A 70,737-nucleotide genomic window follows, 5' to 3' on the forward strand; every position below is an offset into this window, starting at 1 on the left:
ATGAATATGTTGTAAAAATGCAATAATGTAACACATTTCTATGGCCAGTTTTCACCACACCACCAGAGCTAGAAATGATCAGACAAGAGAGGAGAAGATGTACGAACTAAACAGACCTGTGATATTCAACATTAACCACATTAACAAATGAGGCCAATCTGCATGAAAAAATAAATGATAGTAGTGTCACAACACCAACAACAACAACACACATTTCACAAGATGCTTGCAACATCAACACTGCTGCACAGCCTTCACAATACCACCATTATCTTCATCGCATTCAGAAGAAATGAGAAGAATTCAAACAAAGATTGTATAGCTCTTTGTTGAGTCTTCTTTCAGTTACTACAACCATTTATCTGCACAGAACACAACAATGCAAGGTGTTTGTACTGTGTAACTGAATGAATGAAAGTACGCTTGATGGATGTTTAAATCTTGCTCACTGAAGGTGTGTTCATTGACCAGTGCATATAAATATATAGAGCCAGAAAGAATCAGCTAATGCAATAAATAATCATTTTATATCTGAACCACTTAAAGTTCTGCATGATTCAAACTGATGTCGAACAACATGGCTCCAACATTCCTGTAATGGTTTTGATTCAAAATGTTGGCGCTATCAGTCAACCAGCGCATATGTTCTTCATGTAGTTTAATGATGACATGGATCGAGATGGAGATTAATATTTTCTAAAGGTTTACAAAAAACACTTTGACTTAGATTTATGTCTATTTTTTGTCCTTGTTTACCCCCCCATCTGTAATAATTATCAATAGCACCTTGAAGGTTCATTGTGCAACATTTTTTTTAGCAGAAATTGTACTCCCTGACTATATTAGTGCTTTAAAATGGTTTGGTTTTCATGGCCTTAGAGTATGTTTTTATTTAAACTTTAAGCAAGGGCTTTATTTTGCGGAGCTCACCATCACACAGGTCAGATGCACTGTACACTCAATCTTTAATTACAAAAACAAACACAAGTGACTTTATTGTGGCTGTTCATTCACCAGCTGTGCCTTTGGGTCTACAAGCTGTTAATTGCCATGAAAAACTAACAGAAAATGTGAAATAGAGTTGTTTTTCATGGCAATCAGTCTATGCCATCCTCAGAAAAAGAAGACATTGTGAGAAATAAAATGAATGAATTATTATTATTAATTAATGAGTATATCAGCAGTGGTTCTCAATGCGGGACTCTTTGAAACCGCCAGAGTTTTTTCAGTGGCTATCTGCACATCTGATTTATAGAGGAAAAGAGTTGTATCACAAACAGACATTAAACATAAAATAAACTATTCTGTGTGACAGCAGCCAACCCTGCACTCTGAGCTTCAGACAGGACCTGGCCTTCAGATTCCTCCATCAAATACCATCCATTATCTACATGGCTTATCCTTCAAGGTGGAGCTGAAGTTAATCCCAGCTGATATCAGACAAGAGGTGGAACATCATGAACACCCGGGGTCACTTGCCTATCACAGGACCACACACCGAGACAACAACACATGGTCAGTTCACAGGTGAATTTAAACCAAGAACCTTTTTGCTGTAAAGTGACTGTGCTAAACACTGCACTATTGATTAGCCTTCCTTTTAAATACCCATAAGCCTGAGTTCATTTTACAATTTATCATGCTTTACTATTGCATCTTAATGCCACTCTAACTTTGGAGACGAACAATCTGACTAATTGTTTTGTTTATTTCTATTATCTCAGGACACACCTACCAAAACCAAACCACGTACTATGTCCAACTGCAGAGAGAGGAGGCTGCTGAGTACATCCTTGAAGACAAGAGGGGATTAAATCTCTGATGTGAACATTTCCACTCGACGTAAACCTGTAATTCACTTTGCAAAGTAGAAACCAGCCCCACCGTGAGAATTAATGATCCATCTTGTAGATTCTGCTTCCTGTCCTTCACTGGTAAGGTAAGAGGTCAATGTCGGACATGGAGGAGCAAAGTGTCCTTGTTTTGGACATTTCACAGAGAGCAAATGGGGTTTTAGCCTCTGGTGGTTCCTTGGAAATAAGCATTCCCTGCTCACCACACTGAGGTAAACTTTAAGTTTAATTGCTTTGGTTCAACCTTGTCAATACAAGCATCCCCTCACAGTGAGGACTGCTGGCATGATACTGCCTGTCCTCGGCTCAACTGGATTAGCCAGTGTGCACAAAGAAGGGAGAGCAGAGGTGATTCCATATTCATTATGCACAACAAAACACACACATTTGATAAACAGAGAGGGAGAGACAGAAAATCAATTGGACATTTTTGAAGCCTCCACCTTAATATTAGATTGCACAGAAGTAAGGGTGTTCTGTGATCCAGTAAGGGCCCGTTCTGAAAAATGAAAAAATGAAAAGGGCATCCTTTTCATTTTTATATTTTACAGTTTGAATAAAAAATGTGTTACAATGTCCACTAAATGCATTGGAGTGTTAATATCTGTGAGTAAACAGCAGCAGTAATCCTTTACACAGTCATAAGATTAAGATTAAGATTAAGATAGTCCTTTATTTAACGTAGAAATTTGGTAAGTCAGTCCATTAAATATCTGCATTTTTAAAATATGCAAGTTTGTTAGTTGATATTTGCCATCATTACATTACATTACATGAGGGGTGCTCTTTTTTCTATTTTTTTAATAACGGTACAATAATTTGTGATGACAGTGGTGCTAACCATTTTTACATGTTCTTTAATGTGTTTGTCTTCAGGGTCACTCACCTGATTCATGCGATAATCCCAGACTCTTGTTTCCCAAAACGGTCAGAAGTGCGATGAAGAAGTGAAAGAGAGACACTCTTTGTCCAGACGACTGTCGCCCGTAATTCAAACGGGTCATTTTGTCAGGAGGCCGGTTTGCACTTTGGAAACATCTATTGTCTGTCTGTCTGTCTGTCAGCGCGTCAACTGGCAACTCAAATCATTCCCAGCTGGACGAGATGCAGCTCTTGGCTTTTCTGTTTGCGACCATGCACTCAAACTGTGACACTAAACAGTCCCAGCAAACATCCTCAGCTCAGGCCCGAACAGCGTGCGCCTCCACGGCGCGTCTTTGTTGCATATCGCGGTGTTTTTAAGGACTTGTGTGTATGACGGTATTTACTGTTGCTCACGGGCGGATGTCCCGTCTGTCCACCATCTGTCTCCTCCCGACAGCCAGTGACAGCTTCAAACTTTTCTCTGCAAACTTTCGCACAGCGAACCACCCCCACAGATGGGTGGACTCAAGACAATGGACTGTCTTCCAGGAGGGCCGGATGCTTAAAGGGGAACGCTCCTCCAAGAAATTGGATACAGGGATGCGGTCCAGTTGGCGGTAGTGCCCACAACTGAGGTCGATCGGGTTCTCACTGGGTCAGATGAGGACCACATTGAGTTCTGTATCATTCAACACAAACTCAGAGACGTGTCTGAGTTTTCAGATCTGGGACCTCGTTTCCTCCCACTGAAACTGATTCATTCTACTCCCATTGAAACACTGAAGGGTTATTATGTTGTTGTTGTTGTTGTTGTTGTTGTTGTTGTTGTTGTTGTTGTTTATCTAAATATTTTTGCGTAAACCTGTCATTCACTTCTTAATCCAAAAAAAAACAACCTTAAACACAAAAATTAAATACACTTTAAAACACAAAGTTGGATCAGGTATTATTTGTTATTTATTTTTGTATTATTATTTTTCATAATTTTGCTGTCTATTAATAAGTTGATGGTGCTTTTTTTTAACATTATGCAACTGTATTATTGTCTATTTAAGCTTAGCGCACCCCCTAGCGGAAGATTGCAGACATCATAGAGCATTACTCATGGAGGGAAGTTCTGATCCATAAGTTGTGGGTGACGTGGTCATCAAATGAACTGCCGTCTACACGCATCTGTGTGGAGCACTGATAGAATTACAGATCACTTCACTCTCAGTCGCTTTGATTATTACGTGTCAGCAGAGTTCATTCCTTTTTTTTTTACTGACAATAATTGCTCTTACCTCTTGTGGTTTACACTGAAAGCTTCTGGTGAAACGATGTCACAAATGAATCCCTTTTACGCACGGCTGCGCAACAGTCCTGATGAGTTGACATTGTGTCAAAACTAGATTTGAATTAACGGAGATCAAACAGTAATCCCTCTCCAACTATTGTGTGTTTGGTGCTGGTGCTCATTTCTATGACAGGCGCTGCCTGTTTGCCTGTTGCAGCTCATGGACCAATCGTGGCGCAGCAGAGGACGCGCACACCTGTATAAAAGCAGACTGCGGGTCAGCTGTCATTCAGAGCGGTGTGATGGAGATGAAATGCCTGCAGAATGGTGATTTATATGATTGGGCACGTTTGAATGGGGTATTTATGTTGTGATTACTCTGGTCCCTAACTTTTGAAGATGGATGAAATATTAAACAACAGCAGCGGGGCGCTCAACCTAAGTTCTGGGGATGACCATTTTAGTTTCGAAGACATCGATGTGAGCGCGGATGGCACCCCCATCCTGAGGATACTCATCTCCGTGGTGTACTCCGTGGTTTGCGCGATGGGGTTGGTTGGTAATCTGCTCGTGTTTTTCCTCATGAGATTACGGCAAGGTCGAAAGAGGTCCACTATCAACGTGTTCATCATTAACCTGGCAGTGACGGACTTCCAGTTCGTGCTCACGTTGCCCTTTTGGGCCGTGGACACCGCGCTGGACTTCAGCTGGCCGTTTGGAGACGCAATGTGCAAAATCATCCTCTCCATCACCGTGATGAACATGTACGCCAGCGTGTTTTTTCTCACGGCCATGAGTGTGACCCGCTACTGGTCAGTCGCTTCTGCCCTGAAGAAAAAAACCTACAGGAGGTCACGGTGCGTAAAGTGGGTGTGCGCGGTGCTGTGGGTGGCTGCGACCTTGGCCACGGCTCCCACAGCTATCTTCTCCACAGTGACCGTGGTGGCCGGAGAAAAACTTTGCCTTCTCAGGTTCCCAGAGGGGCACGACTGGCTCGCTCTCTACCACATCCAGAAAATACTGGTAGCCTTCATCATCCCTCTGCTCATAGTCTGTGTCAACTACTTGATGCTACTGCGCTTCGTGAAACAGCGCAGCATGGGCAGCGGCAACCGCAAACGGAGATCCAGAGTCACCAAATCTGTCGCTATAGTAGTTTTATCTTTCTTCTGCTGCTGGATGCCAAATCATGCCATCACTTTCTGGGGTGTCCTGGTCAAATTCAACGCAGTCAACTGGGATAAGACATATTACATGGTGCACACGTACGTGTTCCCATTGACTGTGTGCCTGGCGCACGCAAACAGCTGTTTGAACCCGGTGCTTTACTGTCTGATGAGGCCGGAGATAAGGAAGATGCTCAGCGGTTTGTTTTGGAGAAGCTCCACTCCATCCGTGAGCAGGGGCTGCGCTACGCGCTCCTTTACACAGGGAGAGACACAGGGAGTTGTGCCTCCCCAGATCATGGACAACGGAGAGTACTCGCTGTCTATCATTGACCGGAAAGGTTTATCCTCCTCCAAAATTATCCATCACACAAACCCGGTCTAATTAAACAATGCGATCTGTTTGATTCTTTTTTTTTTTGGCTCTCGTTGTTCTGTGATCGTGATTATTTGTGCGTAAACCTGAATAATTTTAAAGGACATTCAACAAAGACGCACCATGTTTATCAGTGCAAGATAATTCATGACTCTGTGACCTGTTGACTCTATTGCATTTTTGTTTTCTTTAAAAAAACAATGGTTACGTTTCGCCTTAACTTTACTGTGAAGAGCAAAACGAAGAGAGGGACAAAGAGATGGGGGACATGGGACACTGGGATGTCCCCGTCTGGGATTTTGTACAAAGGATTAAACTGTAAAAAAAACAAAAAAAAAAACGACCTCAAAATACCTCCCTAATGAATTTTCAGATTAAAATGACACATAATCAGTGTTTTCTATCCATGTTTGTAAATAAATGGCACTTTCCCTCTGAGGTGGTGAGCCCATGATTTTATTTATTTTTTCATTACTGTGATAATGTCATTTTGACTTTGGTGTCAATTAAAAAATATTATGTAATGCATGGTCTGTATAATGCTTTTCTGGTTTTGATGACCACTCAAAGCTTTACACTATAGTTTTGCCCATTATACAGAATATCCACCCATTCACAAAATGTTGTTCTCAGGAGAGTATATATCAAATCCAAAAAACGCAGACACTCACCTTGCTGGAAAGAGAGAAAATAACAACAACCATTTATCTCTCTAGAGGTGCATCATTATATTTGACATTTGAGTAGTGAAATGAAAGGGCAGGAGGATGCCGTGTGGGCAAATGAGTCAGATAAATGTATCCAATGCAGCATATGGGCCTGTAGACTGAAAACTCATTTCCATCATGTGCAGTCTGAACTGCTGCTAATGCTGAATTCACATTCAATAGGTTGTATCAGATGACACAGGGGAATAGTCAATTGACAGAGGTTCTGCTGTCACTTTGATCCGCACCACAACATGCGTATACTCTGCACCCTCTCATGAGTGGCAAAGCAGAAAGGAGGAGGGAAGAGTCTTGTGAAGCTGGAGCTGCTTCTCTCGCTCTCTCTTTTCTCTCCCTGCCCCCCCCTTTCTTCACTGTCCTTGTGTTCAGGGATGTCCTTGTTGTGTTTGGTCCGCAGGAATGCTGCTCAGTCATGTTAATGAAGTATGGTGGATCAGCATACACCACAATCAGTCAATATCTCTTTAGACCAGTGACATGAGGATGAGGAAGACAGAAAAGAAAACCAGGATAGCTCAGATACATTGTTTGGTTGGCAGAGACAATTCAATATTTACTCTACAGTTTAGCAACTTCTTTGAGATTGTATATGAGTATACTTGTGTGCATCTGCTGTGCTTGAAGTCACCCTCATTTGAGTGAATAAATGTTGTATAGTCATGCAAAATATGGAATAAACTTGTAAAAAAAATGTGTAAAGTTAATAAAGATATGAGATGTTTTATAAAGTAGCCAGTTCCCGTACATCAAGGAGAACTGATTGAGTGGGGAGAGACTTGTGAAGTAGTGCTTGCATTCTTACTGATATGCAAACACTTTTTTTGATGATTTGTTTCCTGATTGGTGGGGGGGGGGGGGGGGGGGGGGGGGGGGGGGGAGCGGAGTCCTCCTCCATTTGTTGATTTAATGAAATCTGCAGTTTCACCATTAGATGTCAGCTAATCTCAATAATTCTTACACACTGGACCATTACTTGCTTGGGTGGTTATTTTTTCACACAAGACATACTGTATTTGATAAATTATCATTAGTAGTTGAGATGATAAGTTAGGATTTTGAAATATCTAAGAAAAAATACATTTATTTACAATATATATATAAATACATACTTCACATAAACCTAATTAGATTAGATAGCTTTATTGTCATTGTAAGCAAGAATGTGTAATGAAATTTAATTTTAGAGTGCAACCGCATATGATGCAGGAGCACACACACACACACACCCTCACCACTCATAAAAACATAATCATTACTATGGCAACAGATGAATTTGAATCATGTGATATACACATAATCTGTACTAACATTTGAGAAGGTGTACGTGCTGCATGTCACACATATACACAGATACAGCATCATCTTTCAAACATCTTTGTGTTTGGGCACATGCAGGTGTTTATCTCCAATTTTGTTTTTGAAGTGGTCACTGTGCAGACAATGAGAAAAACTACACACACGGCAATACATATACTCCATTTTAGTTTTAGTATTTATCCACATGTCTTCATCTTTAGTCACATTTTTAATGACATGATTCAGTTGCATAGGTCTAAGTACAACTTTTACAATTAAAATCAAAATAACAGAGCATAGAACATCCTACAGCACGTTCGCATGGCCTCACTTATATTAAGTGCTGTGTTGTGTTTTTATTATATAGTGGTGCTTCGTTTGTTTTTTTCCTTTTCTTTATCTGTAATTGTGTTACAGGTGTTTTCTTTTTTCCTCACTAAATCGAATTACGTGTGCACCTGCATTAGTCTAATGTCTCCTTTTGCCATAGGGGATTAATATGTTTTCACTGCAGCATTGTCAGTGACAGATTGCAGAGCAAAACACAGCACTTTGGTTCATTGTTGATTTACTCAAACCTCAGATAAAAAACGTGAAAATCTACACCAATATTTCTCATTTGCCTTTAGCTTGTTGTACAGATCAGTGAAAACCTCACAGGAACTAAGATTGCAGATTTTAGACAGATTTGTACAGCTGGGACCTGAACTGCCACCATCTGTCTGCAGGTAGATTAGGTTTTTGCAAAGAGGGAAATAAGAAACCATGGTTTAAATTGGAAATACCTTTGGTTTGATTGTCGTCTTTTCTATTGATCAAAAGTTACCAACAAAGTCAATGCTTCTTTCCAGTGATCAGTAAACATTAACAGGCGATAAGATGGACGACTCTACTCTGAATTATGCTGAAAGAAATCCCTTTCCTATTCCAAGAGATTTTACAAGTGGATTTATGTGATCTATTAAGAGTTAATAAATCATTTATCTGTGGTTGATGACTCACTTTTAAGCAGTTAGCCAGAAATCACTCTTCATAATGGCATTTTGAATGTTTAGGCTCCTCTTAACAAATTCAATAGCCTTGAAAAAAAATGTACCATGTAAAGGAGATAATAATATTATTTTAACATGCACACAAATACTGTTCCTTACCTCCAGCTCTGCCTGTGCTAAAGCTAAAAAAATCCTAAAAAAAGTCATGTCACTCAATGTTAAGAGAAATTCTCAAGAGACATCCATGGGCACATCTGTTGAAATGATTTATTTGTCAGCGTCTTACGTCTCTTCACACCTCATCAAAACAAAACAAACACACATTCATTTGTCACACTGGCACGGAAATGTTGACTCATTTTTATGGCATCTAAGTAACAGTAACAGTTAATTCAATTCAGTTAAATTTATTAGAATAGTGCCAAATTACAGCATACATTAACTCAAGGCACTTTACATAATAAGGTCAAGATTATATTACAATTTTAAATTAAAATGATTCCAGAAAAGCAGTATTTTATGCACATCCCCTTGCTCTGATGCAGTGCATGTTAAAAGGCCTCAAACTGTCTCGTGTTCAGGTTCAGTATCACAAAGCTGACTTTTTCAATCTTGCCATGTAGCTGACATTACAAAGTATAATGCCATAAACCTATGGGAAAATACTGAAAACTATTATAATACGGAAAGGGTATAAAAAGCTACTTGTCTATTTACAAAATTCAAGTTAACTTTGTACAAAGTAAAAGTGCATCAAATGTTTGAAGACCATCCTGCATTAAAATATTAAAAGAAAAGGAGTGACCTCGAGAGAAGATACATATAAGTCATACAAAAGTTCTTCTCTGCAGCAAAAGACCAAGTCGTTCAAAGTTAAACATCACAAATCTTCCTTTGACAATGGTGACTTTACTTCAGTTTTGTGTCTTTATAAATTAAGATGAATTCAATATACAATATAGTCACTTTACACTTGTGGGTGACTCACCCTTGAGGTTTTTTTTTATTATCTTTACAAATTTACTTTAGGAGTTAAATAAATACACAGGAGGACAAGACAAAAGAGTGACTGGCTTAAATGAGCCTCAAGGGCAAAGTGGCCAGAACCTCTTGGAAAATTCATATATCAATTGTCCAAAAGTTCTGTCACTTGATTTTTCTTTTCAAAAAGCACCAGAACTCCAGCCTGAAGGCAAGAAACTGAGAGCTCCAATGTCGCTGAAGGGACGACGCAGCAGACAGTGGGATATGTGAACAGAAAAGGCCCTGATGTCGTGACAGTGCAGGATTGCTAAGTGAATGTGACAGTGCTGACTCTTGTGGGTCAGGGGTCATATGGCGCGGGACAGATCCAGTGCACTGAAAAAAGCCTTGCTGCAGCCGTCATGCGGAGCTGTCTACACAGTGCCACTGTGGTGTTGGGAAGCAGGGGATTGTGGGTTGGTCCCTGAGTGTTGGGGTCCCCTGTGGAAAAGGCATTTGCTCGGAGCCCTCAGCCTGCGTTACCGCTCTTCGGTCACTTTCCCGTTGGCCTCCGGCTCGTCTTCATCTCTCCGCTTCTGCCTCTGGAAGAAGCCGAGCTGAACGGGAGTGAGAGCAAACCAGTGAAGTGATGCCACAGTTTCAGAGCACAATGGGATGGAGCCTAAATGAGTTTAGCCACTGTTGCTGAACACCGATCGGGGAGAATGTCTTCTTGTTAATTGAAACTTAAATTTAGAAACGTTTAATTCTAAAGTGAAATTGAGAGGATGAATGACCGTGCTGATCTGCGACCGTGCTAATGGCAGCAAATTTAATTAAAATGGAAATGACTGGTTGATTAATTTACTAATTGCTCAGTCATTGAAATAACTGATAAATAAATGTCAAGAGCATTTTGACTCCAGCCTTGTGTGCATTTTGGGGATGACCACTGCCCCAGTGCCCAGGTTTGTGTGTTTTTAACTGGTGTGTAAAAAGGACGAGTTAAACGCAGAAGTGAAAGTCACTATCACTGATTGGACTGGGTGCTTCGAGTCAAGGGTGAAACCTTTCACAACAAACAAACAAATTGATGTCATGAGGAAATGTCAGAGATTATAACCTAACGGCAGTGAAACTGTAGCCTTAATATGTGTTATACTATGCAGACACTTTTCTTACTTCCTACAAATCATGAGTGTGGTTAAAGGCTGTTTATTCAGCTTTAATTGAATGACTGATTGCATTGACCTATGTGATTCATTTATGATTTGATTTAATTATGCTTTTAAAATGTTGTTCATCACTAGATTTTCTGCATCTCCATCCCAACACATTAATCCAGAGAAAACTCTTCAGGATGTTTCACAGCTTGACACAGATTTATTAAAAATGTGTTTCTCTTTCTTTTTAGCAGTTGTGTGATCAGATAACAGTTCCAGTTATGTGACATAATTATTTAAAAAAAAAAAAAATAAAAAAAATAGACCGTTACATATAAAACACAGTCAAAAACTAGTCTTATCTTTCTATAAGCTTTAAAGCTTTATCTAAAACACACTATCCAACTAATCAGAAACTAGGACTGGCTGCAATTATCAATTAGCATCAAGTTGTGATGCAGCAATGGAACTGCTTATTCTCAGCAAGTCAAATCAATCCAACATGTATTTATTGCCATTTTACAAAATGACTTACCTTCCATAGAGCAAGACTAAGCAGAGCCAAGAGTAGGAGTCCTCCCAGCGTACTACCAATGATAATCCAGATAGAGATTCTGTAATCTCCCTCCTTCCTTATCTCCAGTATAATCTGTCAGACAAGAGGAGATGAAATTATATTTGATTTTGTCTTTCAGGTACAAACTGAGCTCAGTGTCACCATTTATCCTGAAAAATGTAAATAAAATAAATTTAGTTATCACAATAATAATTATAATAATTTAATTTACCTTAGTCTAAATGTATAACGTCCTCTAAATACTACAGACAATGAGGTGATACTGTCATTACGTAGAATTACATAGAATCACAGAATTTGTGGTTAACTATAGATTACATTCAGGTCAGGGAAAGTCAGAGGCAGAGCATATCATATCTTATTTGAGTCTTTTACATGCTGGTGTAAAAAAATTAACCTGTATAAATTGACTCTTACAACAAAAGCAAAGTAGCTGAGTATTTTATTTGTATTAGCCAGTAGATGGCAGCAAAGATTAATGTACAAGTCGAGGCTTGAACGTGTTGTGCCGCTGGTCCTTTCGGTCCCTGAGCACCACCCAGCACATGTGCTCTAATAGCAACCTCTAGACTGACTCTACTGCTGAACACATGCATGTTTTTTCAGACGGGCCTTTTGTTTAGTGTTTGATATATTATTCCATTACATAAGTTAAACTATTTTATTGCTTCCATTCATATACATTTTAAAATCCTGCATCCCCTTGAGCACCAAACCCTGCATTCACACATGGATGGGATAAGTATCAGAGAGAGGATGCATCTGATTAAACTGTGATGCGTTTATGAGCTCAGCTTCGAGTTCAGGTCAAACCTGGGACGTAGACAGTTCAAGTACAACATCAGTCACTGATGACTCACATGTCTGACAGGCCTCTCTTCATGTAGAAACATGGGGCTGGAGGAGGGGAGCTCCACAGATGCACTGGTTACCAGTTCCAGGATTTTAAACTTCAGCTGGCGATGAAATCAAAACAAGCTTTCAGTCTTCACAAACACATTACACAGCTGAAAGACTATAAAGCTTTCATCATCAGTCCAGAATCAAAGCCGAGTAACAGGAAGGTGAATCAAGTGAATGCATGTCTGCATATGTTGCTATAAAAGCTGGGAACATCACAAAAATCACAATACGAATGTGCATGTTTTGATTTTCATACTCACTGCATGTAACGTATCTATACGCAGAGCTCCCGCGATTCTGACTGCTATCTCTCTATGGGATGCCACACTGACTGAGCACTGGATTGGCAGTGTCAAAGTGTTTGATCGGTTCTGTGTGTGGAAACCAGATAAAACCTCAAGTAAACACCAAACCAGAGACAACGCTGGAAATAAAACTCTTATTTGAGAATGAATTTAGTTGGTTTATACTCTACCAATCGGGAGAAGCGTGAAAGGTCCTCAGGCGATGCCCTGCTCTGTGCCACGTGTTGTGGTGGTAAACAGTGCGTACCATCTCTCTGGTGTGATGTAAAAGTAAAAAGAAACCTGTTAGTATGCTGCAGGTTAAGGTCTGCAGGGATAGTGAAATTTATCAAATTCTTTTGATAAATTATGAATATTACAGTGGAATTAAGAGAATAGCATAAAGGGATAGTTCAGTATTGGTTTTGTTTTTTAAGTGTGCTTATAAAAGGAACTGAGCCTCATTAAACAATTTCCCATTGGGGATGAATAAAGTATTTCTATTCTATTCTATTCTATTGAGACTGAGTGGGAGCAGCCAAGGATAAGTCCCAGGTTGAGATGCTCGCTCTCACTGACAATAATAGCTGACAGTGAAGACACAAGGAAATCATTTATCCACCAAACAAGACGCTCACCTCACATAACCTAAGACTTCTTAAGTCTATTAAGAATATGTTTGCTCTTTTTTCTCTTCTTTGTCATCTTTGCCTGGAAACTGAAATTTGTGTCACTTTATCAACCGCTCTCTCCCTGAATATCACAGCACACAGGAGTTGTTAATCCACAACTGCCTCCATCAGTAAGTTCCAATGTGTTATTTTGTGATCTGGCTGACGAGCTAGTTCCTGGTGCCGGCAGCCTCACTTGAAGGTCTCATGAGAAGATCAAATATTATTCCTGAATGTGAAGTAGAGAGCTAAACTCTTAACCAATTATATCTTAGCAACCATAACAAGGCATTTCACAGCTGTCAAGATTTAGACACATGCATTTCCACATGTTGAAGTTATGTGAATGGTTCTGCAGTAAAACTGAAGTCATAAAAATAGTCTGGAGTTCTTTGTTACCATTTCCAAAACAAAAATCATGACAGTAACAAAACAAGGTGTGTTGTCCACTCCAAAATGAATTATTATAATAATAAATAATAAATACTGTATGATCACTGAAGTTCATACATACTGCTATTAGTATTACTTCACTGTGGGCTTACAGGTAACACATCTGTTGTGTGTTTTTTCTTCACTAAGTGGAAGCTAATATTAGCAGCCCCACATTTTAATAACTCCAGCCAACACTACACAAACATAGACTACTGTTTGAAAACATTAACCATAGGCTTCATCAGTGGCACCCATACTAGGGCTGGGTCAATGGGGGGTGTAGTATGTAGTAGTGTCTACATCTACATATGTTGCCTGCTCAGGTAGTGCAAAAGTGAAACAACCAAACAATGTCAAAATAAAATATAACCTTTTCCATTATTGTTTTACAAAACTAGGACTGGTTCAACACAACTAAAATGTATATTCTTTATAACCATATCTTCTTAAACTTTAGTTTGAGGCTCACACATGTGAATGTGAGCATTACTGGTTGAGGGTCTCTGTGTGTCAGCCTTGTGACTAAGCCTACTCCTATTGCTCACTGTTGGCTGGGATTGTCCTGCTTATATCTACAAGGATGCAATGTTAAAAAAAAGAAAAAAAAAAGGCTGAATTGGGCGTTGACTGCCTTACGTGATGCAAGGGTTTGATATTTCTGCATGAGCACAAACTCATCAACAAGTAAAGTGACAGTAACTTGGAGGAGCGGGGCTTATAGCTGATTTTCAAAAAACTTGAAAGTTTATTTTTGACTATGGGCTGTTTGATCAGAATCTGAGGCTATTGTTACTGAACAATAAAGAGCTGGAGCAGCAACATTAGCTACTTTTAAGAGGGACAATGGGCCATTAATCTTAATCTTATTCCCTTTTTGCACTTCAAATTACAGAATCAATCACTGAGGCTCCACACTCGCCTGGTCGATATAGAAGTCAGATATCTGCAGGAGCTGGTTCCCATTTTTCGTCATCTCTGGGATCTCAATGTTGAGTTGCAGATTTTTTACAGGAAAGTAGCCAAGGTTTTGGATCTGAGAGGCAACAAAGAGCAAATGGTGTAAAATATTCCCCATTAGTGTTTAAATATATTGAAAGTGGAAAAATCATGGTGATGTTGCTCCTGGCTCTCACTTGGAAAGTGAAGTTGACAGGAGGACCGATGACTCCAGGCTCCTCCAGAGAAAGCTCAGACTTGATGTCATACCGAGTGGGATTTGAGTCCCTTGTATTTTAAAGAATAAAAATAAAAACATTACATGTACATAAAACAAAATTTCAAACATTTTCCAAATTAATTTTCTTTCAAGCTGCAAGCCGTTAAAAACATTCACATTTTTTACTTCCACATTCACAGATAATTGACAAACCTGGTGAAGAGAAGGTCTGCCTCATACTTCAGTGAGTAATATATATCATTGAAATTATCAACTGTGCTCATTTCCTCGCCATCACTGTTGAAAGGAGACAAGACATTCAAACAATGTGAGCAACGGCGATTCTGTGGGACAAAATATTTATCACTGCAGGTCATTTGTGGTTTCAGCTTTTTAGCTTGCCTCGAGCTCACCACTTGGCATTTGCAATGAAAGTAATGCCTGGTTGTGATTTTCTGGATGTCAGTTAAGGACACATCTCTCTCCATATGAAGACAAAATGTGTTCAAACATTTCAAAACATGAGGAAAAGGTTTAAAATTTATGTTCACACCTGTTGGCCTCCAGGATGACTCGGACATGCTCCAGGAAGACAGTACGACTGAACTCAAACTCCAGGCGAAACATTACCTATACAAAGTAGGAAAAAAATTACTAATTTATTGCATGGCCCAAAAAATACTCAAATAATTCATATTTTTTATCAGTGCTCAGTGTTTCAACATCATCGTTATATTTTTAAAGCAGAATACTAAAAGTACAAGCCAAAGCTTCTTTTTATTTTTTTTTACTCCATATACTGCTGCATACGGTATACTGTATATTCTCTTAAGCAGTAAAGGGCCTGCAGTTTAGATTAAGTAGTAAAGCCTGCAATTACCTGCTATAAGCTCCAGGTTTTGACCCCAGAGAGCCAACTGCACAGTTGGTGTTACTTAAAGAGAGCCAAGGAAGTTCCCCTAAGTTAGGGACCATATCATAAATAAAGAATGTAAGCATGCATGCCCGCATGAACACACACACACACACACACACACATTCACTTCCACTGAGAATTGGATTCAGAACAGAATACAACTCAAAAGATAGAAAGGGAAACAAAGAAGACAGACAAAACCAATAGTGACAAACAACAGAGGCATTCTAAATACAAACAGAGGCAGACGCTTAAGTCTGGAGAGAAAAAACAGAAGAGAACAGGAGATTGGCAGCAGAGACCAGAACGTTGTTTACACTCCACTATGCTGTAATGAAATCCTTACAGATTCCATCTCACCAGAGACGGATGTATCACATAGTTTACTGTAGCTTACCTTCTCCATATAGACTGACTAATCCTCCACAGATACAGTGCAGTACATATTTCATACCCAAATATAACAACCTGTTTTCACGAGTTTGTTTCTTCCTTGTTACAAATGTTCTTTTTTGAACCTGCTTTTAGAAATGGGTGAATGTGATGTTCATGTGGAAGAAAGTTAAATAAAAATAAGCAGACACATGAGGATGGATGGCTACACATGTGTGTTTAAGTGGTATGAGCTTGAAGGGTGTTATTGTCTGTGGCAGGAGGATTTTCATGTGGTAGAATAGCTGAACATGACCGACAGCTCCTTTTCCTCCTCTGGGTTCACGTAGTCTGCCCACATCATTCCCTGTTAGTTACTAAACAATTAAATGCAATAGTGTTCCATATCACTGCTTACATCGTCAAGAAAAACCTCAATTTACTGCTGCAGTGGTTACGTTTGCAGGGCATCAAACGCAACTGGAAAATTCAAAACTAGAGTGCTAACTGGATATTTAAAAAAAACAAAAAACGTTCAACTTTCCTTCAGCTAAACAGTGGTTTGGACTGGTTGGCCACTGGCACCGATGAATGATCAGTCTTGTTCAACTCTCTGCCACATTTTTAAAAGGCTCTCAACCAGAGCAGATCAGCCTTGTGGCTCTGGATGCTGTTCAGGCTGAATGAATGGGTATGAATCACCCAGTGAGTTTTAAAGAGTGACCAGAATGATGCAGAGAAATGGTGATATTTTTGTTGCCAAGGAGATGGCTATTGTTTGTGATAATGATGAGGTCTTGAACTCCTTCAACCATCTTCATTACCTCATATTGCATCAAAAGACAGACGGATACTGGTCAGACATCAGCACAAAAGACTGATGACGTATAATCCACTCGGTCTTAACTGCACCTCTTGATGTACGATCAGTGTCATCCCTATCGAAGTTTCGTCAAACATCACCCTCTTAAAAATACAATTTGAGGTCATTGCTGTGAAGTACACTGGAAAGGGCAGAGTCTCATAAATATTGTTGACATTACAAGCCTGTGGAAAAGCTTGGAGACAGCAGAAATGACTGTGAGAATCAGCAACAGATGAGAGAAAACAAAAAAAACCATGCCATTGCCTCTCACTCCGTCTCACCTGGTGCACAGGGTTAAAGTGGTAAAAAAGTGTTTTTAATTACTAAGAACAACATTTCTTCTGTCCTATATAGCCTGTGTACTCTATCTGTGTCTTTTTAATAATATAATAACCACATACCAAAGCACTTTTAGACAACTGTGTGAGTGATGATAACTGGACTCAGATACAGTATGTTATGGCATATGTCCCAGAAATTCCCCAAACTCTATACTATAAGTTTTAAGTTACAAAAATATGTGTGTCCTCTTTCTTTTTTCTTCCCAACACAAAAACGTGCTGGCCACAAGAACATATAAAATATCAGATCACAGTCGCTCTTATCAGTGATATGACATATGTGGCTTTGGACTTTTGGGCACATGCGATCATTTAAGGTCAAATATCCCATGAATCAAGTTTGACCAAGTTTCAGTCGATGACAAAGACTATGAGATATAGTTAAAATATTTGGGGAGAAAAGCCTCTAAGTAAAGCATGGACTCTCTGACATAATATAAAAACCACAGTTTACACTTTTCAGTGTTTACTGTGCATTACAATCTGCACTTTTATTATTACTCTCCAACGATTTGTTAAACTTAAAAACTGCTGTATATTCAATCTGCCATGTTTAAAATCTCTCATTTTCTTTTTGCCCACTGCAAAAGCACTTGGTTTCTGCCTCTTTTCTGGTTACAGTCTGAAGCGTCATCAAATGCGTAGCTTGTCTTAATCCCTTAAATTGGGATGCTGGGTCAAGGAGGCACGGAACTCAAGCTGTCAAGCTGAGGAAAATAAGATAATCTACTCAGGGCTCTCAAAAGCCTGACGTGGATCACATTAAATACTTAAAAAAAACAACTTACATTTCATCATTTTTGTCATTTTATAATTTTTCATCTTTCCAAGGACGTCCTACACAATTTGGTAGTAATGACAAGAGAAATGGAAAAAGTGCTAGTTTCATTTGGAAAGTGAAAAATGCCCCATAAAGCGATGCCAATGCTAACCAGACCTTCTGAGAAAGAAAAATAAATAAATAAACTTTTGGGAATAGCTGCCAGGAAATAAGGTGGAAAATGGACCCAGAAAATACAGCATTGCCACAAAATGTATAAATAATATTTGTAGATAAAATCTCTCTCACTGACGCAGGCATCATTCATGGCTTTACAGCATGTGACTGGTCTGATTATGATTATAAATAATATTAAATAGATAAAAGTATTTTTATTTGAATTTACACATTTTTGACTGTAGCAGAAGTCTGGAGTTAATGTGCAGCTGTATTTAGATACACAGGTATCATTACCTGATACCTGTGAATACCTATGAATGGGCAGGCAGGAGAATCCAGCTGCTAAATCTTTCTTCCCCATTATGTTATTTCAGTTGTTTCCTTCTCACATTTGCAACTGGGCATAAGATAATACAAGAGGATATATTTATGTAGTGGCACTCCTAATTTTGATGTCAGACGACAGAAAGAAGGGATCTCACAAACCTAAGAACTAAAATGGACTCTTCTCATTGGCTTTGTGGTTCTAACAACAACCACTGTGGTCTATTGTGGTGTTTTGGGCTTCTGTGATCTAATATAGTCCACATTTGTGTTTTTTCACCCCCTGTCAGTTTGTTCTGACGTGGCTGCACATAATATAGCCATCTGAAGTGAAAGCATCTCATCTGATTTGTATCTTATGTTTCAATGAAACTCTGATATAAATTAGTTTTTGTGGTTGGAAAGACTAACTTTTACATCAGTTTCCCACTTAGTCAGACTAAATCCTGAAATCCTGGAAAATCTGTGAAAAACCTTAAAAGCTTTCAAACAATAATTGAAGAAAAATTTCCTTTGTTAAATATCTAATAACAGATGAATAATTGTGGTGGTTATCTCACCTGAGATTTGGCCCTCATGAATGGAGCACTGACATTACAGATCTTCTGATTCCGCAGTTTGTCCTCAATAAAACACTCAATCTTGATGTCGGAGTTGTCCTGGATCAGAAATAAGAACAGTTTAGTTTTTATTATGGAACAATACATTAAAATAATCATCTTATATGCTGGTTGAATCCAATGTGATAGTAAAACAAGACTCTTCAAAGTTTTACATAGTATTAAGACAGCACATGAATAGTTTATGGTGACTCAATGGTACCTTGACTATCAGGCTGGAGAAGCGTAGGTTGGGTGAGTAGGTGATATTAAGTCGAGCATTATAGGCGTTTTCTCCTTTGTTCTCCAGTCGGACATCAACCACCATCCTCCTCCTGTTTCCCTCTATCACCCGCAGACTCCCCTCTGTCTCTTGTTCATTTAAATGGTGGCAGAAAGCCCCGCGCGTCTGTACAGGCTGAGCACAGAACTGACTGGGAGGCAGGGAGGAAGGAGGGGAAAGCAGAGTGAAATATAACATTGAAGAGCATCACAGAGACAATGTTTAAGAGCTCTGTGTACACCCCAATGGTACATTTTTATATCCTAATAATTCAGTTTCATGATGCTAATCTGAATAAACAGCACAGTGTGTTAAAAATATTATGACATAATTCCTCCTCCTTTTCAATAAAACGGTTTTATGTGGTGTCAATCGTCTTATAGAATACAGAGAAAATAGTAAGTAATTTCTGACTTCTTCATGACATCACTAATCACATGACGGTGAATAATGTCCGAATCAATGTACAGTAACCTTGAAATTGACTTTTGTCGAGACACTGTGGAAAATATGTTTTACAACCATACTAAATCCAGTATATCTGTGTTTGGCTGTGGTGATGAATGTGTGTGCACCTACTTTCTCGTCATCAGGTCGGTCATACTCTGCAAAGCAAGGTCCGGTTTGCAGCGGTCATCCTCATCACAACCGTTCCAGAAGGGCAGCTAATCAAAGAGAGAAGCTTCTGTATGTCAAATGAACTAATCCCGTACATCTATTTCTGAATAATATGAGGATATACTGTCAGATTCTCTCTCACCTCAGTCCTCACCACAGTTGGCCAGCTGTCATCTAGAACTGGTCCTTGGTCGGGATCTCGCAGTCCCACTTGAACAGCAAACACTATGGGCCTTGCATAATCTGTGGTCTCCTAAAACAAGACATTACACTCAAACATTAGCATATGGATTTAGTCTATCATGGTACTTGGAACTATGGCAGTGAATTATTCTATTTTGTTTTGATTCACACAAGCTCAGAAATAATGATCATATTCTCATTTTGAATGGCCTTGACCAATGCCCGACACAAATGTATTAATAATCATATTGTAAGACTGATTCTTACAGATTTTCTTTTATTACAATCTAGAAAACATGTCAAATAGCTTTTTAAACTTCACATAAAGGCTCCACACTATTAAAGATACAATAACCATTCACCTATTCAGCATGAGAGCAAAATATATATTGTCAAGCCAGCTCTCATTCAAGTTACCAGTGTTTTTTTGGAAGCACTGCTTGCACTCTTGTATATGATTCCCTCACCATGACATGGAAGTAGATGTGCTCGCAGGTCTCCTCTCCGGGAAGAAGGGTCAGGTTTTGAGGCTGCATTTTGTTCAGGTTGTCCAGTATGGCACGAGGATTGAAACGTCTCTCCGCAATCGAGACATTATATTTGATTCCTAGTGGGTTATAGGAACAGTTAATACATTACAATTGAAACCAAAAACTATCCTTTTTATTTGTGTCAAAAGGTTTAAGATAAATGGGCCTCTGCCTTAGGTTAGTGTCACTAAACATCAGCATATGCCTGACTCAAAGCATGACTCAAAGCCACACTATTTTAAATTATTGCATTTTGTTTTAATGGAATAAGAAATAAAATCCATTGAGGTTAAACCTGTGAATGTGTTTCCTGTCAGTTCAAGCAGAGAATTGGGCAGCTGAAAGTACATGTTACATTTATCAACTAATATACAAAGGTTTTGTTCTTATTATGAGGGAGAAGAGTTTTCCTATGTGGAAACTGATGACTTGATGGTGCTACACAGTAACACCTGTCATCACATTTCCTCCAAACTTACAAAGGACTTCTGAAAAGTAATTTTTTAGTCCTTCTTCAAAGACACAACACGCACATATTGTAAACAGATATTTTATATCCATGAGATTTATGTGAATGACACAAAAAGAAAGAAAAATTAAATTTTATGCAACAGCAAATTCACAAACACCACAACATCTGTTGCACGTTACTAACCACACAAGGGCAAGCAAATTAAATAAATGTGTTCCACTGTACACAACCAGGGAAGAAAAGATGACTCTCTCTCTTTGTCCTCAACAGTGTTTTGGCACATCTGGTAGATTTGCTAAAGATGTCAGGGGGTCGAGAGGTTAACTCAGAACACACTCCCCCCACACCTTTGCTTTCTCTCCCCCCAGAAACTGGACACTGACATGATATCTCTTTCACCAATTCATGAGCAGAGAAAGCTCCCATTCATTTGCAGGATGGCCACCTGTGGGTCTGCCCTGTAGGTCTAAACTCTCTGTGAGCAAACAATGGAGGAACCAACAACAAGGAAGATAAAGCTGTAAATGTACATACACAAGAAACATTTGACTTCAGCAGTGTGGTTCAGACATACTAGCTGGAGGAAGCAGCATTAACTTCGGCAGAGAAACAGCATTGAGATCAGATCTTCTAGTAAGGACGCATTTTGCTTTGGCGCCACTCTGAATGGAAGTCTCTATAATAGTTTTCACAGGGAAACACATGCTGAACAGTCCGTTCTATCCACAGCATGAAGGATTTATATTCAGAAGGTTGTTTTATATTCAGAATCATCATTCAACCTGTCATGTACAAATGTCCAAACAACAAAAGCCAAAATACTTTATATCATAAATATGAAAATCCAAAATATAAATTTCTCTGAAGAATCTCAAGAATATCAATTGATAAAAGGTCTGTTAAAGGTTTGACAGTGTCGAGAGGCTTTTTCTCCAATCAGCTATGCTTTACATTTAAGAAACACATATTTATTCCTTTAAGACTCTGCATATGCTGAAAAATAAATAAAAGGCTGTGATGAGTAGGGGCTTTTCACCAAGCAAAGACAAGGAAGAACTAAAGGAAACATATGCTTCCACAGTGTGTGTATTATTTTGCTGGCTTACCAATTTCCTGTGTGGGAAGGATGGCTGTCCTGGCAGTGATGTTGAAACATACAATGGCTGACATACAGGTCACGTCTTTGCCACCTCTCTGACAGTCCTTCACAAAGATGTTGACCTTACTGGGCTCAAACCTGACAGTGGCGTATATGCGGACAACACTCTGTGACCTGTGAGGGCATGGAAGTATCACAGAAGCTACACCATTACCTGTGAGACTCTCAGGACACTCGTGAATCTTAACATTATTTTTTTTAATACTAACCAGAGGAGAACTGCTGCACCAAGGGAACCTACTGCCAGGTCCACCAATCTGTCATCGTTCATGTCCATTGTACCATGGATACTACGCCCAAAATACTGCAGGCCAGGAGACAAATCTGCTGCTGCAATCCTCTGTTGAACAGGCAAAAGAATAAAAAGGACCATCACAAAACCACAAATTATAATGTAATGACTAAAGTCATTGTTAGAGCAGCCAGTTAAAACATGTAGGTTTTTCAAATTCAAAGCCAAACAAGTAAACTATTAGTAGTGTTTTAGTATTTTCATGCTTTTTAATGTATTGTTATTCTCTCAGTGGCATTAAAGGCTTGTTTATCCTTCCACTGACAACAAAGGACAACACTGTTTGTTTCGAATACAAACCATAGAAAAATGTCCTTCTCCAGGGTTTCCATTGTTTGGTTTTGCAAGTTTGTTGGCTGCAAATCGTATATTTCTTTTGAAATTACCAACCCTTCTCTGAAGTAGACATTAGATTAAATGTTTCACTGCAGCTACTGTGCTTCACTGTGTTTCTGTGTCATTTTCAGTCACATGATAACCACACCCACCTGCATTCTCACGAGCCTGTACTGTACGTGACAGCTCCCTTCCTCCCAGTCCACTGTAAATCCTAGACTGTGCTCTTAGGCCTTTTGGTGCACCACTTGTTTGCTTTATTCACTGTCGTGTCTATACTCGTGACTACCCGTTTCTTTAGTGACCCTCAGCCTTCTTGAGTCAGAATGACTGACCTCTGCATTATTTCTCAACCAAGTAAGACCTCATGTATCTGGATACAAATGAGCTGTTGGCAGCTTGGGAGATGGTAAATATAAAACCTCCTGTACTCTTTTGAGAAAGGCAAAAATGTCTACACTTCATTTTCACTGCACTGTTTGCACACCTCATACCTGTTTGTATTTGCGAATTATTCTGTTGTGCTGGCAAAAGAAAACATAAATGGCTCCTTTGTGGTCGTCCTCCAGTGGAGCTCCCACGATCAGGTCGTTGAAGCCATCACCATTGAGATCGGGGACAGGCGCAAGCGACGAACCAAACCGGGCATTCTGGCCACCGTTATGGATTTCCAGTGCCCCTTCAGGGATGAAACGATTCTGAGGGATGAAGGGAAACACAAAAACACCTGGGTCATCTTATTTATGAAAACATGCTTATAGATGGATTAGATACATGTGACATCATTCTTATCTTGCTGTCAACAAAATTAACTTCAAAATCCAACTTCAAACATGAAAGAAGTTTACCCTTTATAGTTTATACATTTGACACAAGCATTTATAAATAAATAATGTCTTTTTAATGATCATAAATAGACCTTAACCTTTTTGGCAACAAAAACATTTTGAGCCACAGCAAAAGATAAAGAAAGCCTCTGATCTTTTTCCAAAGTTTGATTCTGCTGCCAGATATCATTATGTCCATATGTTCCGAGAGCATTCACCACTACCTGAGCCAAGTTCAGTGCATCAACACTGCCCCATGCACACAACTCATCACATTCTGTATTTTTTTTGTAAAGTAACTGCAGTAAAACAGGATACAGTTTGAATCAGTTTTCGTGTCTGTATTTTCCTCATAATCTTTTAATTCCACCCTCTGAGCTCAACAATTTTAGACATCTGGCAACAAAGACTAAGGAATTTTACCTTGAGGTCACAGAAGGACTAAGGAATGCCATATAGCTTTGGCATATCTGTTGTTCTATTCTTAGACAGTGTTAAGTAAGGTGGAACCTTTGAAAGCAACTACCAACTGGAAATGAAAAACAAAGCATTCTCACAAAAAGGAGGCCAAGTATATGAGGCCACCAGCAGTCTGGCATATCATTGGTCCACTAGGAATCCGAGTTCATAATATAATTTAGGATCAGGCAAAACATGAGATCACTTGTTTTTTCAGTTGAATACATGGGAAGGGAGCTGATTTAGGGAGGTAGCTTTTACTTCTCAGCTACTTTATGTGTACATGTGTGGCAAAGTGGGAGATTGATAGAGAAATGGGGAATAATACATTCAGCACTGTTAAAATTGGAAACATATGGTTTGTGAGGAGGTCATGAAGGGTCATAACAGCTCCCCACTGTGTTTGACAAAAAGTACATTTTATTCTTGACCAGCTGCTAGACTTATCGCAGCTTTAAAGCTGTCATTTTAAACACTTAAATTTAAGTGAGAGTCCTTACAACAGAGGCAGATGAAAAGAGCTGACTGCAGCAGAAAACTATAACTGAGGTCACAGCAGTGCAAAAACAATTACATGGGATGGAAAACAAAATAATGAGCTAAAACCATTGACCATGGATAAAAAATGTACATAGTCTTCCGGTTTCCTCCTAAAGCCAACCAGAAAACAAGAATATATTGAATTGCTGGTTGTAAAAAGACCTCCTTTTCAAATGAAGTTTATGAGCAGTTGGGCCTATTTCTCTCTTGATTTATAATGTCAGTAAACATTTTCCGGAAAAGTTAATGATCTCTATCACTAGTATCAGGTCTTCTTCAATAGACCATGATGTCAGTTTTCTAAATTGTGTTCCCATTTAAAGGGAAATAAAGTGATTGACAGCTAGTGTTATCCAGTAGGAGCCTAATTGCAGGTGGTGCCTCTGAACCTACATTTGTAAAACATTAACATTCTGGAGGCTTCAGAAAAGGGAGTTCAAATTCTGAAGGATGATGTTATGCCTGTTGCTGCTTAGTTAAATGACAATGAAAGGGCAATATGACTTGGGTGATAATTATTTATGACTTTGTCATTATAAACAACACCTTCCACTCCAATTTATGTAAAATGTTATTGTTATAACAATTGATTAAAGTCACTTTAAAATGCAGAGGTGTCATAGACATCCATCTATGACTGCAGAGATTTCTAAAGGTGCTAAATTGCTGGCTTGAAGCAGACATTAAAATATGCTGAGATGCTGAATTACCATTTTTTAAGACATGTGGCAATGCTGGGTAAAAATGATTTGTGCAGCTTTAAAGTCTGAACTTTTCCAGAACGATATCACTGTGCAGGATCTAGAGCAACATGTAACTCAATCACATCATGACAATTAATTGATGTGGTTTCAGACACTGATTTCTTGGAATGTGTTATCAGCTGCTTCAGGTTTTGCCTGAAACATGTGATGTGTTTTAAATGATGCCAGATATGTAAATATGTACATCCTCTATGTCTGTTCAGTAGATTAAATACAATTGGGCACATTGGTTATTCCAATGAACTAGACAGACCTGGAATACTAGGACATTTCCTTCTATTAAAGAAACATCTTGTCTTCAAATGCTTTTTTTTTGTTTTTTCAAAGAGTGGAATAGTTTCCTGTTGAGTTCACTCCACACATCTAATAAAGTCAGTACCATGGCCTGACAAAGTTTCCTCATTTGATCTGTACAAGGTCATGTGTCAAATGTCTGCCTGCAGTGTCTGTGTATTAAATGTGGAGCTGGAATGCAGCAGAGACTGGCACAGTGTGTGTTACCAGACACTTCTGGTGAGGTGTGTTAGAAATTATTGGGAAAGTCTGGAGTTTGAACAGGTGTTGACCCAGTTCTGTGTAGTGGGGTAGGTTGGTCCTTAGTTGATTAGACCTATACGTGGCCAGCATCTGTGTATCCTGTTTATACATACCAGCTCTGTCACTCTGTAGATGTAGACCTTTCCTTTCTCCATGCCTGAACTGAAGAACATCGGTGCTGCCACTAAAAGGTTGTCAGTTATACCATCTCCATCAATATCCAAAGGTGCAATTTCACTGCCATAATAGGAGCCAATCTGAAACATATAAATGAGATATACTGTATAGTCATGCCACACAAATATCTTTATATTTCTCTTCTGTGATTATAAAAGACAATGTGCTTCACTCGTTATACCATGTTAATTAATGAATAAACATGCCATCCTGTTTAGTTTTGATAATTTGCTGATGATCCACTATGACTTTTAAGATTTAAAACCAGAAGCAAATGGCTCACTGTCTTGAATCACAGCAAGAGGCCAAAGTCCTGGTGGTTTTGCAGATGCTACGATGGTAAATAATTTTACAGAGAAAACTGGATTAGTTGGAGAAGAGGATGGAAAATCATCTACTGGTTTTTCAGATTAGAAACATTAGAAACATCTGTCTATACAAAGCTCCTCTCTCAGCGGTAAGATCAAAAAAAAAGTTTTCTTCAGAAACATCTGCTGTTCTGGATGAGCTGTTGCTGACAAGGTACGATGTCAACTGCAGTAATATTACTTCAGAAGAGTTAAAGAGAACAAAACTTACATGTCCTCACAGGTTACTGAAGGTTAAGGTTGATGTGAAAAATGTGGGAATAGATTTTTTGAGGTAAACATACAGCACATGATGATCACTGTATCACACCAGGTTGCTGCAGTACTGAAACTTTCACCAATATGCCAGGTCATCATTTACTTTTGCTTTAGAAATGTGTTTGCCATCCTCTCCTCCTTTATGTTTATGTCTTCCTAAATATGATCCGGTTTTTGCCTAATGCTTAGAATCACCTGCCCTGCTGTGCCTGCTAAACTCAGCCTCTACTGCCACACACAAGACTTTGGACACCCACCCTCCTCTTTGTCAGCACATTCTCTAAAATGTACTTGTCCTCATGGAGACTGAACTGTTTGGAAATTCTCACATGAACTCGAGACTCCTGAATCCATTCACTGCGTTGATTCACTCATTCCTTTTTTTTTATATTAAATCTTCAAAAAAACCTGTTTTCTCTCAGCTCCTGTGTCCTGTCTGTCTGTTAAGTCCAACCCTTAACACAAAACAGCTGTCTTACTGCTGTCAAATCTATTGAGTTGCTTTTATTTATTATTTTAATGTAAAAGAGTTAAGTAAATTTAAAACCAATACACAGATCTATCTTTAAAGTGGGATGACACTGTGGCAGACAGCAATGCATGTTGTCATTGGAACAGTAAAATAATGCCTAGCATTAGTTAAGACTTTTATAACTAAGATCAGTTCCAGTGCAAGCAGTTTCACAACTGTTTTATTAGGTTCTTCTAAAAGCATGCTGTTGCTCAACCTTTTCTCAGGTCTGGTAAGTGCTGCATACATCTGTACCTGATGGCCTTTGAGGGAGAGCAGGATGGTCAGGTTGCCAGAGTTCTTTAGAGTGAAGACGATGACTTTGCCAGTGTGGTTAAATCGTGGAGCTCCTGCTACGAGTAGACGACCATTTTTGGCCGACACCACAGAGGTCACAGTATAACCTGGTAACATAAAACGTGTTAGTTCTGCCTCTACTTCCAGACAAAAGAACCCTGATGTAGAGTCAGCAATTTATCATTCCCACTTTTGCCAAAGAATTAATGATGATCTTGTTTACTTGTGATGTAAGTATAAAATGTATTAATTGATAGTCAAGTTGTAATAAAAATCCCAGACACTCGGCTTTAGTGCAGTTATTTGAGTGAGCTTAGAGTGATATATCTGATCTTTTATGTTTGAATTCCGTAGGAGTGATCTCAAGGGGAAACTGTAAAATGTGGTAATTTGAGAAGTTAAAACTCAATGAGCTGCAGTCAGTTAGTTAGAAGTGATTGTCCGGGTTTCTCATATTTCGTCTTCTATTTCATCTTTTTTGCCTTTTCCTATACTAAACATTCCACTAACTCTCCATCTACTTTTCCACCTTCATGTCTCGTTTTCATACTTCATACCTCTTTTTCCCAGCTTAACTTTCACCTCATATTACTATTAAGTCTAGAATAGCTTCCATTGGCAGCCTGGTGGATAAGCTCTCACACAAACTGCTGATGGTAAAAGCAGAGGTTTGCGCAACTGGAGTGAGATGACATGGATATGATGTGAATCACTGGAGCAATGGGTACACTGAAAAGAGATACAGATGGTTTGCAGCCTGTGCAGTTGGTGCTAAACCACAGGTCTTCTTTCAGGGAAACCATACATCCCTCCACCAAAAAGGAGGATGAACCCCAAAAGTAACAGGTGGATTAGAGGGTATTCTAGCTTAAGTTTTTAGTTGTTACTTACCCAAGTAGGCACCATGGTTTTTAAGTTCTTCCGGGAATTCCTCTGTGTAGGAGGACTTAGGGGGGACCACCTTCCCCTGTCGAGTTTCTTTCAGCACTGCTCCATTCCAATCATAAGCCCCAACAGCACCCACCAGAATCCCATCCTGTAGGTGAGAAGCAGTGTTGGTACATTTTAATATGAATGAACCCTAAGTGGAAGCAATATCTCTCCTGTTTAAAATCATCTTTGAATTTACTGGGCTCTTTTGGCCACAGAAGAATGTTGTTTTTGGAAGCTTGGTTGAATACCAGATGCTTCTATATTTTTTTCTGTAATTTTTGTTTGTGTGGTCATGCTCTGCTGACAAAATCTAGATAGAGGTTTCACTGCAACACCACATATATTCACTGTGATGTGAATGATGCTACAGTACAGACATATTTACAGTAGGTTTTTAGAGGTCAGGCGTCCATGCTATCTCTTGGACCATCTGTAATGGAGATTATAAGGCATCAAGATTTACAGTATAAGAGTGAACAGCTTCCAGGCTGTTTTTACTCAGTAAAAATGAACAAATTACATCTCCCTAGTCCAAACCACTATTTCATGACAAATCAAGCAAGGTTTATTTAACTCTTAACTATAGCAGCAAGGTTATTCTCATGAAAATACATGATAATATAGAATAGAAAAAATACAATAAAACACAAGATAGACAGATAAGAATCAGTTAAGTGCTATTAACTGGGAAAGTGTCACTCCCTGTGCTGCTGAATATTCAAAGCCTTTCTAAATAAATATGTTTTAAGTTTACTTTCAAAGACTCCCAGTACAGTAAATCAAATCAGGGGGTAACCTGTTCCAGACTGTTTGTATCTTGACCTGGGGACATCCAATAGCCGCTGAACAAGTGAGAGTAACGCCCTTTTCAACGTTAAAATCCCTGCCAAATTTGACAGAGCAAGGTCATCAAACTGTTCATCAAATGTCACACTATCAAAAATCAAATAATGTGCTTCCTTATTAAAGCCCCTAAAGGTAGCATGTATAATGAAAAAACAATAGGGCTAAGAATAGAAACCTGTGGCACTCCACAGGAGTGAGGAGTGTGAGATAAGAGGTTGCCAATCATAACATAACAGAGAAACGTCTGTTGGCCAAATAAGACTTAAGTGGAGTGCTGTGAATACCTACATATGTTTCAGTCAAGAAATAAGGACTTCATAGTCATCTGTATCAAATGCTGCTGTGAAGTCCAATAGAACACACATAGCAGGGTTCCTGGCATCTACACAATGCCAAATGTTCTGTATTATCATGCACTTTTCTAGACTTGATGACCACTCAACTGCTTTACCCAAAAGTTTTGCCATTCAGCCACTCACATCCATTCATTCACATATTCATACAGCACATCTTTTGTACCCATTCACATGCTACCGGCACAGCCATCACTGGGTTAAGTATATTGCCCAGGGACACATCAGTATGTAAACTAGCAGAGCCGTTGACCTTTGGGTTGAAAGACAACTTGCTATCTCTGTCAACTAATTTAATATCCAACATTTCTCTTGTCAAAGGAAAATTAAAATGAGTGGTCCCTGTTCCATGTTGCTAAAATTGTACAGTGGATACATTCAGCTGAGCAAATATAGACATATAGACAATATAGACTATAGGTTGACTATTTTGAATGATAACATACAAAGGTAATCTATATTTTAGCAGTTGAAGCTGCCACAAAATATTTCCTCGCCCAAGCAACCGCTGCTGCCATAATTCTTTTTGCAGGCATGACCAACGCCTGAATAACCGGCCAATGAACAATCAAAATAATAACACATTCACTACCAGATTACCTATCTGTTATCATTCAAAATAGTCAACCTATAGCCACAATAAACTTCCCAGTGGAACTCAAAGGGATCCAACCCTCAGTTTTGTGTCAATGACAGAGAGAAACCTGAAGTCTGATGATTGTTGTACTGTAATTAAATACAATACAACAAGATATTATCTTCTGTACTGAACGTTTGGTTTAAAAATACCAAATACTAATGACATACCAACAGCTGCTTTTATCAATGATCACAAAACTGCAGTACATTTGAACATTCACTCAAAATAAACAATATACAAAAGCAATAATTCCCACTTTATAATCTCTTATCAATTCACTTGTTTTACTTGATCAGTGAGTTATTTATAAATCAGAAATTAAAAAGCACACAAACTCGTAAGTGAATTTAGTTTCAGACACATAAAGAAACAGGAAGGATTTTCTATCTTCAGTGGTCTGCCATACTGACACTATAATTACAGGGTTTCACTGCTTAATGAGCAAGTTTTTTGTCTTGCCATGCACGATATGCCAACAACACATTTTCCAGTGTTTGAGCAAAACATCTAGTGATTTCCTTCCTCAAAGATGGAATTGTGTGCTCACCAAGCTTGCACTACGTCACAGCAGTGTTATGCCGATGTGGTTATATGTTTTTGTCAAAATGGTCTCCATGGCAAATGAATGAAACCCCAAAACGGTTCAATTTTATAAACGAGTGACCTATTTCTGCTGGAGCTACTGCATATATGGGCATGTGCCTTTCTTTGGTTAGTATGCGAACACTTTTTTTCCCAAAATTTTATTGGCGGAGGCCAGACTTGTGGTAATTCATGAACACTCAAAATTGTATAGACGATATACTGTAGACACAAATCAAGTCCAAGAACAACTAATGCTTATTCTGCTTTAAGTTAAATACAAGAATCGGTTTTGCAAATTCTTTGCCTTGCAAATCCTGACTCATTCAACAAAGCAAACAGCATACAGTGGATGCAGATGCATGAAGCATCTGGATAGTATATGACATAAGCAGCCATCAGATTTGGCACACATCGCATTCAACCATCTGGGTTTTAGGACTGTTTTCCACTTTTACCCCTTACATTCTTTCCAATAATCTTATCCTACTTTCAACACGCAGGTTGGTGTTGTCGAGCATCTCTGGAATCTGACCTTGTGGACTGAATTTCCAACCAAATTTGCCACCCAACTTAATATTATACTTCATATTTATTTTTCATCATAAATGAGAGACATTTCTCCCTCAGAGAATTGGAAGAATTCAAAAGCAGCAGCATCAAATGACAGTAAAGAGCCAGAATGAGAGGACACGTACAAAATAACCGTGTCTTATCTTCCTTCTATAGCTGTGTTGCCCTAAACCAGCACACCTGCAACTACAGTATATGCTCCGAGGTACAATCCCAAATAGCAAGCAAGCAAAGAGAAAAACAATGTTTCTGAAGTAAGGCTGTCTCAACTTTGTCTCAGCTACACTCTAAATACGTTTCCCTGGAGAAAAAGTAGTGTCTTATTTCCCATCACTGCATGGCTGAAGTGGAAAGTGGCCTCTCTCCCCTGTAAGAGGCTCCTAAATCAGTATTACCTAAACCTCTGGGGCCACACAGCAGAACCCTCAGGGGGGACGGGAGAGTGATGAATGGCAAGTTGTGGGGAGCAGTTATGATGCACCAGAAATTGAGACAATGTGTGCTGTTGTATGGGGTGATGTGGTAGCAATAGTCAGACTCACCTCTACGTTGTGTGCGGAAAATCCAGCCTGAGACATCTGGAGGCCAAACGCTGTCCCATTCTTACTGGTCCCTGTGTAAACAAATCACTCTTACAGATCTGAACTACTATAGCAGCAGCAGCGGTTGAGAAACTTCATCTTCCAACCACACTTATATTCTAAGAAAATGGCATTGAAATCTGTCTGTGAAGGTTTTTTATATTTTAATTATTATCACAAACAATTTAGCCTCTGCAGTATCAAACATGTACTAAAACCTCCATTCCAATATCCAGTGATATTCGTAAAATATTTATTTTTAAACATCCAGCAGTCCAAACTTTAAATGTATTCTGTATCAAATATATATAAATAAAAAAACAAGTACTCATATCTGAGACGCTGGTATTTTTCTGTCAAGCAACTCATTGAATAGTCAACTTGATCAGGATGTTGCTAAAGTTAACTTTCCATGAAAAAAGGGCATTTCTAAACAGTTAAGTTGCAATTAATTTCTTGCAAAACCTTCTAAACTGAAGATCCGTTCTCCAAGAGCGTCCACAATATCCTTCAGCGCTGCCTCGTCAGTCACATTAAAGAAATGCTTATCATCTGGGTCGCTGGCGATATACTTGATTTCATTGAGGAAGGCCTCGGGATTAATTCCTCTACGGTTGTAGTAGCCGAGGACCTATGATGACACAAATAAACTGACATTTCAATCATGGAGCATTTGAGTGTCAACCAAGTCATTTAATGTGGCACATTTTAGTAGCTATGGTTAACATTTTAGAGTTTTGACTTTCCACACCAGTGCCACTTGGTTTTTGACCAAACAACTTATGAGTTTTTGCTCAGATGTCTAAAGCCAGTTTAGCCACTGGATGGAAATGATTGATTCACTGTGCCAGCACAAACCAAAAACCCATGAGATATCATTTACACCTTTAACTGAGCTAATACTTGGTTCTCTCTGAGAGCTCTTGAGTGTTCTTGGCTCTGTTGTTAACTTAGCTCTTAAGACTCAGGTCACCGCAATAATGTTTATGGTGTTCTAATGCTGCACAGGAAATTTATTAGACATCAGAAAACCAAGTGAATACACACCATCTAATCCAGAACAGTAATAGGTCTAGCAGACTCACAGCAACAGCATATCGGGTGATGCCATCTTTCTCACTGTCCTCAATGGCTTGCTGGAGGTCCGGGCTGTCATGTGACTCTCCGTCGGTTATCACGATCATCACCTTCTTGGCACCACGCCGACCTCCTTGTTTGAAAGCTTGTGAGCTGTAAGGACATGTTTGTGTTGTGTGTAAGACATCTTATGATGGAGTGGGATTAAAGTAGCTGCTCATTTTGTACAAATGGAAACAATCTACCGAGCTACATTGATGCCGAGAGCTGTGTTGGTCTCTTCACCACCCCGCTGGTTGATACTGCGTGCTCTTTTCACCACTTCTTCTACTGATTTGTAGTCACTTAGTTTGAATTCATGAACCACCTTCTCACCATACTGAACGACTCCGACCTGTCAAAAACACATTCACAGAGATACATGACAGCTAAAATGAGCACATTCATCTTGCAAACTAGAGAGAATTCTAAAAGTGCTATCAGGAGCTCTAACCAACAACCACCAATTTTTACTCAACACGCTTTTTTTTTTTTGCTTTTTTAAGTGTATTGAGAGAACAGAGTGACTCAGTGTGCAGTGGTTAGCGCTGGTGCCTTCAAACCATGCTTCAACTGAAGCCTTTTTGTGTAGAGTTTGCATATTCTGTGTGTATGAGTGTGTGTGGGGGGTTTCACAGGATATTCTGACTTCCTCTCACAGTCCAAAGACACATGTTTATCCAGTGATATGCCACATGCAGTACAGAGCTGCAAGCCATAAGTCAATCTGTGGTCATTTTATAAGACAGTAGCCTCAGTATTTTGGAGATCTGCTCTTCCAAATGAACTACTGGACATCCCAAGTAAATTATTTATTTCCTGTTCTCAGCAACTGTCAATAACTGAATAAATGTCATTCAATAAAAGAACAGATTAACCACACTAAATATGTTACCTCATTGGCATAGGTATTTCTTCCCTCCTTACACACCTGAATTTGACCCGGTCCAACATAGAACTTCTGAAGGATGTTGATGAGAAAAGCCTGCACCTCAGTCCAGGGATAGATGGAATTTGAGCCATCCAGAACAATTACTATGTCCATATAGGTCTCACATCCTGAAAAACATTTAAATATGAGACATAATAGAATCCCAAGCTGTAATTATGAACAGACCGTGAATAATCTTTCATATTAAAAAGACACTTTATATCTTACTCTGAAAAGCAGGAGCAATCGTTCTGGAGAACTTGAAGCTTGCATTTACTCTGGAGCATATGCCCGTGCTGTAGTAAGAGCTGCCGCACTCATAGGACCACAATGGCCCGCAGGCCTGAAACATAACAGAAAACATCTCCATAAGCAACATTACTCAGAATATTAAAAAAAATATAAGTTCATGCTCTCAGAGAACTTCCACAAGGAAGGAAGGAGGATGTGACCACTTGTAATCAAAAGTCAATCTGGTCTCTTCTCCATTTTAATGCACATTTCTTAATTTCTCTTATATACAGCAACAGGCCATTAGTGTGGTATAACTCAAAAGATGACATTTTAAACTTGCTCTCACCACAAAGCTGTTGTCTGTGGGATTGGATGTGAGCGTCATTCCCAGCCTCATCTTGTCCTTGCGCTCTGATACATTGGTCAGAGATATCCTTCCTTGAAGGAAAATGAATCTCATTGAGATGATTTTGGATACACAGACTTGTATATTCAAAAAATACATGCACCATTCCTCCAGAGACCAAACAGAAGTTCCCCCATCTGGGACTTGAGTTTGTTATTGCTGTCTGGGCAGCCAAACCAGCGTCTACATCCTCAGATCTAAACGTTTACTTGACAGAACTTCATGTGCCTACATAACCAGATAAGCACATGTGCAAGCCATATGAAGAAGCATGCGGTGTGGGATGTGTGGTATTAAACACATGCGGAAATACACATAAACCATTAAAAAAAAATAGTAAAAAGTGGAATGATTGGTATGGTCCCCACACATTAGTTTACCACATGCCACCATGGTGTTTCCTGACATGTGTACAGAGAGCATGCAGACACCTAAACACCTATAACACACACACACACTTATGTTGCATTAATTGAATTTGAGAGATATTTGTGATACTATACCTAAGTTGAGCTTGGAGCAACCATTGCCGTTGGTTCGTTTGCTCAGTGAACATTTGTAAACATCCCCCGTCTGGTAAGGGCCATTCATTTCATATGGAGCGCCCACTAATAACCTGAAAACAACCAAAATACAAAGGTAAGAATGAAAGGGACATTGTTAACTTACTGTCTTTTTTGGAGGGGGACTGACAGCTTTCTAGAGGAAATATGATTGTACACAAAACACATGGGCTGACCAAGAAGATGTTAAACCCTTATTTGTCCTTATGAAGTATGTTCAGTTATGTCCAGCAAGAACTATTGATAAATAATTTCACATGGTCAAACACAGTAGCTGGCGTGTTGAACCAGTCTCCTATATGGTTATTCTTGTTTTCTCCAAAGCTTAAACACAAATTTCAAAAAGCTTATCTCGTCTTGTCTTGCATTATCACTCGGATAACAACAACCTCACAAAGATGCTACCATTCTAACAGGTGAAATGGACTAAAGTGCACATTAAATAAAATAGCTGATCAACACAATCGTGTTAGGAAGGATATCTAATTGAAAAACGTTTAAATGGGTTTATGATTATTATCATTATAATAACAATAATTATTAAAATTAAAAGGAATCATAGACCAACATAGTATTTAGAGTTCCTCAAATAACAGTGTTGCATTGCGAACATTCTTTTCACATAACATAAAAGCCAGTCCTGCGCTTGACTTAACAGTGGGTGTCTATTAAAGGGTCAGAGTGGTCTTATAAATGTCACTGGAAGATTTAGCTGTCTTCAGGAGATGGAAGAATATAAAGTCAAATGGTGTATTCACTTCAGGACTGATTGTTCCCTTAAAGGCACTTATGTCTATAATTCAAATATATTACAGAAATTTAGACATGTTTCTATTCTTTACATGTCTTTCGTTGGTGAACTTCACCAAGTTTCAAGCATTCAATTGTCTGTTATATACTACCCCAAACTAATCACACAATGTTCAGTGTAGAGACAATGGTTTAACATGGAATTTAAACAACTGTGGTGTCCAAGTGAAAACCACAGAAGGCAGGGAGCAAATGAGCCACCCCCAGTTCAGTGATGCCCCAAAGGAAAGACACTCGACACCACTTTATTGCAAAAGCAGATTGGTTAACCTCCCGCATAGACTTTCAGGTCAAAGTCTAACAAATAAAGAAAAACAGACCTGTCATTCAAGCATCGCTCGGTCAGACTCATGGTTCCTCTAGTTTCAAGACTTATACAAACATTGTTCATTACAATTAAATCACATTCACTTTTAAATGCCCAAACTTTAAATAACTTCTTTTAACCACTTACAGCAATGAGGTCAAGAATTAACGTAGTCTTGAGTATTTCTTGTCATCATGTGGTCTATCATCTTTATTTGTGAATTTCTTGTGGTGCAGCTGCGCACGTTATGTATGTCTAATTCTGGGGCTATGCACAGAATCATACCAGTTATGACTTGACATGTTACAGCAGCAACTGAGTACAAGAGGAAATGATGTTCAAACAGTCCGTCATGTCACATCAAAGAATGACTCGTATGGAATTAAGCTTCAGTGTTATTGCTCTTGAAGCCAGTATTGAAAGTCTCACAGACTCTGGAAGTCATTTTCACCACAGTGGCTCCAACAGAGTACATACTTCCACAGCTATTAATATCATGATTATTACTTCAGTTACTGCTATCCTTTGGCGAGAGCACACACTGTAAAATGGGTTCAGGTCAGGATAAAGCTACTTGGATGTAAAAGGAACCATTGTTGCATGTGATTTGGATGCCTTCCACAGGACGTCCTCAATTTCACCAGAAGCTGTTCAAACAATAAGAGTTCCAGAGTTGATTAGGGTCAAGTCAGAACCTTGGTGCATCATCACTGCAGGAATGCTAATGACACTGAAAGAAAAAAAACTTGACCCAAAGTGAATGTGAGGACATTTTCTACCATAGTTACCAGGCGTACAGGATTCTGGGGTTTGAGGACGCAGCATTGCCAAGTCCAGGCTGTCATTAATGTGGTAATGTTTTCCATATTTGGAAGATGTATATACGCTGTGAAACCACATCCTTGCCCCAAACATGAGTGTGGTACTCATGTTTGCTCATCACATTGTGTTTGTCTGCATTAGCCAGATATGTGTCCTTTTACTAATGCTGCCCTCTAAATTAAGGGAATCAGTGGACACATCATTGGTTTCCATTAGTTAATTATTTGAGGGCATTGTGCAGACAGTAAGAAAGAGATATGCCTCCTAATTTTCCACAAATCATTTTGAACTTTCTCAGCTTTAATATATCTTTCAATAATTGAGGATTGCATTTTAGTCATGACGTGTTGAATGGTCTACACTTTACACTTTCTTACAGAGTTAAGAGACGGGATCAAATTTGTCCAGACATTTATGGTCCCCACAGGATAAATACTGCTTTATCTCCAGACTGTTCCTCTTTGTAGTCATCACTTATCCATTAAAATCAAACTTAAAATGTACAGTACGCTCCTTTAAAATTACTGCCTACAGGTTGGATTATAACTTTGCTGTTCCCTGAATTTCAGGTCCAAATTTAAATGTTTCCCTGCACTTTGATTCATGACCAAATACAATGGTACAATAATAGCCACGTCTGCAAAACAACTGTCACCCTTTAGTGCCAATTTAGTGTGTGAATGCCAAAATAAGATGGAGGGAATGGTAACCTTTTGGTAAATGGTAAATTATGTTCCATTACAACTAAACTTCATTCTTGATGACATATCTTAGGGATGATATTTTCAGAACCAACATGTAATTGCTTATTTACATGTCTACAGTTGTTACTGTTTTAACCACAGTTTGAACAGAGCACATTCTCAGACTATGTTAAATATTTACATGTATATGTTACATTGACAATGCTGTGTGTAACCTGTGGTTAATTTTGGGCAGAACAATAACACCTGATCAGGGCTACAACAACGTTATGCTATTTCCTCATAGAATTTCAACACTTTCTCCATAGAAACATACTGAAATGTCATCATAGCACCACAACAAATCTTCCAACATTTGTTGATATACTGGTCTCTGACTGTGGTCTGTTGCTTAGCGGAGGTCTCACTTTGTCACACGCCACCACCCCTCATGAGACTGTTGCATTGAATAGTTATGAGCTAGCTATTGGTGATATATCAAAAACAAATGTAATCCGTGAGAAAATATGTTGCTTATGAAATGTAATTATGAGTGCAGTTGAGTACATACATTTCTGGAGACTGGGATTTAGCCCGTTTGCAGCTCTGCAAATGGGCTAAGGCTGTTTAGGACTAGTGGTGAAAGACTTCCCAGACTCTCTGTAGTTCTTTGTGGTGTGCAACTCATAACTGAGGTCAAGAGTAAAGGTCAGGTCTCCACTGAGGAGACCTGGTTCAACTGTAGAAAAATAAACAGTGGAAATAGAAAGTGGGACTAGTGTGTGTAGGTCCGTGTATCCCATCAAGTTTAAAGAGACAAACTATTTGCCAAGTGGAAGTAACGTGGCCTTTCCTGAGCTCCCCAGCGTGTCTGCTTTGCTCTGCCAGAGTGTTTAGAGAACCATATGGTTATGCAGAGACGTGAGGAAATGACAAGTTGTTGATGACATTTCCTCAACAGTCATGGATAGAAACTGTCAGCAAACCAGATGAAGATGTTTCAACATCTTGAAACAAGAGTATTGTCAAAATATTTATTTTCTCTTTTTTTTTTTATCAATATTTTTCTTAATTGTGGTGTTTAAACCACATAATTGGCTCAGATTGGCACAGATGCTTACAGGCAGCATTAGTAAATATTACAACTGAAATGCTTAAAGGCTCATTTGAGGTGAAATTATATTCAGGGAACATGGAGGTTTGAAGGTGAAAAAGGAACAAAGACTATTGCAATGTGTCTGCATAACCGTAATACATAATGGGGAGCTCACGAAAGGCATATGGACTTTAACATTTCTGTATAAAACAAGAATTGATCTCCTGCCAAATACAATCCGGCTTTTTTTTTCACAACCAGAGTCACTGTCAGCTCAGGGGAAACAAAATGTTTGAAAAAACATCATTTAGAACAAACATCAAGAAAAAATCAGTCAAGGGTATGGATCTGTGGAACAGCTGCATCAGTATTTGAACTCAACAAAACATTTAAAATTCTATTAAATACATATATTAATACATATATGAAGATAGAGTAATAATTTGTTTGATATGTGTCAACACAAATGTACTTGCATTTATTTGAGAATACCTGTGACTGATTCAAACTAACCAACTATTAGCCTTTTTATGTGTATCAGAATTCAATTTTTCTAATTGGCTAATCTAAGTGTGTGCCACGGTCAACTCCATGACCCCAGTTTTTCCTGTGTGCTTATAGTTTTTTTCCTGTTGTGCTTGTGTCTCCTGTCTTCTATCTAATCCTCTCTGTATACGAGCAAATTTCCCACAGATTCCAATGAGTGTCCCAGGCCATCAGATAAACCCAAAAACCCAAACAATCAGCAAAAATGCCTCCATGAAGAGGTGCTGACACTTGGCGAGCACATGTCCTGCTGTAGAGCTGCGGTCTATCACTTCAAAGATGGATTTTGTTTTTCATTCACTTCAAACATCAAAGAACAGATTCATGTGGGAAATATTGTCCTCATCACTGCTTTGTGTGCAGAAAAAGCTTTTCTGATCACATACTAGTGATCACACCAGTGTTTAAACACTAATGAATAGAGTCTGCTACATCTTAGATCATGTGTTCGACATTTATCAAATGTAAATCAGGAACATCACTGATTTAGTTTTAGTGCTGAGTTTTTTTTTTAAATTGTAAATAACTACTCATTGTAGTAAGTAAACACTATCAAAATGATAGTGTTTTCCCCATTTGCCTCAGACACTGAAGCATTCCTTAGTCCAGCTGAGATCTGTCAGATTTTACATTAAACACACACTCCCGCAGACTCACACAAATATACAGACAGTCTTTCTTGAGTGTGTGCATGCAGCTGTGTGTTCACATGCCCACTAAAGTTAGCTGTATGAGTAAGCAGACATTTGAGTCATCATAACCAAAACGTCTGTAGATTCACATTGGACAACTTTATATATGTCCAAAAATATATATATATAAAATATATTGAGTCGTTATCAACTGCACTCAACTGAAGAAGCCACTTGGATGAGAGTTGAAATGCCTTCAAGAAAAACTTCAAGTCCAGTTGCTACAGAGTCAATGTGTTTTACATAACCCAAATGTAATACAAGTGAAACATTCAGCATGACTGATCACATTAAGTTTGGCTAGACAGCAAATAGTAGAGTTGCAATATTGAAACATATCTTTATAGACATTTTAACCTATGTATGAAGAAGACCAGATTAACAAAAACATTTTTTCCGCTCTCACACCTAGAGTCAATTTAGAGTGTTCAATTTGACAGTTTTTGGACTGTGGGAGGAAGCCGGAGAACCTAGAAAAACCCCACATGCATACAGGGTGAACATGCAGAAAGGCCCTTATTCCGACCGGGTCGCAAACCTGGGTCTTCTTGCTGCAAAGGCAAGTGCGCTAACCACTACACCAAATGTGTGTCCCTCTTGTAAAGACACACTTATACAAAATGGAAAAATGCTTAAAAAATGCCAACATTTTTGGTTCCAGCTCCAGTTGGAGCTGGAACTATTCTTCTGCTGCAAACATTTTCACCTCATGCTCAGACATTGACCTCAGTGATGGCAACGCCTCTGGTGACCTGTATTCCACACATGTCAGTCTCATCAGACGTTTTCAGTCATGGTAGACAAGATTGGCTGACTGTTGCTTAAAGAAGCTGGATTTTTCAGTGTAACATGACAAGAGTCGCTATTGTGTGGGTTCAGGTGAAAAAGCCAGACTCGGACATGAGAGACCTGGCAGCCCCTGCTAGTTTAACACTTTATCCTTCATGCTGTCATCTCCCATATGGTTATTTTACAATGTACAAACTACAAAAAATGTCCTGAAAATACTAAAGGTTAACAAAGTACAAGTCAGTTGACAGCTGACATCATTATCTTTAATCTTAACCCTAAAACTAAGGCTTAAACCCTCTCCACACCAACTCTGGCATATTTTGTACTTTGGCATATTGGGACTGATCAATTTAAAAATTGGTAAAACGAATTTGTCCATGCACAGACTTGAGAAGAGGTTCAATCAGAAAACATCTGTGTGGGTCAGCAGAGGCTTGAAAATTTAAATAACCCTTTATACAAATAAACCGTCTACAGTGTCATCATTTTCCTAAAACATATCACTTTTATAGTTAAAAGCTCAAACTGGGCCAAAGGCATAAAGGAAAGTCCTCATCTATATACACAGACATGCACGCAACAGAGGACAATCATTTTTTTTTTCTTTTGTGCCTTTGAAGCTACTAACACATCTGTGCTTTTATTGGACAGCAGTGTATAGTTATTTCACTGCCAAATAAAATACTCTTATATGACTCTATATGATTAAAACCATTTAATTTCCACATACATACTCATAAACAGACTCACGTATTGCTCAAGGGTGATGGAAGATGGGTAACTTGCCAGCAAAACAATAAAAAGTATCTGCATGGGACACTAAGAACAGAATGTTATTTCATGCATAGATGGGTTCTGTTATGTTCAAACAGCACTTGTTGTAAAACAGATTGTTGCTGTTAGCTGTATGTAGTACATAGTACTGTAGAGTGTTAGAGATGAAATCCATTCAACCAGGTGTTCGTAGATTAAAGAGGTGGCATTTTCCCAAGTCAGAGTTTTATTCTAAAGCTTTTATATTATGCCTAAAGAAAGATGATGTTCATGTTACATACAGCCAGCAACAATACTACAAATGTATTTGACTTTTTTCTGGATAAGACTGCATTGTCCTGCTTGAAACTTTAGCTCAACCTTTGGCCAAACAATCCAAGTTTGTTTGTGCAAGAACATCACAGCTGCAGTGCATTTTTAAGAATACGGTCTAATGCAGCTGCGACTGTATGTGTGAATAGGAAAACATCTAATAACTTTAACTGTATAGATTAAAAAAAAAAAAAAAATGTTGATTATTAGAAGAACACACAGGCAACAGTGTATGGCTTGGGAGAGTGAATTGTCTTTCAAATGTTTGATTCTTTGCTCTGCTAGTATAAATGCTGATGTGTCACTGGGTACACTTAATCCAAGATGTTGTGCTGGCAGCATGTGAATGGGTATGAAAGATGTATGATACAAAAATTGTGCTCTATGAATGTGTAAGTGAATGGGTGTGAATGAACTGCAGATTGAATGTGGTTTGAGTGGTTGTCAAGACTAGAAAAGCACTACAGTAAATACAGACCACTTACCATTCACAAAATATGAGCTGTGCCCCAATGTCAATGTCATATGTACTGTGCAAAGATTTTTTTATCTTTATCTGGAGAAACAGCCAATGTCATAATTTTCTATAGAGCCAGAAAATATAGATTATGATATTACAGATTATAGAACGAAACAGAGCTAATGATTTAAACACACATGTCACACAGAAGCACAGCTGGATCATTGAATGGTCCTAGTACTGTGCTTGCAACCAGACATTGTGGGGCTGCCAGACTCTGTTTTCGGTCAAATAACAGTGTGTGTCAGGAGCTAGCTTCTGCTATGAGGTAATATGATGAATGGGAGGTATCCATGACTGTGCAGGGCTGCAGTTCATTTTGCAAGCACACATTAATTGGAGAAAACTCTCTAAACAAAGGGTACAATAGATCACTTTTTTTTTCCTGGGATGAATGGAAACGTTCTATTGTTTTGCTGCCAAGAGAGACAGTTCCTCAGCTCTTCACCTTACTCACTCACCCAGATCAATTGTGGCGTTTAAAGCCACAAAAATGTTAATCCAGCTGTTTTTCCAGTTGCTGAAAAACTAAGAAAATTATTAGATGCTGTCGCATATTGGCACTAGGGCTAATGGAAATTTTAATCAAATTAAAGTTTAGTAATCATTTGCCATCACATAAAAAAATGTCCAACTTAATTTAAACCATGATGGATGGTGGTGACGCTAACCTAATTAACAAACATGGCTTGACTTAAAACACATAACTTTTGTTTTCCAAGATACACTACGTCAATACTTTTCCCAGTTTTTACTCAGAGTAGTTTGTTAAATAACAACAACGACAATACTAATACTACTACTGATAATAATGATAATAAAGCTGGGGGGTGGGTCAAAAACTGAAATATCATGTTTGTTGTTATAGGAAATGGCTGTTGATGGATTAATCATTTGTTCATTTATAGCGTTCCTGCAGTCATGTGGAATCAAATCAAACCAAGAAACCTAAAACTATACAAACAAATATTGGAACAAACTGTGATATCACCACTGGTGCACTGTGAGGACAGATCGAGAAGTGTGAGAACAATTGCTATTCAAACATTGCACAGTGCTTGTCTGCTGAATCAGTAAAAATAAAAAAAATATTTAACTATTAATTTAATCTCTTGATTCTGTACTAGTATATATCAAAGTACACTGACACACTACACTATGTAGATTTATTTTACCTGTACTGTGAAAAGATGGAATGGACAGACAAATGGACAAATGGAAAAACTAACTAATAAAATAATCAGGAAATTTCAAATCACATTACTGTTGTACATTACAGTTGAAACCACAATATCCAGCTACAATAATTTGCATTGCAGTAGTGTGAAAATCCAATAAATATTTTACCACTTTTCTCCTCCTGCAGCCACATGTTGCTGAACAGTGTATCCAAACTGGGCTTGTTTAGGGCCTTTGATGATCCTGTGTTTCTTCGTGTCAATATTGAAACAGTCACTAGATCCTGAAAAGAAGAGAAAAAAAAACATGTTTAATAACCACTGTCACAACCAATATCCCTGAGTTCAGTACTTCTGTAGTATTGGTTCAACCTATAAAAGATAAACAAGCTGATATGTAATTTGTACAGAAACGAACAAACACATTACATTGACAGTGGTTAGATATAAGCATCAGACCTAAATGCATCAAAGAGCTCTATATCATCCTTTAACATGGCATGTCTCTACCTGCCATGGGTCAATTTGACAAAGACCCCCGCTCCCCTAAAGAAATCAAAAATGTATTGTGTAAGCAGAGCAGCTGCATCGTCCATCGCATTAGACCAACAGACATTAACAAATGTTGAGAGGTTTTGCTTGACTCATCACAACATTAACAAATATGTAAACCAAACACATCTGTTCTTTACAGTTCAGTGAGGGACCTAAAGGAAGTTATGTCTATATGAAGTAATGACAAAAACAACATTAGTCTTCTTCTTTCGGCTTATCCCTTGATCACAGATCACCTGCCTCTATCTTGGCTTTGTGTCTTTTTCTGTTACACCAGCTGTCCTCATGTCCTCCTTAAAAACATCCATCAACCTTCTCCATGGTCTTCTTTTTACTTTATCTCCAAACCTTGCAACTACCATCTTGTAGACCTTCCCTTTCCCTTTTGCTGCTACACTTTTGTCACACATCACCCCTGGCACTTGTCTCCATCCACTCCTCCCTGCCTGCACTGTGCACTGTCTATTGCTTTGGATGGTTGACCTCAGGTCTTTAAACTCATTCACTTTCGTTACCTGCCTTTTCCCTGTACCACATCTCAGTCATTCACCCACATTATCATCTGCAAACAACATAGTGCACAGAGACTCCTGTCTGACCTCACCTGTCAACCTGTCCATCACCATTGCAAACAAGCAGGGGCTCAGAGCTGATCCATGATGTAATCTCATCATTACCATGAACCCATCTGTCATTCCAACTGCACACCTCAACACTGCCTCACTGTCCTCATACATGTCCATCACCCTCACACCTTCTTTTCCATTCCTCAGACATTTTCACTTTCTTGCTGAGACTATGTTAAACAATCTGGACCAACTACCTTCCCACTATCCATCCTCATCATAGCTGCCCTCACTTCCTCCTAACTAATCATCTGCTCCTCCTGAGGCATTATCTTCCCTCCATCTATCCTGCTCTCTCTCTCATTTCCTAATTCATCAGCTTCTCAACTCCGTTAACTTGTTAACATTACCATCTCTGTTCTTAATCACTCTAACCTGCTGCAAATCCTTTCCAACTCAGTCGCTTGGTCTAGCCAATTAATACAAGTCCTTATCTCCTTCCTTAGCATCCAGCCTCTCAAACACCTCACTAGAAGCCTTTTCCTTTGCCACCTCTCACTTTTCCGGACACCGAGACTCCCAGTACTCATTTCTACTTCGTTCATCTCCCTCTTTTTCTTTCCCATCCGCTTCCTTTGGATACTTTCCTGTACTTCCTTGTTCCAAAGTTTCCCATTTTCTTTCCTCTGTCCAGAAGACACACCAAACACCAATCCACAGCCATCTGTCCTTCCACATTCCTCTACTTAATTCTGTACCTACCAACACCTCCTCATCACCTCTGTTCCTTTCACCAACATACCCATTGAAGTTTGCTCTAATCACCATTCTCTCTCCCAAAGGAACACTCTCTACCACTTCATCCAAACTCCTATTTCTCTTCTAACTGACAACCAACTTGACAATATTCCACAGCACACCTTTAATTTGTAGCTTCAAACTCATGATTCTGTCTGACATCATCACCTCGAGAATGCTCTTCACAAACTCTACCTTCAAGATTACCCCCACCCTTTTTGCTTTTTATCCAAACCATAGTATAGCAGTTTTATTTAACCTCTGATGCTCGGGGCCTTGCTTCCTTGAAGCCTTGGGGCCTTATTGCCACAAAGTTTCCTATTATTTGGATTTCCACAAAACAGGAGGACTGTGTGAGGATACGGAGGTGATGGGATTTTCCTTTGGGCTGAGGAGAAGAGGAAAAATGTAATCGTCTACCATGCTACTCTTCTCAATTTCATCCCTCTCCATTCATCCATCTTCTACTTAATCTCCTGCTAATCTCTGTTTCCAGCAATTGCCCGACCAAGTTTGAGTGTGGTATGTCTGTTGATGGGCTCCACTCCACTGATACTGTGGCAACTGAATTTTCAGTGATCAAGTCGATCTCTGGATTTGAGTTAACGATCATTTAAATCCCAAAACATACTTAAGATTAAAATCACATTTCAGATGATAAAAGCACAAAGAAAAAGAAAGTATGAATGAAAGGGAAGTAGACTTAATAAGAGATAGTAGTTTGTTTTGTAGGCATTTAAGACTATTGCCTAAAACTCAAGTGTTTTCTCACAGGTTTCCTAGCATAGCTGAAGTGAGAGTACAAAGGAATTAGCTCTTGCCCACACACTGTTAGACTTATTTAATCCCTCAAACTAAATGCCCTCACTACTCTAATGTCATGTCATGCCAAATGACTCTTATTGTGCCGCAGGGGGATATCAGTTAAATAATTACAAGGTGAAGAGATGGCCAACAAGGTTAGAAAGTCATGATTTCCAGTGGTACAGTGGCCCAGTGGAAATCAATGGAAAGTAAGAAAGTGTGCAATATGTCAGCAAGGTGTCTACAAACAAAATGTATACATTTCATATAGTATATCTAATTTGACTGACTTTGTAAAATCCTGTCAATAGCATTTCTCCTCCCTGAGCCACTGTAACAGTGTACAAGTGTGTTTTTTAGAGAAACTGAATGAGGAAACAGGTGAATTTAATACACTGTGTATTAGTCAATATTGTTAAAATGTTGGCACAAAATTACAGCTCAAGGGCAGATGTTATGTTAATAATTCTGCAGAACCAGGTGTTTTGCTTCATTGTCTTGGTTTAGTTGTATCCAGATCAGTATATCTGAGTTTTTGGTGAGTGAATTGTGATTTACATCATCAACAGGTCAAAGGAAACAGAGTTATTTATCACAAAAGTTTCACATGCTATGTCAACATGCACGTACGTACGCGAACGCGCACACACACACACAGACACACACACACACTGTAACTACAGCTCTGACTTGACAGATAAATATTTGTCTGTTTGGTGGCAGCTGTTTGTGTTGTGAGGTAACATTCTGACCAGTATGTGTTAGAAAAATGGATATTCAGCAAAAGTAAAACTGGCTGCTCTCCTGTAATAGTGATTGTTTAGGAGGTTAATAATCTGTCAACACAAACAGCAAAGTACACAGAGTCACAGACTGAGTGACTCATTCAGCATTATTGTTAAGTGTTCATCACACCTTGGTTGGCACAACTATAGGTCATTTGTTCTGTTTCATGAATATCACCATCAAAATAAATAGCCCTCTCTGCCACACAGACTCTCCATGTAAATATTGACACATGCTCCACATTGCTCATGTGGTCGTTCATCCTGCCACCAAACATATTTAAATGTTTATTTATCTAGAAACAGGAGTGACTAACAGTCACAGTTAGGAACAGATGGTGTAAATAACATATAAATCAATAGGTAACCTTTTACAGTGTTGTGTGCAGTATAAATAATTTTACAAATGGAGGGTAATGACATGCATTATTCTGGTTTCATTCTCTCAATCAAATGGAGCATGTAAATGTTCTGCAACAGTAGCATTTTAATGCTAGAATGACTTGTAAACACTGATTTTTTTTTTCCTAGATGTGATCACAGAAACACTGAAGTCTTTCCAAGAAATGATAAAGGTATAAGACAGGGGAAAGTGTCGGTGTAAAACCATGAGAATGGAGGTGATTCATTTTCCATGTCAAACTACTAATGTGGCAGGACAATTTAATATTCCTTTTAATATCAGCAGCTACAAATGCAACGTCAGATTCTTGCAGTGTTTCCTGTGTACTTGCTTTCATGCCCAGACAAATAAACCTCAAGTCAGCAGCTGCCGGTGCGACCCACATTAGTCGGTGGCTGCCTTTGGCTCAACCCCAAGCTGCAGGAGCTCCACCACAAGCACACTGACATAAAGCAGCCATGTGGGATTATTGTGCAAACTGCTGGTTGGGACCATCAGGATGGGGCTTCTTTTGTAAGATTGTATTGTGTGACTAGATTAGAATATTTAAAACACACTGATATTTGATCTTCTTTATTGGGCTTTGATCTATGTTTATGATAGATTCTGCTAAATGCATGTGCAGACACTCCGTTATGACAGCTTCTGGCTGATGTTATATGCCCAGTGGTTGTGTTTTTGAACAAATATGAGAACAGAGACCCCACAAGATATAAATTTCAGATGCAACACAATGCATGATTTTACCATGTGGTTTTTGTGTGGAAAGATACTTCACAGTGGGTAATGCAAGTTCAAATATTCTGGCACCATTTATTACTATTACCCCACGCCAGAGTCAATACTCAAAGAGCTACAGGGTATCTAAAACCAGATGTTCCTAATATGTAACTGCCAACTGGGCACTGGTTATCAATCATCAACAGCCTTTCCAGGAAGTCACACCAAGTTTCTATGGCGCTATGGCAAGATGTTCATCACCAATGTGAATTATTTTGAGATGGACCATTATTCAACAACCTATACATATTGATACTGTAAAACAAGAAATACTTCATTTCTAACAATCAATTGTTAAAATATTTCATTTTATCACAAGTATCAAGATATCTAACAAAGTAAACAACAGCGATATGAGTAATATTCAAGTTATTATCCTAAACCTGGTCTTCTGACTCATGTTGTTTCTGTGCTTATAATGCCAAACAAATGCTACCAACTAGCCTGAGCACTGTGCAGGTAAACAAAACAGAGTGTCGGAAGCAGAGTGATCATTAGACTTAATGGACATTTGCCCAGAGGCACTTCATTTTAAATAGAATGCAAATGTCGCTGCATGTTAGCAACTGCAAAAGATAAAAATAATGACAGGAAAATGTTTCATTCAGCAAATTCCCACTTCATTATCTTCTTCCTGAGACATGTCTTGAGAGACTTCCAGCAACCTCCTCTTTGGTTAACACTGCAGATAAAGGTGACAGAGGTGGAAAGAAGTCCTCCACTACAGAGAGGAGGCTGATCTCTTTGTTCTACCCATGCTGTGTTGTAGCTGCGGCAGTGCCACCGACTACTCTAAACTCATATTGTGGCAACAAGTCCTTTCTCCCTCGCACTTGTTTTTAACCGAGGATAGGTAAATATTCAAAACCTGAAAGCCACACAGTAGGAAGTCATGGGTAAAGTTGGCAATAATAAGGCAGATAGCTATACTGTGGCTCATTTAGTGATTTGTGGCGTGGTATTATTACATTAGTGATAGAGAACATTACATTTCAGCTGCCACATCTATTTGAGCCTGAATTATTACAGCAGCATCCGCAGCATCTTCAGGCTTATTCCCTTTTTGTACTCCAAACTCGCCACTGGATATGTCCTTTCTGCCCTGAGCAACAAAGGATCCAGGGATTTGAGCCTCTTCAGGGTGTCAGTAAACACCAAATTCAATGCACATAGAGTTCACTAAGCTTTAGCGAACTACACAGATGGCCAAGCTTTAGCAGGTGCACTGGCTCAAAGCAACTGATAATGCAAGAGCAGGACAAGCTGGTTATAGGAATAGGCAATTCCTCATAAGACCAGACCATTCAAGACCAGACCATTTCAGTTAATCCTTTGTGATCTAATTGGTCAACAAAGACAACACTTCTATCTATGAAATCCACATTTGTGGATGATGGAACACAGACTGCCTGATGTAACTGTGTCAATGCACTTTAAAAGGGTTAAAGGTCACCTTAGCACATTTAAAACTAACCAACGTTGTACCAAAGTGCTTTACAGAACAGAGCGAAGAAAACTAAAATTACAAAACAACAATATAAACACAATATAAAATGCACGTCAATGCAATACAATGGACAAACTAAGTGGTCACAATAGGACCAATAGGACTATGGCTAAACAAGCCTCAAAAGCAAACAAGTCAGTCTTCAACTGTGATTTTCTTCTAACATGAACTGACCTATAGTAATGTTGTAGAGCTAAGCTGTTCCACAGCATCAGAGCAGCAACCGCAAAAAGCTCAGTCACCTTTTTACTTAAGCCTGGACATTGGGACATAAAAGTATCTCATTCAAAGACCTCAGTGGTTACTTTTAATGTTAACTATTTACCATGACATTTATTGTCAGAACAACTCACAGAAAAGACACCAATAATACACAATTGTTTGTGCAAATTTCAGTTCTTTTTTGGCATTGACAATTATCACTGACATAATGTAGGTCTGCAGTTCACTTCTAAATCCATACATACATTGTAATGTGAACTCTTATTGGCAACTTATAACATACTCAATCTTTTAAAATGAGTCTTGTCAAAGTTCACTTAAGACAAAACTTTAAAAGCACATGTTATGAGTACAAATCAGGTGAATGTAGAAAAAGGGACATTACTTTATCAAGGAAAAAAATGTGGGTCTTAGTCAAGTCGCTCCAGCTGTTTCTGTCCCATATAACAGGCTACATGAAATGCTTCTGTTCAAAGTTATCTGGATGGTATCATTGATCCAAGTGTTCTAGGATTTCACTCAAACAACACAAACAGCAGTCAAAAATGCAACCTCCCTCTTAAGTGCCTGCCAAAACATCTCCCACCACAGCCAGAATCAAGTCTTCTCCCCACAGACTCCAGCTACAAGGTCAGTGTCTCCCTCACTGTGGCATCTGTCCAAACCTTAGTTGCAACAAATTCCAAAATCCAACTAAATATTTACAATAGAGATTTCCTCTCACCCACTCTATAGTTTTGTTCCATTTAGTAAACTAAATTGAAAATTAATGAACTACTTCATTTCTGAAGCCTTGTAGACCCTTCCTCTTCAGTACTACCTTAAAATGCATGGAAGGAAACAATGGCACAATACCATGTTCCTAATAAAGAGTTGGTGACAACACATATTTTACAGAAATGTTGTCCAGGATATAATGAGGAGAGGTCTTTAAATAATGGTTGGTTACACTCAACAGTTTCACAGCTCAATCCCCTCTTCATCCAGTCTTGATGTGTTACTGTTACAGTGATTTCACTGGTTATTGAACACAGTTCTGGCTCAGCATCAATTACTCTGCAGTCACTGGAAACTTGTGGGAGAAAAGATAGCATTAACTTTCATTTAAGAACAAGTCTGCTCCCAGTGAGAGACAGAGCACCACAGTAGAGCTGAGGGAAGACAACACATCCTTCAAGTACAACCACTGAACTTTGCCTTCCTGCAGCTTGTCATAACAATGTGTCAAGATGTCAGGTTAAGAGATGTCACTCACACACATTAATTAACTTAAGATATTGATGTGTCTTCAAGTAAACATGTACTTAAACACATTCTTTAAAAGTCATTCTGTGGCACTTTTTAAAGGTTTTGCTGTCTTGCTATTTCTGCAAAACCAAAGCAAGAGTCAAAGTTTCCTGTCTGTATCTGGGCAAACTAACAATTAGGGTGCAATTACTGTACTGCGGAGATATTCAAAAAAAGAAATTAAGACAATGTTTCATAGATCAGCACAATGTAAACGTGTAAAGATTTACATACATACGTATATACATACATACATAGTAACAAGCATGCATTAACCTTTCACTCACCCAACTGCTGGCTACAGATCCAGAACAGGAGGATGCAGTAGTACTCCATATGTTTGCCGGTGCAAATATGCATGTGTGTGTGAGAGTGTGTGAGTGAGTGTGTGAGTGTGAATTGCTGGGAATGTGTATGTGGTGGGCTGAAGCGGAGAGACCCAGTGGCGGGCGCAGTTAAAGATCCCACTCTGATTGACTGTAAGACTAAGTTTAAGTGCTGCCTATATCCTGGAGAAGTAGGAGGGGACTGTAGAAAAAGAAGGAGGTCCACTCTTACACAGCAGCCCAGAATGCTCATGTCTCTCTCACACTCAGTCAGCTCAGTTTGACTGGTTCGCTCCTCTCAGAAGGCTCATATGTGGTCATGTGGAACAAACTGAATTAACACACATTTTGATTCATTTGCAAACTTTGGTTGGTCACCTCAAACAATTTTATGAAATACAAGTGAAATGTAATATCAAACACAAATGTTTGATATTTTGTTAATTACAGCCCAGATGATAGGATGTAATCTCTTCATTGAGAAGTGAATATTGAACTAAGTCATTAAGAGACAGACAGATCCAAAAACATACATCACATTACTAGAGTCACCATGTTTCCAGAAAGATACTGTATCTGAAAATGTTTCACGATAAATGTACACATCTAGAAAGAGAGTCACAGTAGCACTAACAATCATTTTCTAATAACAGACCTAAAACATCTTCTGTCAGACTGTAGCTATGCACCACAAATGCTATCATCATGGCACAGCCACAAACTAACCAGAGTATTAACAGTGGAAGGCAAACGTTACCTCATACCATTGGAGTTGAACCATCCAGTCCCAACTACATGATGTATAATGATCCCACTTACGTAATAAGACAGAGTTTGTGTACTTTCCTGAAATCCATTTGTGGTCACCTGGTACATCTCCAGTTTACCACTTAACCACTGTACTGCGCTGAAAACAGTCTTCACTTTACTTTGGTGAGGTTTGATTAATGATTTTTATACTGGCAGTATATGTGGACTGCGTTGAAATGCATCAACACCTGTGTGTACATAATAGGAAAATGCAGAGAAGCGACCAGCCATATTGTATTTTCAATAAAAGCTGTGTATAGTGTTTTATTTAGTACAATTTTATTTGATAAATCAGGTTGTTTTTTTTGTACTGATTAACACCAGAGATATAATTAAAAAAATATTAACTTGGCTAATTTACTTTCTTTTATATGTATTTGCATTTAAGATTTTAGCATACCTTGATTATATACATACAGTATATTATGTTATTCAGTTTATGTAACTATTCTATGTTGTTTACCTGTTGGTTGAATTGAAGATTCAAGATATTTATTCACTGTTCTGTTCCTATTTCTTTCATCTTTCTGGTTCAGTATGGCATGATTTGTGATGTGGGTTTTTTTGTATTTTGATGCTGTTATCATACTTTTATGTTATGTATGTATGCTTTCCCTTGGCATAATATTAAGATTAATAATGAAGTTAAAGTAATGGTATGATCCGTTTCATTGATATGTTTTGTAAAGTATGCAGGACCTCAAACTTAATGAACTGTATGAATTAAATATTTATACAAACAGTTAATTTATTGACAGCTTGATGAAAGTACCTGGTTGATCTCAGGGCCTTGAATGAATGAATCGTGAAACACATATTTACTGGTGATTTGCTACTATACGGGTACATGGGTAAAGTGGCTGACGTTCACAAATTAACTACAAAGGCATTACAGTACAATGACAGCAACAGAAAACTGCAGATTTACTGAAAAATATAGTGAGACTCGGACAGAAATTAAGGGATGAGCTGTAGGGTGGAGGAATATGTAGCCTTAAAAAATAGGTTTATCTATCCTCATGTACCACATATAAAGAGGGTCTATCAGCTCATGTGAGACTGAAATGCCTGTTAAACTAATCACAGAGGTTGGTCACATATTCAGACCTGTTCTACATCCTGTGAACAGCTGTCTATCCGAAAAAATGGTCAAACTGTCAAATATACATCCTTGGCTCTAGTGGACATTTACTCTTATTTGCAGCCATTCAGTCTCTTATTTTCTTTGCAGAAAAATCAAGTCAGTGTTTGTGCTTAAATAACTACATTAAAACCAGCACTGTGATAAAATCCAAGACTCTTGGATTTATTCAGGCTGCTTAAAAATTTTATTTTCTCATCACTTCTCATCAGTAAATTGCTCGCCCTTCTGTTTCAGGAAATTCCACCCAATGCCCTCTGCCAGTGCCTGAAAATATCCACATATAGCACTGCTGATGAAAATATCAGTGGGTACATTCTTGAAATGAGTTACTGCATTTAGTGAAGGATGGCACATGGAATTCCATGGTGGATAAAGTACAAATGTTTGCAACCAACTCTCTTGTGCTCATCCCTCCTTTTTCCAAGTGTGGCGGGCAATTTCGGTGACCTTTGCATGCCAGAAAGGATTTAAACACTCTGTCTCAACTGTCTCCACTCTCCAAATCTCTCTGCCATTTCTTCCTCATTCTTCACTGGTTTACGCATCAAGTTAATATGGTCACAGTTGTTCCTAATCTTTGTGAGAAACACACATCCATTCGGGGCTGCTGTAGGATCATGGTGGCACAAGGTGGCAGTCTCCATAAAGCAAGGTCCTTGCCTAAAGTATGTATAAAAGGCTTATTACTAAGACTCAACAAACCATATGATTTTCATTTTAAAAGTATTCTACACTTAAGAAAACAATGCTTAAGCATATTCAATATCTGTCAATAAACCCCACTTAATGTTAAACACTGGAACCTTTAACAACAAAAAACATTAACATGACACTGGCATTATGTTGTGCATCCTGCTGACATGATATCACTCTAAAGCAAAAGTGGGTCTACATGGTACACAAGGTTACGTCATGAGCAAACAGTGATTTCCTCAAGCACGATAATAGAACTTAAAAAAAAGAAATTAAAAGCCAACATTTCTTGCCCATCAAACTCCATCTGAATGAAACGCTCCCAAATTGCAGGGGAAATCAAGACATATGGGTTTGGCAGTCACCATAGCATGCAAGTTCTCCATAAACATGAAGTTTCTGAACAATAATTGTTTCATCCAGTATTGTGGGCACATACTCACAGCTTAAGAATCTCCCGCTGTCAGCTTGTAAGATGATAGATCAGAGAGGAACCTACCATTAAGATTAAGGTCTGGTGCTCTGAATGAAGGCAGTGTGCCAGGCCAGTTAAGGAGTTAGTCTCATCTTGTTGATGTTTTGATACCAGTGCTTTTCTGTTAACGAAAATTTGCGTGTAGATATTTAGCTCACTGTTGAAAACGGGGCAAAGTCCCAGAGGGAGACTAAACGGTGTGTGAAGAATTAGGTTTTGAAATTCTAATCTCTTTCCCTCCACCAGACCATATAAGCCAACAGAGGCCCACTGTGAAGCACAGCCTGAAATCAATACTAAACAGGAGCTCATACATCACCTTTCAGGGCCTTCACCATTAAACACCGTACCACAACTGCAAGCAATTACCTCAATCACCCCAAGATTATCTGTTTGTGTGCGATATAAGGCCGTCTCTTAGGCTACAACAGCAGCATTGGCTACAGGACAAGTCTTCTGGGATCAGAAGTAAAGAAGCAAATAGCTAACCCCCACCAGAGTCCAGACTGGGTGCATGCCTCATGTTGAGACCTACCATCAACCACCATCATCATAATGTTGTCAAGTCGGAGACCTCCGAGCCTGCCTGGTCTCTGGGGCTTTTATTCAACTGCTTCTTCATTTACGCATTAGTTCAACAGCCAAAGTATGATTCATACTGTATGATGCAGATTTTTAAATGACATTTAAATCTGTCTATTTTCTGAAACGTTTCTCCATTAGGTTTCATTAGGTTGTTCCGCTGTTTTTTCAACATAGTGGTAAGTGAAAAATGCAGCACCACTTTACTTTATCCAAAGATAAATAAATATAATCACACTTTCTCTTAGACACAAATTCAAACGTTGATGTCAATGAAATTAGAGACAATTACAGTACTCTTCCCTAACCCCAGACCTGCCCATAATAGCTGTTATGCAGAACATCTAAAGAAAACAGGCACAGAGGGCCTTCAGTTTTGTTGTGAATTGAGAAAAACATTTCTCAGAATTCTGGTTCTTTTTCATATCATTCTCCGTCTCAGAGGTTTAAAGTACATGAGATCTAAAGCAAGGGAGTGTTTCTCTTAAATCGGTGAACCCAGTGGGAAGATACAGAACCTCACATCTGGTTGTGAGCATCCACTGAGTGTTTCATATGAAGTCTTCACATCCAGTGTATTGTATCATCTCCAGTTCTCTATTAATGTCTGATATAGTCTAATTCTTGGAAACCACTTTCCAAACACTGAACTGTATGCTGACGCTTTTTGCCCATGGAGATGTAACTTTCCACAAATCACAGCCAAGTAAGGCAGGGGCAGGATGAAACAGAAGGATTTTTATAGCTAAAGAACACATTTAAAGCCCACCAAAGACTTTTTGTTACTATTCCAGCAGCTCATTTTTGGCTCTGTAGCATTTGCTGTGAGGACAGTAGGGAGTGATCACTGCACAAATCCAGCAAGTATTCCTGCATAAAGCATTAACCTGCAGAAAGTGCTGGGAGGTCACCTGCAGGAAGCTCTTGCAGAGCCCTCTGTCAAGCAATATGAGCTGTACATGAACCAAACAAAGCTATGAAACAAAGATAACTACACTGTTATCTACGCAGAAAACAGTCCAAACGTAGAAAGGGATGTGCATGCATATTCACTAACTTTAACTAAATTTAGCTAATATAGCTAACTGGTAGTTAGTTTGTTTTCTGATGATCATGGTGAAATACAAACAAAAAAGAAAGGAGGAGGAAAAATAAAGAAAGAAGAAGGAAATAATGACTTTTCCCTTTAAAATGGTAAAATGTGCAAATGTGCAAAGCAGAAACACTCAAGCATCTTAAATTTGTATTTCACATTTCAGTGAAACCACGCTGTTAATTTCCATTAATACAAATGTTAAACTTAAGTATACTGTGTCAAAACGGTGTCGATGATGATATTAATTATGGTTTAAGGATTTAAGAGCCACGTGTTTCATCTCACCAAATGTATTAAATCATCTTTCTGGTATTAAAAGAGATGGTCAACAGTGCTGAGGCAATGCAAAGAAGCAATGTGAGTGGATTTGGTTCTGGAGAACTTAAGTGACAGAATGTAGCGTGGGAGGAATTCAGTGGTTTTTAGGCCGCAATGTGAAACTCTTGTTACTCCACAGAATAAAGTTTTTTTTCCTCTGGGGTTACAGTGTATCATGAAGACTTTCTTGCTGTATGTCATGAGTACACACACACACAGACACACAGAAGACATTCCTCCATGGTAGGAAAGTGATGTGTATACATCACAGATAACTAAGACTATACTGTAAAGAGAGAATACACATAGGAAAGACCTCAGTCTCTGTCTCTCTCTGTATGCATGTGTCAAAATTGAGTTTCCTTGGGTTGTTCTTTATTTGCTCTGTGACTGTTTTCTAAAGATGGTATTTGAAAACAGCAGTGTATCGTAGATATAGACATAACCTAAAATCTATGGTTTAAAGCTACAAACACTGTCCACCCACACATGGCTCATGTGAAAATGCAGAACACATCCCATGTATCATTACGTGCAAGTCACGGCAGGATCTTTAGAAACTGCAAAGCAGAACTAGAGTGTAATATGCTGGTTTTATTTTGGTTATATTTTCAATTGAAATGCTGTCTGTGTTTCCATCAGTCGTTGTATTTGCTTACCTAAGGGTCATGGAGGGCTGATGCCAGTCCCAAGATCAGAACGCAGGAAGTTACCTTAAAGAAGTCTAACAATAGACTTCTTTAAGGTAACTTCCTGATCTGAAACAATAAAAGTTTTAGCTTTGGCTTATGTCTCAACAGAACCACAACAATTTAATTTATTTTGGTATCTCACACTATGTATATACTTTGTAAAGGCTGAGTATATTTTAATAATTAACTTACTAAAAGTACTTACCTTTACATTATCTACAAATGTTTGAGGATAAAAGCACTACTGTGAAATGTAGAAATGTACTGTATAAATTATTGTTAAAATTGACATCAAAATTAAATCAAGTTAAATATTGTAACCTTAACAACACACTCACCTTGAAAGATACACAGAAAATGAATGTACAGCCCCTTGCATCACCATGTAGCTTCAGCACTCCAATTTAGTCAAAGCTTCAATCCCATCGCCTCAATCACTGTAGGCAGCCACTGGACAAAACCAAGCAAACAAAAACAAAGAAACTCAATTAAATTTTGAAAAAAAAGTGAATAAATGCTTGTGAATACTGTTCTGCTTGCTTGACACAAAAGTAAGTAACAATTATCACAGAATGTGATTCAAAGAAACGGTTCTTCAACAACTTTCATCTTACATCCCCATCACATGTTTTTTTTTCATTGTCCTACAGTGTGAATTTCCCAGGGACAAAAATTATTAAATATTATTTGGTAGCCATTACGATGTCATTAGTAGCTGGATGCCTGTGGAAAATCCCAATACGTAGTAAAAAAGTAAATATTAAAGAGCCTTATACAGAGAAAAGTAAATGTTTCTGTCTGAGCTTGAGTGAGTCATTCTAACTTTTCCAGATCTCTGGCAGAGCATTGTGCCGGTTGAGTTGTGCCAGTAGCAATAGTGGGAATAGACTAATGTGGAAACTAAAGCCACACGCCACAAGATGGACGACAATGGAACGCTGCAAAGCTCACACTTGCAGATTGAGGGCAAAGCCATGTCTCTCGACACCCAGCTTAAACACAACGTCTTTCTGCCCTGATGAAATTTCTTCCATGAATGTAGTAATGTGCTATACGTCAGTAACGATTTTCCCCTCAGTAATGGTATCCCCTAATAACAATATAGCGCTGACGCTGAGACAGTTAGACGTATATGTATAATCTGCTCTTACAAGCTACACTCTTCAATAGATGAAATGCAGTCATTCACTGTGATTCTATATGCAATCAAGGAACTCACAAACCACAAGTTGTCATAAAGAGATTTAGGTCATACTGTCCTGAGGTAAAATAAACTTCTGCCTCCATCATGTCTTCATCATGGGAGGAAACGCGCTCCTGTTTTATTGCGTTTGCATTTACATTCATTGGGAGATGGAAAAATATTGTACTCTGCCTTTTTCCCTGTTGGATCTCAATGGAAAACCAAACTGTCTCCAATTTTCTGCTTGTAATTATTAGGTTTCACAAAGCTTATGTGGAATTATCTGTTGCAGGTTGACCACTCAAGCACCAAGTCAAGTTTCTCACATAGATGTGAGAGCTTTATGCCATCACACCAGTGTTAATGCAACACAACTTGTGGTTCAATGTTTCCAAAGGGATGGTCTACGTACATGTGATGTATTCTCTGTTGTTTTACACCCCAACAGCTACCGTTCCAGTGAGAGGTTTAAACTTTGTTTATTTTTGCAAAAACCTTGGCCATTCAAGGAATCTGTCCCCTTTGTTCATAAGGGGACAGATTCAGTTTCTCTAACTATGTTTTTTTTAAAGAACTATTGTATTTGGCAAGCAGAAGATGCCTGCTCTAAATGGGTGCTAATCGATTTAAGTCTCTGCAGTACACTGTGTTTCTGTTTAGTTAAAAGCTATATAAATATAAGGTTTTTTTTGCCTGCAAGTACCTATAACTACTTATGGTTAAACAATTTAAAACATAGTTTGTTATATACATCAGTAGGTTGGTATTGTGGTATGTGCCATTTTGGATGGACAAGTGACTTAGGCCATAGATTTAGGACCAGAGGCCTCTCACCACCAGGGGACATGCCCTGAGGTTGGACGAAGCCCCCATAGTCAGAGGCCCTTGGATACTGAAGCATGTTTTATAAACGTAAATATGACCATGTGAAACAGGACAGTAATGACCCAAAGATTTATGGAGCAACCTTGAGACCACAGACTCTCTACAATTACAATGGCTTTGCTGAAAGGCTGGTGGGACACTTAAAAATCATTTAAATGCAATATAATAATAAAATGTGAAAAAAGTCAGGGAATGGTTTTGGCGTCTCTGGTGACCACATGAGCTGTGCAACAAACTCGATTTACAAGGCGTTAACTTTCAACATACTTTGTATGTGCACAATGTCCAGACTACATAGCACTGAAGATTTAATGAGCTAATGAGTGCGACAAAACAGATTCAAAAGGCAAATAAACATTTCTGCTAAACCTATATTCTCTTTTTTATCATTGACAAACCTGGTGCCCTGGAGATTATGCAGATGACAATTGTGTCAAATCAACCGTTTCAGCTAGTCAAAATTCAAGTGACTTCTTGCACTTTATTACGCAGATTTGAGCATAAAAGGTGCAGTAATACGATACTGATAATCAGTCATCACTGCACAAACATTTATCAGTTCATATCAAAGTAAGTGGGATTTTCGTGGCACAGAGTAAAAAAAAAACCATGAAATTCAAGAGATTCTAATATACGTAGTTTAAAGTATTTTAAGCTGTAAAAATGTTAACATTTCATAAATGGTACTACCTTTAGTGACACTTTTGCAGACTCGGGTTATATGATTAAATGTAACATGCACACAAGCACACAAACACACACACAAAAAACATTTGTTCCTGAGGTTATGAGGACTACTGTTGACATAATCTCACAAGCCAAACCCCTGTCCTAAGTAATAACCCTGCAACCAGGTTTCAATCATAAAAAGTCCATGAAAGGCATGAAAGATATAGCCTAAATATCTTAACGGTTTTCAACCATAATTTGTTTGCACAACCACAGAAATGCATGTACACATGCACAACACACAGTAATTGTGCTATAAAAGTATAATGAGCATCAAAAACTAAGAAAAACAAAGTCTGAAAAGAGAGAAAAAAAGGGGAAATATACAGCTACCTTTACCAAAAATGACTGAGATATATAGCTGGCCAGTGCCCCATTTTTGCTCTGCCAAACAGCTGGTGTCCAGGAATGAGATGTTTAGCTGGAAATACCAAGGCAGACTTTTAAACCCTTTTCAGTAACCCCCACTGCGCTGTGACTTACTGTAAGAGGACAGCATGATACCAGAAGCAGGGTCCAAGACTGACCGGGGTCCCTGCATGCTGAATATCTCTCCTCTGTCAAGTACAGGTAAGTATTCCCCCCTGTGGCTGTCACCAGCTGGAACCCCTTGCAGTTTATGAGCACCAGTCCATGCTGCGCCTGATGACTCTTGTTGCAAACATTACCCCAGGTTAATAAAGTGCTCCTGCTTTTGTGTCTCTGGTCATTTTCCCTCAGTATGCTGCTTTTCTTTATCACTTGGAACCTCTATGTCTGGCTGATCAGAGAAACGCATCAAATCCTACATAGACCATACAATTTCGACAATGACTGTTTTTGGAATTCAAGCCAGAAGAAAGGCAGGCCATAATTAGTGTGGCTATATTCCTTCTCACAGCTTCAAATGCATGTTTCTAAAGACCAGCTGTTTCCACACAGATGTGAGCGTGCATGAGGCATTAGCTGCTACATAGTAAAGCACTATATAGGATGACTGTTTCAGTCAAAGTGGAAACAAATGCCTTATTTGTTAGAGCAAGTCACATTTATGAAATGTTTATTTTAGATATGAGCACATAATCTGTTTCTTTAAAAAAAGATAAAAATACTGTAAATATAATATAATAAATATAAGAATAATCAGAAATGCATATTTAGAGGTCCACTGTGTAAGATTTGGTGACATCTTCCGGTGAGATGGAGAATTGTATACCAAACAGATGCAAAAAACGAATATCATTTTGATGCCTTTCAGCATTTAATATTGACAGGAATTTTAATTGAACTCATTCATATTATTTAAATGGGGTTTAGTTCTGAAGAATCTGCATTTGTGGATTAAGAATTTGCAAGAAGATGCTTAAGCAGATTAATTTACCTGATCAAACTTGTTTATTCTACTACTTAATATCAAAACAAATATGTGCTGTGAATAATGAATAATAACTGTCATTGGTTGAATAGTTGACTGAAATATATGTTGTAACTATTGTATACAAATTCTATTTATTGTTCCAAATCAGAAATCTGTGCATAGATAAATGATGCTTGTAAATCATAATCCAGGTTGGTAACATTTGCTTATGAAATCTTATAAAGTACATGTTGATGCATCTCCATTTCCTCCGGTATTACATAAAATATAAAAAAAATAACAGAAGGGTCCATACAAACTAATAAATAACAAAACTAATAAAATGTACAACACAAAACTAGAACTGACTAGAAACAATATTTAACTAAAAAAAACAAAAAATAAATATATTTGATATATTAATTATATTTTTATTATATTACATTATATCATATTATATATTATTATATAGACAGCATTTATCATTTCTGGTCCTGGGGACCCACTGCCCTGCGGTTTTCAATGTTTCCCAGCTCCAATACACCTGATTCAACAAGATGGAACATTATCAGGCTTCTGCAGCACTTGCTGATGAGCTGACCATTTGAATCAGGTGTGTTGGAGTAGGGAAACATTTAAAACAGGGAGAGCATCCTGGGCTTGACCATCTCATTTCACACATCACCTGACTTCCATCTCCTCCAGAGGATCCAGTCGACTGAGTCACCTCCTCTGTCAGATGCCCACTTCTGAGGATCCAGACAGGAATTGAGACACAGCTTTTGACTGGTTTGTCCACTTGGGCTGCTTTGGAAACATGGCAGCGTAAGATGGTGGCCTCTGTTTCTTTGTCCTTTCCTAATGTACATTATAGGCAAAGAAAAGAAAAAAATATACTTCAAATCTGCAGTGTATGACTTTTAGTGATTTTTGTTGTTATTCTGCCTCTGTGTGGTTTTCATGTACAGAAATTATGTAACATTAGTTAGGTCCTGAGGGTCCTGAGGGGCAGTGGTGCCAATCCTAGTTGACAAAAGGTTGCTAGTCCATCACAGAGCCACATAGAGACAAGCAACAACCCACACTCCATACACTCACTTCAGAATGTCCAATTTGCCTAATCTCCAAATCAGCATGTTTTTGGACTGTTGGAGGAAACCAGATAACCCATAGAAAACCCATGCACACATAGGGAGGACATGCAAACTCTATAAAAGAAAGGCCCTTGTTCCAACCAGGTCTTCTTGCTGCAAAGGCAAGAGTGCTAAACAATACACCAACAGTGGGGTCCTCATCTGAAAACAGTCTCTGTTAAACAATACTTTCAGACCTGACTGAGGGAGCATTTGTGTGTATTCACTAACATCGCACTCCTGCGAAAACAAGCATTTATCCTGGCAGATTGCTGAATAACCCTGTTTTCTGAGCAGTAGAATTGACTCCTGAAACTTTTTGTGGGCACGTCTTTGTTCTTTGTTTGCAGCCATCTCACTTGCACAATGTTGCTCTTTCCTCATCGGTCTGGACATAAAACAAATCACTTCCTGTGTGGAGTGTAGGAATGTCACAGGGCAACATGAGATCTAAACACTGCTACTCTGACAAATAAAGAGAGTTGTGTAGACCTGATGGGCTTAATCAGCATTGTGTGAATAAATTAGTAGATGTAGTAAACTGAGTCTAAAGAAATTTTACGCTGAAATATACCTATGGAATAGAATATTACATTTCTGTAAAATAAAAACTCTATGTGTTACATGAATGTATTGATACCACCTGCATCAAGAGTTTGCATAATACAGTATCTGTGATATCCTCGAGTATTGTCCAGAATTTAAAAAGGCTGTAATCATACATATTGCTTAATATCATATTGAATCAAAGCAAATACCCAGATTGAACAACACAGTGTCACTTATTCTATGTGGCAGATGTGTCAGTTCAGGCGGCTGCTAGTAATCAGACTTTATAGCTCAATGACGTTGGAATGCAATCAGTCTCAAAGAATTTAAGATTCAAGCCATTTGTCACATAAACAAGGCGTTCATAGATTTAATAAGTGGAAAGAAATCCCTCAGTTTTAAAGATCAGAGATGTTTAATGCTTCAACCACCCAAAGGTAGATCTCATACTGTCATACATTTCTCAGGACATTATTGGATTTTCTCAAAACTGACCCAACCCTTTGAGTATGGCTGCTTTTTTTTTCCACACACTGGAAGGTTTGCATACTTCTGCAGACGGTTCAATAGCATTCCACTGCTTTTATGATAAGCCATAGCCAGTTAGTGCAAAGCCTGGGAATGAAAACTGTAGGCTGGCTAGCAAGCTGTGTAAGCAATGACAGGAGCTGCACTGACTGAAGAAGGAGCATTGGACTTAGTACTGGACAAGGACATAGCGTGTCTACTTCTGTTGGTTTTGAGATACGACCACACAACCACATCAACGCCATTTCTGTTTTTGTCAAAATATCATGGAAACAGAGGATCACCACCAACTCTGTTTAAAATGTTTAAAACTTGTTTAAAATGTTCCATATTCTTTGTGTTTCTACTAATGGAAGACAAGACTGGGTGGATTTAAATGGGAATGTGATACATTTTGATGAAAACGTGGTTTCGCTTAATGAAGAAAATATAACATTTGAATCTGTAAGGTTAATATCTCACTGTCCAAATGACTCAGTCCCAGCTGACATTGGGAGAGAGGCAGGTACACCCTAGACAGGTGTACCACACAACATACAGAGACACAATACCACTCATAATCACACCTTTGGTAAATGTAGAGTCTTCAAACAACCTCAAATCTACCCAATCAGGTGGTGGTACACATCAGTTGGACCCGACATGGACACCAAATGAATGCTACATAATGATATCATATTTATTAGAATGGTCTGAGTGGACTACAGTGATATTTAAATGTGCAGTGTCTACCAAACGGACTCAATCAACCAACTAATTTCTCTTGATTATTTACTTTTATCAGCAGTTATATAGCTGTCCCCCCCAATGCTGTATAATGAAGGAACAGTGGGATCAGACCTGGACAAAGCATTTGCTCCAAAAGTTATCTCTCTCTCCTGGCATGTCTATAGTTGATGGTAAGTTATGTGCATTGCATTTTTTCCTATTATTTGAGGTCTATAGATTTGCAACGGTCTGCTTTAACTGCTACCACATGTCAAGTCCTTGTACTGCTGTCACTGACTTAATGCGAGTGTGTTGTTTTCCAGACTCAGAGTGTGGTGAATGTGTTTGAGAAAGGAAATGACACACAGATAAATAAATAAAGAACGTATGTGTGTCTGGTTATTCAGTGTGGGTCCTTTTTCCAAATGGTAGCAACACTAAATCCTGTATCACTGATACTGTATACTCCCTTATTCCCAGCTCAACAACAGATTTACCAAGGTCATTAAAAAAGCAGAAAGTTGGTTTATGCAATGTTCTAAAATTATAACATATCAGCATTACTTTTTAGAAGCATCTCTCCTTAATGCTGACACGAATCAATTGGTGAACTGTCGGAAGGAAGGGGCCCTTTTTTTCCATCAGACTTTCTGCCCCAATGACCGGCTCATGAAAAAATAGAACAAATGAGAGGCTCTGGGAAGGGAAACGTAGCTGGAGAAGAGACTTGAATGAATTTAAAACCAGTGGAAAATGACTTAAAGAGAAGGCAAGACTGGACCAATAGATTTGTGAGTTGACTGAACGGTGGAATTGTCTACTCATGGTCAAGTTATGCATTACCTACACAAAGAGGCACACACTCAAGCGAAATTGGCCATGAGCACTTCCACAACATGCACACAAAACTGATTGCCTACAACCTCAATCACTCGGACTCTCACTTGCCGCACTTCCTCCATCTGTCAACTTTCATCAGCTGCTTTATTCTCCTCTATTCATTTCTTTCTCACTCCCTTTGCCTCTTCTCCGTCTTCACTTTGACAAAGGAAGTGGTTTGTGTGCAGACTGCGGCTGGCTGGAACACTGTGCTGTGCACTGGAGAAGCCGAAATTTGAGCCCCTGTGCATTAAATGTTCCACTAGAGCAACGATTTCTGTGAGGGGAAATCACGCGGTGGGCCGGGGGTGGGGGGTGCGGGACGGGGGTGGTCTCAGTTGGGGTATTAAGTATAGAGGCACAGAAGAAGAGCAGCGGTAAATGAGGCAGATTGTTCATTTATATAGCACTTTTCACTCAAGTGCTGCACATGTGATTGACAGGACAAGATTAAGATAAAATGTTTAGATTAAGAGATGATGATCTAGGATTTAAAATAGATTTATTATAACGTTCTTTCTTTTATTGTCTATCACAATATAATGTGGCGCTACACACAATTGTACAAAGATAATTAAAATATTTAATGCAAATTTAATGAAACTACAAATATTTGTATAAGGAATAAAAACACATAATATTAAAAAACGACTACATAAAGGACAGACTACAAGGTAGATTTTTAATTTAATTAGAAAAAATTCACTTTCTATCTGGAAGGTGATTGCAATGAGCATAATATAGTTTTTGAGGTACTTTCATGGCTCAGAGGTCACAAGCATCTGATCTGTTGCAAATCCATATTGTGCATAATAGACTGTTAAATAGTTAACAAGTGTTATAATAGGTTTTAGGGGTGCAGTCTCATTTTGATGTGAGTTCTTGTGCAACAGCTATGAACCAATTGTAGCTGATGGAATGTGTTCTTTGCTGGATGGGAAAGGACTGCTTCAATTGCTAGTTATACAATAATGTGTTAGAGTCTTAATGTGGTTCAGAGATAAATATAAAGATAGAATTGATTATCTGGGTTAATGTATGACCACATACCTTTGCTTTGCCATTGTGGTCTTTGTCTCCATTATTTCTTAAATTTCTGGCTCCCTCTGCTGTCAGCTGGCCAGTAAAGCAGAAAAAAGAAATCAAAAACTATTAACAGCAGCACAGAGGACAGTGTTTGTGTTTAGTATAAGTTTATGGTTGTTAAAGATACACAAAGCCACCAGTTATATTAGAATAAGATTTGTGTAGACTCGTGTGCTGTATATTTGACAGCATCACAACTTTTCTAAATCAGGGTTGATTTAGAGCTGAAACAATTAATCGATGAATCGATTATTAATCGATTACTAAATTAATAGACAACTATTTTGATAACCGATTAATCGGTTTGAAGCTTTTTTCATGACTAAAACAAGATTTCCAATCTTTTAAGCTTCTTAAATGTGAATATTTTCTTAATTTATTTGCTCTGGATAACAAAGAAATCATTAAAGGTTAATAATTTTGGTTTGTGGACAAAACAAGACTTTTGAGAACATTGTCATTTCCAGATTTGACGAACACAATCAACATTTTTTAAGATTTTCTGACATTTTATGGACCAATCGATTATGAAAATAATCGACAGATTAATCTGTTATGGAAATAATCGTTAGTAGCAGTTCTAGTTGTATTGTATTAAACAACTATCATATTTGGCATGTGCTTTTCAGGGATATGCAGTTATTAATTTTAAATAACTTAGTTAATGTAATAATTTGAACAAATTTCAACAGAATAAAATACATTATCTTTTGTAATTTGTGGAACAAATTCTTTATCAGCCTCAGTCATAGAAACTCTCTATTTCAATAAATAGACCTCAGTGTGTGTTGCAACAAATGTGTCAATGCAAATTAGACAATGTGTGGGATCATCTATTTGCCAACATCATGAAGATGACAATATATCATGATGACAGGCAAGCATGAACCTCAGGGCAAGACAATTATAGGAAAACTAAATGATAAAAGACAGTGGAAAACATCATCATGAAAACACAGAGTGGCAGTTTATTTACATGTCTCTATGTATGCCAGAGTGCAGGAAATCTGATTTAAGAGATGCTGTTATTCCTGGGATGTTAATCTGTCATCTTTAAATACATAGACAATGGAAATATGACAATGGAAATCAACTCCATTCCAAAAACGTAAATTAAGTTGCTATATAAAATATGAATTATAATGATATAAAGCTCAGTTAATTATGTGAGGATTTGTATACATTTTGGTTCCATCAAAGATCCAGCATTTTGGAGGAAGCAAACATGCCCAACATTGTGACCATCATAATGCTGCACCAACTCTGAAGGACAGGGCCTGCCATGGCCAACAACAAGCCCCTGGTGGACAAAAGAAGCAATTCAAGGACAATATCAAAACCAGTCTGAAAAAGTTGAATTTCCTGCAACTGGGAGGATATTTCTTTGAACAGGCAAGGCTTGAAAAAAAGCAGGGCAGAAAGATGCAGCACATCATGAATTGGTGTGCAGAGACAAAGCCACAACAAAACCACTCACTACCTTTTCTTCCCCATGCCAAATAGATGACCCCACAGAGAGGACAATCATACTTGTCTTGAGTGACAGCTGATGATGATGCCATCTATCAGAGCTTTCTATGTTCAGGAGGTGACACTTTGAAGCTCCTTTCCTTGCAATTTGGAGGAGAGAGTCTCTCATCATGGCTGCCAGTAAAATACTTTATCACAATGGATTAGGAACATTCCAAAGCAAAATACTGTCTTTGACTGTACAAATGAGAGTTTTCATTATTTGTGTCTTACACAGATACACAGTTTTGAGTGCAGGCTACTCTGAGCTACTCTGAGTCACATCCAGTGGGCAATAATGAGCTGTCAGAGGATAATGAAACAAGTGTCACCACCACCACCAGCAGCAGCAGCAGCAGGGATGTATTCTGAAAACTGACATCAATTTGAGTCTCCAGTCTGAAACTGGTAGCCATGAGTGTAAAATCAGAATAGTTTAACAAGCTGATTTATTGACTGACAGCACAATATACCTCCATAACTTTCCACTAACGTGTTTGTTTTATTCAATATAATTGGGTGTTCACTCTAATATTGTACTCATATCAACTATGATCCCAAAGCGAGTGTCTCTATGGGTAAGTATGAGTAATGAAGGCTGCTGGGTCTGCCTGTCTTGTAGGAATGAAAATGATATGATGTGCAGGGAGATACAACTATAATACCTGTCAAAGATGAGGATGCAACTGCATTACTCAAGATATGGAGAAGAAAAAGCACATTTTACCAAGGCAAACACAGCTAAGGACATACACTGAAACAACTCATATTAGGAAACACAGCGGGAATAGATAAGATGAAGTAAGAAATTGTTAAGAGAAGGTGAACCAAGGAGACACAGGTGAAAACGATTAGGAACAGCTGTTGGTAATTAGGGAAAGGAGAATTGCTGGAAGTACAACTCAACACTCAGATTGATTACAAAGTAAAACCGGAAGTTAAGTTTCAAGATACAGTATGCCCTACAAAATAAACTAGAAAAAAAACAAGTATTTATGTTTTGTGTATAATTTGATATGTTGGGAATTTTTTATTTTTTTAGAATGTTAATTTTAAAACTTTTTTTAATATTTTACTTTTTTTTAACATTTTGAAAATATAGAACACTTGAGGCAGTTTCTCTCTTTGGTTTCTATTTCATTGTGTGGTAGGCACCAAATCAGTTTCTGTCCTTGTTCAGGCAAAGAAGCACCTTACACTTCTCACAGTAGTTCAATGTACTTTCTTTTTCCGAAAATGTTTTTTAAAATGGCATATCAGTCAATAATTACTTGAGGTGATGGTATTGTTGAAGACATGATGTAAATTATGTTACAAAATGTGACGTGAATTTCCAGAGATAAAGCAGCTTATACACCTGCAGTATCACATTTGATACACACATTTTTAACACGATTTTACCATTGTATAATGAATATTTTTTGATATGATTATGAATTGTTTGAACACAGACAATATTTATTTTGAAAAATGAGTAACAATATACATGTTTTTCTTACCGTAACTTCATGAAAATTAGCAAAGACTTTCCTGCCAAAAGTGTGTGGAGTCGCCATTTTGAAAAAGGCCAAAAAAAAAAAAGAACAACCTTCCACTGCCTGCAGTGGAGTGATAATCCACTAGGGGGCAGAATACAGGTATCAGATAATACAACAGGTTTTAAAGGAAATAAATGATTGTGTTGATAAGATATAGGTCCCTGAAACTTGTTTTTATAGAGTTTTAAGGTTTGAAAGTCAGAATAGACGACCCAGTGCAAAGAAAGCACTAAAACAGTTCATAAGCATCAAGCTATAAAGTTTGGTTTAGATTTTCAATTGGATAAATCATAATAATTAATAACAGATTGCTATTGTTAATGATTACTGAAATTAGATGGAAAATTTAAATTTGACCAGAAAAAATGTGATGCAAAATAGAAAATATGAAACCTCCTGGAATCAAAGCAAAATTGTTAATAAATTAAGATTTATTTGCTGGATACAGTTAATATGGTTACTTGAAACACATCTGCTTTGTCAAACATGCATTTTATTCAGCAACTCACCATAAATGAGCAACAAAGCTTCTCCAATAGGATACTCTTTTCTCCATCTGTGAAGTTCTGTTGCACATGCTGAAACGTCTGCAGGCTCATTACAGAGTTTATGCTAGATTTCCTATAGTGTGGTTTCCTGGTTGTGTGGTTTAATTGCTGTTGATAACCAGGAAAGCACCCTGCCAGGAAACAAGGACATGGAAGACTGAAAACATGACATAGCTTTGCCTCACATCCTGGTCCTGTGTGTATCAAGGCTGCTGTGAAGATGCACACATATTTTTCCTTTTTGTAGTTTTAAGTGGGAACAGGTTCAGCTCACCTGTATCAGCAGTGCTGTGCTACACTGACAATTTTTGCAGATCTCTTC

General features: G+C 38.4%; 3 protein-coding genes across 4 annotated transcripts in view; 1 reads left to right on the forward strand and 2 right to left on the reverse strand.

Moving 5' to 3' along the window:
• LOC131459246 (A disintegrin and metalloproteinase with thrombospondin motifs 7) overlaps positions 1-3,223 on the reverse strand; it is a 74,827-nt gene extending 71,604 nt beyond the window's left edge. Inside the window, exon 1 of the mRNA XM_058628798.1 lies at positions 2,740-3,223. Within this exon, the coding sequence (XP_058484781.1) occupies positions 2,740-2,857 (118 nt within the window). The 5' untranslated portion in view covers positions 2,858-3,223. The remainder of the gene's footprint in view (positions 1-2,739) is intronic.
• Positions 3,224-4,307: 1,084 nt separating this feature from the next.
• rxfp3.3a2 (relaxin family peptide receptor 3.3a2) lies at positions 4,308-5,808 on the forward strand. The gene has a single exon (XM_058629881.1). It carries the CDS (start codon positions 4,393-4,395, stop codon positions 5,542-5,544), a length of 1,152 nt encoding a protein of 383 aa, XP_058485864.1. The 5' UTR covers positions 4,308-4,392; the 3' UTR covers positions 5,545-5,808.
• A 2,996-nt stretch (positions 5,809-8,804) lies between these two features.
• Positions 8,805-58,250, reverse strand: itga11a (integrin, alpha 11a). Of its 2 annotated transcripts, none has more exons than XM_058629814.1 (30): positions 58,143-58,250; positions 44,131-44,245; positions 35,370-35,482; positions 34,807-34,898; positions 34,455-34,569; positions 34,227-34,354; positions 33,502-33,650; positions 33,265-33,409; positions 32,645-32,810; positions 32,141-32,211; positions 28,563-28,707; positions 27,630-27,778; positions 26,174-26,317; positions 23,428-23,631; positions 22,515-22,645; positions 22,253-22,419; positions 20,612-20,751; positions 20,104-20,214; positions 19,923-20,008; positions 19,284-19,494; positions 19,022-19,120; positions 15,257-15,333; positions 14,917-15,000; positions 14,681-14,771; positions 14,467-14,580; positions 12,633-12,716; positions 12,418-12,528; positions 12,115-12,210; positions 11,213-11,326; positions 8,805-10,131 (listed from the first exon to the last, which is right to left on the reverse strand). In XM_058629814.1, exons 3-30 carry the CDS (start codon positions 35,455-35,457, stop codon positions 10,054-10,056), a joined length of 3,390 nt encoding a protein of 1,129 aa, XP_058485797.1. In that variant the 5' UTR covers positions 35,458-35,482; positions 44,131-44,245; positions 58,143-58,250; the 3' UTR covers positions 8,805-10,053. The 2 variants fall into 2 exon arrangements, with proteins under 2 accessions (XP_058485797.1, XP_058485796.1); XM_058629813.1 differs by lacking the exon at positions 58,143-58,250 and adding an exon at positions 51,956-52,128.
• Between the last annotated feature and the right edge of the window lie 12,487 nt (positions 58,251-70,737).

Source organism: Solea solea, chromosome 5 (assembly GCF_958295425.1).
Source record: "Solea solea chromosome 5, fSolSol10.1, whole genome shotgun sequence".
NCBI lineage: Eukaryota > Metazoa > Chordata > Actinopteri > Pleuronectiformes > Soleidae > Solea > Solea solea.

Bases quoted from the DNA above. Each gene is read 5' to 3' on its own strand.
- rxfp3.3a2 (XM_058629881.1), top strand. From the start codon at position 4,393: ATGGATGAAATATTAAACAACAGCAGCGGGGCGCTCAACCTAAGTTCT.
- itga11a (XM_058629813.1), bottom strand. From the start codon at position 52,028: ATGCATATTTGCACCGGCAAACATATGGAGTACTACTGCATCCTCCTG. The intron at 34,899-35,369 runs GTATAGTATCAC...TTTTCCTTCAAG, and splicing joins TTGCTCCAAGCTCAACTTAG to GAAGGATATCTCTGACCAAT. The intron at 28,708-32,140 runs GTGAGTCTGACT...TCTCACCTACAG, and splicing joins TTTCCGCACACAACGTAGAG to GATGGGATTCTGGTGGGTGC.